The sequence below is a fragment of the Manacus vitellinus genome, unplaced genomic scaffold (genome assembly GCF_001715985.3).
Source record: "Manacus vitellinus isolate BGI_N305 unplaced genomic scaffold, ASM171598v3 scaffold_80_pilon, whole genome shotgun sequence".
Classification (NCBI taxonomy): domain Eukaryota; kingdom Metazoa; phylum Chordata; class Aves; order Passeriformes; family Pipridae; genus Manacus; species Manacus vitellinus.
The window spans coordinates 930,523-999,777 of NW_021940818.1; the positions used below are offsets into that span (position 1 = coordinate 930,523).

General features: G+C 39.1%; 2 protein-coding genes across 2 annotated transcripts in view; both read left to right on the forward strand.

Annotated features, from left to right (window-relative positions):
* The first annotated feature begins 17,727 nt into the window (after positions 1-17,727).
* On the forward strand, positions 17,728-50,671 carry CCDC6 (coiled-coil domain containing 6). The gene is made up of 9 exons (XM_008933664.3): positions 17,728-17,778; positions 18,905-19,054; positions 27,003-27,131; positions 31,489-31,592; positions 33,276-33,436; positions 35,338-35,494; positions 38,729-38,829; positions 42,420-42,544; positions 44,888-50,671. The coding sequence occupies exons 1-9, from the start codon at positions 17,728-17,730 to the stop codon at positions 45,077-45,079; spliced, it is 1,170 nt and encodes a 389-aa protein (XP_008931912.2). The 3' UTR covers positions 45,080-50,671.
* Positions 50,672-67,031: 16,360 nt separating this feature from the next.
* Positions 67,032-69,255, forward strand: part of SLC16A9 (solute carrier family 16 member 9) — a 23,523-nt gene continuing 21,299 nt past the window's right edge. The window contains exon 1 of the mRNA XM_018085414.1: positions 67,032-67,049. The gene's annotated coding sequence lies outside the window, so the exon portion shown is untranslated. The remainder of the gene's footprint in view (positions 67,050-69,255) is intronic.

Consider the following 69,255-nt stretch of genomic DNA (forward strand, 5'->3'; position numbering starts at 1 on the left):
CGCGGCTCGGGGAGGGGCCGGACAGGGCAAGAGCGATCCTCTGTGTTCCCCCGAAGTTTCTGAAAGTAGAGATTTCCTCGGAGTTTTAAGTAATCTGCGGAGATTACGGATTATCTCTCCCCAGCCGTCACCTCTCAGGCCACTGTGCAGAAGCGGTGAGCTTCGTCTCGGTCGTGAGGAAGTGTTTGATTTGTTTGTAGTGTTTTGTTAGCTGTGGCATTGCTAGAGGTTATTTGAACACTCGTTTAAAATAAGCCCCTTGAAAATAACGCGAGTAGCACACACAGCACTCTGTCCCGGCAACAGCTCAGCTCCTGGTTTTTGAGCACTGAGAGGATAACTTGGAGTTTAACACCATTTTATGCGGTGCTGTTAGGCATCAGTCCTCAGTACAGTGCATGTGAAAATACTGCGAAAATGACTTGTTTTCTTCTATATGAGTCGGGAGTTAGGAGTTCAAGTGAGGGGGATTTTTGCAGATTCAGTGGTTGGAGTGATTGTTCAGGTGGTGTAAGGGTCATGGCCTTCATGCAAAGCAGGTAACTTGCTAAAGACCAATTAAAGGTAACCTTTATACTCGTATACACTGTCCTGTGCATCCTTGCCAGTGCAGGTAGAGATACCTTGAGGGAGACGGATCCCACCTGCGTGTGCTCGCTCTCGTCTCATCTGATTTTTCACAGGGGGTACTTTGTTTGGAGCACAGTATCTGTTTGACTGATAATCAGTTTTTCCAATGTCAATATACCTAGCAAAGAAATGGAGCTTGCCTAGGCAAACCTCTCATCTACTCCCTGTAGTAAGCATTCAGTGTCTAGCAGGATGTGGGCCGGAAGAGTGCATGAAATACAATACATAAGTAATTTATTCAAGGATGACAAATATAGTGGTAGTCGGGGAAATGTGTGCTTTGTTAATACTTTACGAGAAAAGAATGTGTCTTAATTAGGTAGTAGCGGAGTGCCTTCTAATGTTGAAAGGGGCTAAGGCATCTTGTCAGTCAGACATTTTCTCTCTGCCTGTTAGAAAGGCACAGCATCTTTCTGAACCCCTAGTAGGTGTATTGTTTGTAAACAACTTGGAAAAAATGCTTGTGTGCACTGAAGTTCTTTAGGCACTGCCCTAAGGCCTTGTCATCTTCTGTTTTCATCAGCTTTTAATTTACGAAAAGCAAGTATTTTTCTTAAATCTGAAACTCAGTCTGCATTTTTGGCATCTTGGATAAAGAGAGAAAAGGTGTTAGACTTTTGTAGCAACCTGTAGGCTGTCTGGAAAACCAACATCTTTAGCTGACGCTCTGGCTTTGGTATGCTAAACTGTGTGCACAACTGAGCAAACCACTTCTAATTCAGCAAGCGGCAAAATAATGAATGCAAAACATAACTTTTTTTCAGGCCACCGAGACCTTGTGCTGTGGTTTACACAGTCTATAATGTAAACACATTTGCAGTCAGAATACTTTGTTGTGTGGCTCTAGTATGCAAGTGACTGGAGATGAACTTTATTGGAATGTTGAAGTAAGTGCCATTTGCCTGTAAATGAGTAGAAAATTTTCTGATTTTCTCCACTGTGATTCTAAACCTTCATCAATTTGCTCCTCCACCCGCCAGCTCCAGCTCTGTGCAGCGTTGCTGTGCTGACAGACGGGCACTGTGTACGTTTCCTGTTGTGGGCACTGCAATGACACAAATCAGCTTTGATTTTTATCAAGCGATGAGGACGAGCTGTGAAGCGCAAATAAAACTGACAGGTAGCCAAAATAGCAGGTGAATGACTAAACCTGTGTGCTGTAGGTGAAGGTGACTCCTCGAGCCATACGGCTCTTCATCTGCAAGCCTTTCACTGATCCTGTTGTTTGAGCTTCATTGTGCAAAGCCAGGGAAACTCTTCACTTTCCATAGCTCCCACCATTGCCTGTAATGATTTTGAATATTTTCCCGTTAAGGTTTGCCAGTTAGAAGGTGGTGATCTTCCTCCTTCGTCTTATGTCCATGCTGCTGTAATTGTCAATGTGACATCTCTTTGGTTTGCAGTACTGTTGGTGTCAGTGTGGATGCATACAATTCAGGAATTGCCTAAATTGCTTGCCACATAGGATCCTATTAGTTCTGTTCTGCAGTTAACCCGTGCCATAGGGTTGAAAATAAGTGTTAATTAAGCGTAGGAGACCTATGTTAAGTAGGTGCACTTGGAAAGCTGGCTGAGAAAACGTGTTAGCTTGGCAGGTTTGTATATTCACTAACTTGGTATGAACTCTCATCTAGAACACGTAAAAACAGGTGCTGCTTTCATGCTGAAATTAGTAAAACCCAGCTTGGACTAAGTGTACGTCCAAAACGACGCGCAAACCATACTTCTTCCAGTAGCCTGAAATGCAAATGAAATTATGCTGCTGTTCATGTGCAAGACTGAAATTGGGTAAATATATGTGATAACTTTATCTTACCTGCTATTATTGGTAACAAACTGGGAGGGAGGGAGCAAAGCAGGGAGAAAGCTGGGGGTATTTGAAGTGTTCTCTGGCAGTGCAAGAGCATTACGTCAGAAGATGCAAAGTTTCGGGTCAGATATTGAAAAGAAATTACGAAGATCGCTTGAGCCATTTGCAGGGAGTTCATTTATGTGTCTCTAGCAATCTTCATTGTATGATCTCATAGTGTATTTCTGCAAGGTCTTTTTTAGGAAATGAAGCGGCTGGTGCCTAGGTTGGGGAAAAAACCAGATGCCTGAAGATCTGAGATGCTGTGTATTTCAGATGTGAAGTAGTGAGTTTTGGTTATAGCTGCACTATCAGAAGTGGATTTCCTGTGTGAACTTCCTTAAATTTTGTAGTGAAAAAGGTCTGCTGAGGAGGTGTCATATTTAATGGACCAAACCTGGGACAGCACAACTTCTCTAGTTAAATAATAGTACCTTCAAAACTGGGTGGTGGAGTAACTGCTTTTTAAAAGATTGAATTGTTGCATGTGACAAAAGCTGACATGTTTCAGTTAGGTGTAGGTATGTCTTGGTCAGGAGGTTTCTTCTGAAGTTGATAGAACTTGGATTTGTAACTTCTTTTTTTTTTACTCTTCAGTGTTAAATTTAACCAAGTTGTCCTATTTCATTGAACGCCATGTAACACTTAGCTGATACTGGATGCATTTTGGTTTTCTTTGTTATTGTTTTGAAATGACAGACCTCATGCAAATGCAGTGCTTTTAATAACAAAAAGAGTTTTAGTCCCTGATTGCTACATGCTTACCCTAGGATGTAAGTTTCAGTAATTTAGCTTGTGTAAATTGGCCTACTGTAGTCAGACATCTTCTGTGGAGTTAGGAAATTAAAATATAATAAGCCTTATTCTGTTACTTAGTTTTTTAACTGAGATGAAGATAGTGTATTTCAGACCTATTAATTTAAAAATGTTCCTGCTCCAAAACACTTGATGTAGCAGTTTTAATGCAGTGTAACATTTTACAAGAACATCTCTTTTTAATTTTACCCCATTTGGCTTTGTAGGGAAGGGAATTATCCTAGAAATCCCAATTTGTGGTGCTATGTGGATCCCCACCAGCATCATCAATCCAGATGAGACAGTGTGATCTGAAATACTAATGGCATATGCTGGCTTTTGTGAGCTTGCCATGAGTTATCACTGTCCGGTAGCGACTGCTGCACTTGTTGGCAATGAGCACTGGAACAGGGGACTGCCGTGGGTTGTGAGTGGCAGTATTTCACTGTGAGACCTCTGCTACCCTTGTTTCTGTAGCTAAACCTGCACCTCTGCACCTTGGCTCTCAGCCTAACTTTTCTTGTTCCCTGAGCTCTAGCAGAGGACAGTTGCATTTCTTGGCTTCTCGGTCTCTTCTGCATTTCTGCAGAGCAGTGTGAACAACCTCCCACCTGTTGGGAGAAACAATAGAAGAAAAAGCCTTACTCGGCTTCTATTTCCTCACCCCCTACTTAAATCCTGAAGAAAGTTGTTGCTTTCAATAACAGCCATCTCCTGAAAGCAAACAGGCTTTCTGGGACCTGCAGATCAGAAAAATCCTGTGTGGTATTGTAGACTTGGTACAATTTTTTGCAATAACAACTGGATTTAGATGCTGGGAATCAATATGATTTTAGCATTTTGTTCTCAATGAAGTGTGCAGAGGGATTTGTGTGTGTGTATGCATGAGATTTGCTGTTGTGGGTCTTTGTGGAAAACGTCAGGATAGATAGTTTGGGGAAGTGAATGGGTATGCTGTATTGTCAGAAATCTCCTGCAGAAGTGCTTTTTTTTTTGCATCAGAATTTCAAAGCAGAACACCTGTTTCAGTACAGAATATGTCTATTAATAGTAGAAGAAAGGGCAGGATAGGCTATCTGAATTGAAATACAAACCTTTAAAAAGGTGCTCACTAAGGGCATGGGGATTACTGAAAAGAAATCACTTAGGAGCAGATAAAGGTAAAAAGCGAACCAAGAAAGCAGGAAGATTAATATTTTTAAAAGTGTATCTGTGAATCTGTTATTTACTCTTTATTTTAAAGTAGGTCTTGCTTGTGTGAAAGATACTTGCAGTTCTCTGATGTCTTGTGTAGGTGTAAGAAACCTACTTGGGGCTTTTGTATCAAACTGCAGCATTTGTAACTCCAGCTTGTAGCTGGACTAAACTAAAAGTCTAACTCAGAAATAACTTATTTTAGAAATGCTTTGCTCACCTGCATTTTAGAGCAAAGAACATTGTTGCTAAGATTAGCAAATTCATGCACCGTGAAAGTCCATCTGCAATTTTTCGGGCACATTTTTCTAAGAGTAGGCACGTAGGAAATGACTGTCCTGTATTTCAGTTTTACCTCAGATTCTTAAGAAGTTTTTATTAAACTTCTACAAAATACCTGTAAAGGAAAAAGGAAGCTTAGTAGCACCCTTCAGTGTTAACTCTCCTGGCCTGTAGGTGCTGCATGGCTGGTGAGCTCCTGGTAAAAGGTGTGGTATCATCTGCTTCCCTTTGGTAGGTACACACGGCACTGGCATATCAGGTCCATGTGGTGTTAACAGCACTATGTGTGTGTTGCAGGCTTTCTTCAATGCTGGTTAAAAAAACAAACAAAAAACACAGAAAAAGCGAATGTTTCTGAACTTTACTCCAGTAGTTAATTGACAGGAACACTTGTACTTTCAGGGAGTTTGAGGCTTCAGAGGTTTACTTAATCATCTGCTTTGATTTGTGTCACATCTTCGTGTTTTTCTGAGTTGTTTCTGAATTGAACCTCATAACTAACCTTGAAATGTGTCTTTGGGAACGGTATCCAGTAAGTATCACGGAGGTGAAGAACCACTGTGCTTGGAAAAGCTTTGGTGTCCTGCCTCCTGTTCTTCCCATCAGCTTCATCAAGGCTGAGCTGTTGCTTCCATCTGTGCTTTTTAGTGAGGTTAACGAGTCTTCTGGATCCTCTGCTTTCTCCTCATGAAGGCTGTATGGGCATCTTTTAGTTTATTTTGATAAACTAAACTAGGCTCTCAGGCTCTGAGATGCTGGAAATCTAATGTGCTGGATTACTGTGATGGACTGGTCTGGTCTAAACACTGTTTCATGCTTCAAATTTGCACAGATATTTCTGATAGCTTAATTTGGAACTTTTTTTCTTTCATCCAGTACTGTCAGTTATCTTCAGTGAGTTTACTATTGTGTGCTCTGGCTAATTTGGCAGAAATACAGTAGCACACCTGTGCCTCTTTCAGGTCTGATTTGTACTGCTGGGTTGTCTAGTAGCACTTGATTTGGTGCTAATAATTGTGCAGGGGATATTTTGAACAAAGTCCTGCTTAGCACACGTTGGTGAAGTGAAATTTCCCATTGATGAGTATTTTTGAGGTCAGTAAGTCACTTTGGAAATCCTGATGTATACTTTAATTATTTTATAACCATTTTTAAATAACGTTTGGTGTGTATTATTAAATCAAAAAGTCATATGGGTGCCTTATACTCATCCCACACTTTGTGGTTATCTTTATTACAAATAGTCCTTGGCTGAAAGATGAATATTTGCTTATCTGCCACAACTTGTTCTCTATAAAACCAGGCTGAATGACCTGTTTTATGTTTCTGTCCTTTATACAGTAAATTAGTTTGTTTGCAGTATTGCCCTTGGATTGATACCAAACTATGATAACCACCCATGTCTTGCTTGCCGTTAAATATTATACAACAGCTCTACTTTTTTTATCAGTTACTTTATTGATGTTCCTGTATTTAATAATAGTGGAATGTCTTCAGTCAGTAGGAATACTCAAATATTGCTCTGAATTACTTTGGGGATGGAAGTGAAATAAGAATTGAGGTTGTAGAGCACATTTGGGAATTTTTAATAATGCAGAGTTCTTGGTGTTTCTGTGGGCTTGCTGTTCTGCATAGAAAGTAATTTTGCTTTTCTCTTAAGTGAACTTTCTCACTGAGGTTCCGTCTTGAATTCTGTCAGAACTGTTTTGCAGTCAACTTTTATTTTAAGAATACTTTTTATTGGTGGGTTTGAACATTTACTGAGACTAATGACCATTCTTTTTTAGTCTATCTCCAGTGACTTAAAAGTGTTTTGAAGGAGAGAGTTGTTTTAGTTTTTAATGCATTGTACACCTAACAACAGGTTTACTTTCATTGAAGGGAAAAAATATTAATCTATACTCTTGCTATGTATCTGCCAGACATTTTTAACATTCTTTTTAAACACTTGCCCAAATGACTGTTCCCAATACCAACAGTTTTGCATCATTCTCATCTCTTGGTTTAAGTCGTAGAGTAAAACATTAGATTTTTTAGAGATTCTAGTGCTGTTGCTAATCCCATTATTGGAAAACTAGTATAGACAAGATTTAGAATGATTTTCAAATCTGGAAGTTATGTACTTCACTTTAGTTGTGGTTTTGACTTCAATGAAGTTTGAATTTTAATGCTGATTTCAAAGCATGAAGAAAAATTGTTTTACTTTTGGAAACTGTTTATTTTCCAGAGTAGTTGTGTGGTCATCTGTGGTTTTCTTGCACTTGTTAATTTTGTTTACTAATTTCCTCCTCCTGCTGACACTGACTTTAGTTAATATTGAAGCTGTTATTTTCCAAGTTCTTAGTTTCAAGCGCTGGTATACACAGGGTGTATTTTCAGCTATAGACTGATGTGCTAAAGCTCCTTGTAGTAATTGAGCAGATAATACTGATTGCTGTGGTGAGCAAGCTTGTGCATCTGCTGGAGACTTCAGCCAAAGATTTTGGTTTCACACTGCACCTCGTAAGGTGTGCTTGGGTAAGATTCCAGGTGGGGACTGGAAAAATAGGAAGCTATTGAAATGGTGACTCTACAGCAGCAGCAGCAGAGACTGATCAGGTACCTGGACTTACAGGATGCTGCAGGAGAATGGAATGCAGACCTTGAAATGTGATTGAAATGAAGAAACAAGACAGTGCTCTCCTTCACAGGATTGAAAATTGTCAGCACTAGACATCTGATGTATTTCAGCATAGCCTGGTAAAAACAGTGAGAGAAACAGTTGCTTTGCTTTGCTGCTCTTTTTTGGGCCACAGGGTAGGAGGAAGTTGCTGAATTTAGCAGGATAACAAGAGGTGAGTCTTTTATGTCTTGAAGAAAAAAAAAACCAAACGAAAACCACAAAATAAAGGGGGAGAATAGGGACAAATGTACAAATTGAATTATGCAAAGGATTTGGGATCTAAACAGAATAAATGGAAAAGAGACAAAAACATGCTCTAGAAGAGAGGCAAAAAATACAGTATAAAGCAAGCTCCCGTGGATCTATAACAGAAGACATTCCTGTGATGTCTTGCTTCCAGTGCAGCATCTCGGGGATGTGCAGAAGGGAACATCTCAAGTTCCTCTTCTTCAGTCAAGTCCTTCTGTCTGACTGAAGAGGCATCTTAGCTTTAATTAGGTGAACTGTTATTGTCCCATTTCAGTGTATGAGATGGAGAACAAAGTAAAAACAAAGGCAAGATGTTTGAGGTGAAGTATTGCACAGGAAAATGCAAAGCACAAATTACAGATGTACAGGTTTCACATCTCTCTGTGGGGTGCAAGGGTTACTTGATAAAAGCTGAAGCAAAGCAATTTTGAATCCTGACACTTGAGTTGTAATTATTTCAACTTTTCAGTTAAAATACAGGCATTGTCGGCTAATTATTGCCTATGGGGACTATCCTTTCAGCTCCTGAGAGGTCTCTATCCCTTCATGTATTCCTTTGCAGCAATTTTTTTTCCTGGAAAAGAAAGTATTCCCTAACTCATTGACTGATACTCTAACTGATGGAGAAAGTCTTCAGATAAGGCCTTTTCTTCCTCTCTTAACTCTGGATTTGACTTCGTTTGAAATTTCATTTTCTGCATGTTGATATTATACACAATCTGGTTTCAGTCTGGGGTGGGCTTAGTGAGGTAGATGGGCAACTCTTCGTCCCTGCTGTAGATTGAGACGACCTAGCAGTGTTTCAACTGCCTGTAAAGCTTTCTTTAAAGTGCCTAAAAATGTGGTATTTCAGCTTATTACTGTAAAGCTAAGATCTTTTTAGTTCCTTTGTCGTTGGTGGTGCTAATCATATTTAAAACTCCTACCACATATGGAAGTAATTCCCACAATGATAACTGGTCCTCAGTGAAAGTATAAAAGTTTCGAACAAGTCAGACATGATAAAACCCAGCAGTGTTTAGTGGGCCATAGTGTGTAGTTACGCTTCTTTCTGTGCCTTACAGTTTAATTTCTACTTTCAACAGAGGTGGTGGGATTTCCACTTTGTTTCACTTCACTTTCGAATAAACAGCAAAAGCTACTATTATGAATTTTGCAAAATGTAGGGCTTTAATCACCACTTTCACAAGAGCTTTAAAGAATATGTGTTTTCCCCACATGTGTTGAAAAGAAATTTTGTCCTGGCTGATGTTGGCAGGAATTGATTCATTTGGCAAAAACCCTGTCCTGACAGGCCCTGAAATCCTGGTTAGGCCAAGAGGAAGGGCACCTCTAAAGTCCTTTTCAGGGAGTAAATTTAACCTGAGATGTAGATCTGCAAAAAATGCCTTTTCTCTGAATATTGAGACATGTGACTGGAAGGTCCTTGCTCTGTGGGTGGAAAGGTGGGTCGGCATTTCCTAAAAATTTCTCTACTTTTTCAGTTCTCTTTGAGGTGAATATTCAAGGATGATTGTATTCTCCCCACATCCTGCAAACCTCTGTTTGTAGGGGTCGGAGATAGAGAATACAAAGCAAAGGTTCTGTATTTTCATACATTAAATTGATAGACTTGTTTCTTGTCTTGAAAGCCTGTAAGGAGATTGCTCTTTGGAATATTGTGGTATGTACTGTAAGATGTCCAAACTATAGAGAAGGAAAAACAAAATATTACTCTGCTCACTGACTCCTAGGAGGGGTAAGAAGAAACATTTGTTTGCTCTTATGGAGTTCAAGCTGATGTGTTGTAACAGTGGGATGGACAGTGTTGTGTTCACTTTGTGAATGTGTTGGTTTGGTTTAGGACAAGGTATGATTATAATTAGTAACAACTATCATCTCCAGAGCTTGTGGATCACTACGGAAGTGTTTCTCTGGAAATTCAATGTGCGTAAGATGAAATTGGGGGAGATTTAAAACCTCTTAAGAGGTTATTTATATTGAGTGACTATGGGCAACTAGCTAGTGGGAAAAACTTTGCCATCCCTCCCTAATGATTACCTAAGTTGTATTTAAATTAGTCATATAAAACAAACAAACAAAAGCAACAACAACCCCATTTACTGCCCTTCCCACCCCTACCCTCCAAAAAAAAACCCAAAAAAAAAAACCAAAAAAAAGGCTTAAAGGAAGTGAATCAAGAAATTACATGGTGAACATCTAGAGTTTGGAAACCCATAACTATTTTGGTCTGGTAGTCCTTGCCCCTGGTTTTAGTAACTTTAAAGGAGGGCGGGTTGATTGACACAGATACACCAGAAGTTATACACGCCTGAAAGAAGGATCTACGAGTGCTGAAGGCCACTTTGATCTAGAAGAGAAGGCTGTTTGTGCTCAGGACCCAGTCTAGAAGTGAGGAACCTTGCAGTTTTCTGCCTGGGAACAGACTGATATCTGTGGCATGGTGGTGGCACTGCATGGAGTGCTGTGGCACCTTCTGTCAGGAAAAATGGGGTATAACAGAATTATACTTTGATTCTTACTATGTACTCTGATGAAGAAAAGCATGTTTCATATTTGCATAGTTGCAATGATTTACCTGGGCTACATAAAGTGAAGTAGGATGTTCATGAGGGTTATTTGGGAGGGTGACTGTTAAATCTCTTTTCACTGCTTTTGTTTGTGCTCTTTTATATTTGAATAGAGAAACAGTTGTGGCAGCAAAGCTGCTTGTGACAGTGGTTTGCTGTGGTTTTGTTTTGAGCAGAGGTTTGTTATTTTAGAACACAGCTTGGTGCCTGTTAGCACCAACATACATACCTGTGAGTAGAAGCTGTGTATTAAATTAGTCACCCAATAGTCTACTCTTCTGCTGAATCTTTTGCTTTTCCTGCTCTGAAACTTTGGGAGTGTGCAGTTTCGAGTTTGCTTTTTGGTCAGCCCACCAAAGTGGACCAGTTAATGTGTGGTTGCCTTAAAGATGAATCTTGATTTATTAGTGGGCATCAAAACAGGCTAAAAAATTATTTAAAATATGTTAATTTAAGAAGTGTTTATACATTAGACATCTGATACCACAGAATAATTTGGACTTCAGTAATAGTTTCTTGTAGGTTGTAGTAGTGAATGGTGGCGGTGCTGAGATTTAAGCTGTTGTTGATAATTGGCTTCTAAGTAGCATAACACAACCAGATTACGTTAAAATTGACTGTTGTAGATGCAGGTCAAGAAAAACCACAGCATTTAAAAAGAATGGTTATTCTAATGATCACACAGGGTATGGAAAATGATTCATCCCCCCCCCCGACAAAACAGTATATGCTACAACAGTAACTGTGATATCTATAAGCAATATGATCTTTTTTCTATCTTTTATGTCCAGAAGCCTGCACATTTGAAAATTCAGACAAACTGAATCTACCAATCTAGTTATGTGTTTGTGTGCATCCTTGTCATGGTTTTCAGCAGCTTTTATATTGAGGCTGAACAAAAGCAAAACCTGTTCCACGTGCTTCTGTTTTCCATTTATTTTACACTATTGATTAACTAGTAAATTATTTCCACTACAAAAAAATCCAGCAATGTCACTGGAAGCCAAAGAGTAAAGCAAAAACTTCTTTCAAGTAGTCATCAGTAAAGGATTAATAGAGAGAGGTATTTCAAAGTTTGATATGACAGTGTAGTTGTATTTTCTGAATTGGCTGCCTTTGTCAATGTAAACCTTCAGTTGGGTATAAACTGTCCAAAACAGGGAAGACCCTGGCAAAGCAGGTCTTGTATTTTCTGCAAGAGAGGTGTTGCCAAACCTTTGTGCTGGGAGTGGTCACCTGCCTGTGCTGGGCTGAGAGGGGAGTTGTCTAACACAGCCCCATTCCTAGTGCCTTCCTGGCTGTGTTTGCACGTGTATGCAGTGAATTTGAGGACTTAGGAGCAATAGGCTTGTTGCTTATATGTGCTATACTCATTTTACATACACATTGGAAATCCACTGCTACTGAAAATGCAGCAAGTGTAGGAAATGTGTCCTGCATGTGCAGCAATGAGACACAGAAACAACCACATGAAGTAGAGCCATTTGGAAAGGTCCGTGGGCTAGATGTAATTTTCCTGCTGGGTCATTCCTGCCTTGGCCTGTAATTTCTGTTGGCTCGTGTTACAGCTCTTGTGTGCTGGAAGCAGAAACTCCAGCCCCGATAACTGTCCGTGAGCTTGTTCTACATGATGATGTTTAAGGAATGAAAAATAAGTGCTATAAAGCATGTGTCTGATGAACAGTCAGGTTCTTAAGGTTGTCATGTTGAGAGTTTGAAATAGGAAATGGTGAATGTGTGCAAGTACAACCTTTCTGGTGCTTTATTACCACATAGTCTTTAGTTACATTAAGACTTGCACAGCAATGTGTGGTCGTGGTTAAACTGCTAAGTAAAAGTTCTTTGAGATTTCATACATTTTTCTAGACCCTATCTTGACATTTTCTCTGTCACAGAAAATGTGGCTTTTTCGCATGCTGCATTTCTATTAACTACTTAATGCTGGTATTCTGATATAATAAAAACCCTTGAAAAGAGAACACTATTTTTTTTTCTGTTTTGAAGAAAGCTGTTTAAATTGTTTTTAAATTATGTAAGCAAATTCAGGAATTGATTGTATTAAATATGAATTTCATATAGCTTGTTACACTTTGTTTGTAATTAACCAAATGCATTAGTTTTATAAATATTTATGTTTGTCAAATGAGCCTGTTCTCGTAACTTGCTTATTTCATTTTCACCACTTGCTTGATTCAGTTGTGCAAGGTCTTGTGTGATCAGTTGTGTTGATCTTGCAGGTCAACATCAAATGCAGAGAGAGAAGCTATTTGAAGTGTGTACAAATCTGGAGTGGAATGGAATTACATTCCATCAAAAAATTTACTTCACTGTTGGTGCTGAGAGATTATTTAGCATGTATGAATACTGCTGACTTATGAGAGTTCTGAGGGCTTTTTTGAAGCACTGTCCCCAAAACACAAGATGTGTGCACCCATGTCTTGGAGGTTACTGAGTTTTTGAGAGGTCTCACAAGGCTGCATGAGCGATGTTGCGCTGAAAACATTTGACTGTGGTTAAAACTGACTTGGGAGGAAAATGTATGTCTTGTGTTGTTTGAGTCAGCTCATTTCTCCAGTCAGTCTGCATCCATTGCAGATCTATATGGCAATAGGCTGGATCACTTGGTAGGCATCCAGGGAAAAACCTCTGTGACTGGAGTTGCTGGTACAAGTGTTGTGACAGAGGCATTTGGACTTGTCTGGCCAAAACCTAATTGACCTTTTAAAAAGGAGGGGGGTGGGGGGATAAAGGGGAGAGAGAATTCCCAACTATAAATGGAGATTAAAAGGAGCTGTATTTAAACACTTTAAATGGTTGCTTATCCTAAAGTTATTCCTTTATTATTATAATAAACCCCAGATATCTTTCTTTTTGCCTGTTGCAGCAGAACTCATCTACTGAATAGTTGAAATGTAATAGGGCTTGTGTTTTTGTGCATGCAGCTTTAATGTTACATGATAGGTAACATTTAGAGTAGTTGAAGTTATCAGCTACAAGGATGAGGTTCAGTAGTGAATTTCTTTCTCCCTTAGCGTGTTTTGAAAATAACTTTTGGTAACCCTGTAAGTTTGGTGTGGGTTTTTTGGGGGGGTTGTTTGTTTGTTTGTTGTTGGGTTTTTTTTTTTTAAATCAGGCAACCAAAAAACCCCTTTCCTGCTCATCTACCAGGTTTGTTGTTTAAAAAAAAAAGAAAAAAAAAAAAGTTGGGGTTCTGAAGGAAACATTCCAAGGTATTGCTGCTTGTTTGGGGCTTCTAGGAGATACTGTGTGCCCAAAGATAACAGTTCTGTTAACTCATCTTAAAGAAGGGAAAAGGGAAAAAAAAGATTAAAAGAAAAAAATGAGAAAGAAAAAAAGTACTTTTTTGTCAGAACTAAGGAAGTGACCCTGGGGATTTACCATAGATTAAACAGGAAATCACACTACAAATTAATCCCAGAGCTTGAATTCCAGCTCACCACTTGAACTGGAAGAGCATTCACTCTTTTCTCTGCAGGCAGGCCACCCAGCTGAATGAAGTACCTTTACTTGCAGGGGAAGGCTGTGCCCACATCCTTACTGGGCCTTGGGTGGAACTTCCTTGTCCTCCAGCCCTTCCAGCCAGGAATGTGCTGCTGGGCGGTTGCCGCAGTTGGCAGTAGTGTGAGCAGCTCTTCTCTGAGTTTCTGTTGACTTCTGGTCTTGCAATGGTTCATGTTTCTCCTTGTCTGAAATGCACGTTGCATGCAATGTGGTCGTTTCAGATGCAGCTGGAAGGTTGGTAGGAAAAAACAGCTGCACTATAAAAGTTTCTGCTGTAAGGGAACAGTATCAGCTCACTGGAATGTAGATCAGTAGTTTTCCGTATCATTTTAACCTGGTGCCAGAAAGTAAGGCCAGAGCAGTCACTTGAGTTAGTACTGCTAGAAAAGGAGAGTGTACTTCAGGAGAATTGGGAAACTTAGATTTTATTTTATGCAAGAATTGCATATTTTCAAATCTTGTCACTATGACGCTCTGCAATTCTCACGCTTTTTACCTCATCATATTTAGTAGGACTTTCGGGAAGGCTTCTTTCTGAAGTGACAGCTTTAGTTCAGTGTAACATGTGCAGCCACTGAGATCATCTCTTCCCGAACCTGCCCCAGCCCTTCAGTCTATATTCAGTAGCAAAGATTGAGTTTCTTGTGTCACATTAAACTGCTCTTCAGCTCCATCTACAGGGTTACCTTGTCCGTAGGGTCCTGTCAACGGGAACTGCTCTGTAGAGAAGTGGGGGAATGGTAAAGAGGTCGTGGTGGTTCTTACCTTAAAGATGAAGGACTTTGCAGAGTGGATTAGGTCAAAACAGTGCTTGGTAGGCTGTTTTCAGCAAGATCCCCTGAAACCTTGTGTCACCCCTACCCTGGATGCTACTGGAGGTGATGCTTTGTCAACCTGCAAGCTGGGTGTGCTTGGCATCTGGCTCTCAGGTGATCCAGTGTAGGTGCCTGGAGCAGTTTGTGAAACACTTTTTACTGAAGTTGTGTCTGAAATGAGACCTGAAATTAAAATACAAGAACATGTTCATGTCAGGTCACTGTTAATGTGCTGATACGGACTAAGGAGTAGGTATTAATTGGATTGTTGAACTTGCTTACTGTGCAGTATCAGAAAGGTTTGTGGGACTTCTAGAAGAACTAACTGGGAAGGAGAAGAGAGAGCTGGAATTGAAAGAATTCTCTTATAGTTCAGATTTTTATTTGACTGTGTTCAAGATGATGCCTTATTGGAAGTCCTGGATTTTGCTTGCTTCATAAAATAGTGCCAGTGGAGCAGTGTAGATGGGGTGAGGTGCAGTGATACAGAAAGTCACTGTCTAAAGTTTAGGAGAAATGTTTCTTAGTTCTTTTAAAATCAGCTAATTGGATTTTAAGCTCACTAAGACAGGTTTTTACAACACTTTATGCATCAGCTCTACTAACGATGAGGATTTCACGTGCTGCAGCAACAGAAATAATAGGATTTTTCTTCCTAAGAAATATGAGAGGTTTTGTGTGTTTTATGTGCATGAGGTGCTTCGTCCCTCCCTTATTCTTGATTTCTTGCAAAGTAACACTATAGTCCTTGCCATTTATGGTCTTGACCACAAGAATTACAGATTGTCCTTAGCGAATGGGTCTGTGAAATGCTCTGAGTTAGCTATATATGGAGTTCTGAGGCAGAGAAGACAGGTGGATGTGCCTGTTATGCAGGAAAATCTGTGGTGGAAGTGGATTGCTTGTTTCAGGTTTCTAGAGGTTGACTGGAATCAGGTTTGATTCCAGTTGGATAGAGGTGTTAGCATTTTGTATTGCTCAGTACCTTAGCAATTAATTTTGTAATATGGTACACAGAACAGAGTAAATTACTGTTAGTATTTTTGGATGTTGAATGTGATATGGATAATAGAGGAAAACCAACAATTCTGTACCCTCATAGCAGACCTAATGTCTCTGGTTTCCATATTCTGTTTCACTCTTTTTGCTGATCATATCAAGCCTCTTTTCAAATACAGATATATTATAAAAAGACAAGTTATCCTTTTGGAAAAACAAAGTATTCACATCCAGAAAAATCTGTTTGATTATGGGCTAAATGAGTAACAGATTTCAAGATTTTAGGCAATATTAAGGTAAATGTGAATTATTTTATTACTTGAGATAATTGAATTGTCTCCAAGTAATGAGTGACAAGATGTAGGGCAAGTTTTAGAATGAAATTTAGAAGAACAATGGTAATGAATCACATGCTTTTGTACCCAGTCTTAATTAACTATATGATGTTTTTTAACCAAAAGATTTGTGTCGAGATTGCTGACCCTTTGGTAATTAAATGGACATTCATTATATGAAATACGATGTGTGGGTGTCTGGAGCTTACAGTTCATACTTAGATGTGTAGGATTCCTGTTGTTCAGCTGAGAATTACATTCCTGTAAATGGAGGCAGGTGCAGTCACACTCAGCTTTTCCTTTGAGCCACCGCCTGCCAGCCGGGCTCTTGCCCCGCCTGGGCACAGGGGTTGGGGCAGGGCAGTTTAAACAGGGCTAAATTGTGGCTGTTGGTCCTTGACTACTGCGTGCCAGCACTCTGCCTGGGTGGTACGCCTGTTTGGGAAGCAGATCCAGGAAAAAAATGGGAGGAGGAAGGGAAGGGATTAGTTTTTGGGTGTCTCCTCTGGCTGTGCTGGCCCCATGCCTGGCCCTGCGAGCACCCGTGTGGGCACAAAGAAAGGGGCAGTGCTGTTTGGCCAGGAGTGGGCTGGGATCTTGGCAGCTTGTTTGTGTTGGCCTTAACACCCATCATTAATGTAACACCAGGATCTGGCTATGAAGTGTTGTGCAGGCTCAGTGCTGTAATAATGTGATTTCAGAGCTTTTGATTGGTGCAAAGCATGAGCAGAACAAATCTGTGCAAGTTACAGATGAGTAGAAATCAAAGCAGAAACACCCTCATTCTTTTGGTTTTTTTTAGAACCAAGTACTTTCTAATTTAATTTTAGGTAAGCTTGGTCTATGTTACTGCCTTTTATTATCTGAACCATTGAAAAACAGACACAAGTAGAAATCCTGTATGGTGAAGGCAGTGGAGGAGTTGATTTTGGAACAGCATGCATGAATTTTAACGATTTGAGGACAATGAGCCCTTGCAGTTTGACTTGTTTACTCTGTTCCAAAATGTCTCTGAAGACTTAAGATTGTTAGTAGCTCTAAGTAAAGCCACATTTAGATGATGTTATTCAGATCAGTTAGATATCTGGAGTTTTAATCCTCAAAGATGTTAGCTGACAAGTTAGTATTCCTTCAGAGCTCTTGGACAACTCTATATTTTCTTGATGTGGCAGGTAATAATACCAATGCTGAACATGCTGGAGTAGCAGTTCCGTGCTATAGAGATGCAAAACGTTAGAGGAGGTGTTGTGCAGGACCGAAGCTGCTAAGCTAATAAACTCTGCCTGACCTTGCTTTTTGTTTTTTCTTTTTCTCCTCTCTGAACCTCTCCGAACCTCTCCTCTCTGAAACTCTCTGAGCCTCTCCTTTCCGAACCCTCCCCTCCCCTCCCTCCCCTCTCCCTCTCTTCTTTTTTTTTCAGGTTGGGTTTGTGCCAACTCTGCTGGTGACAGGAAGAAGGAAGCTGGTGGCAGGTAGATAGTAGGAAAGGGCCTTGAAAAGAAAGCGATAGAGATGGGAGAAGGCAGAGATAAAAATGTGAAGAGAAGGACTTGGTGGAAAGAGGACTCAACTGCGAAGTTTCCAAACCACTGCTTTAGATTTTATGATGCTGATGTTATCAAGAGGAAAATTTGCAACTGTTCTATTGTTTCACCAAATTTAAAGACAGTAATGTTGTTTAATTAACTTTTCTTCTAGACATGGAAGGTGTCTGTGTCTAAGTAATTGTCTCTTGGACCACTAGGGAACATATTGTTCCAGTTAAAAGATCACTGACATAAGGAAATCTTTCAAGCATTTTCCAGTGTACAATAAGTATGAAGACATGGTTATTTTGGCACATTTTGGGCAGAAGATTATAGAAGCTAAGCTTTCAGTAATGTGGTTGTTTCAGTTCTTAAATTTTCCTCTCTTAAATTTTACTGAAATGAAACTTAGAGAATGTTTGCATAAGCTATAAGCTGGTGTCATTTTATTAGGATCAGGGCAAATCACACATATACAGTTCAAGTAATGGACTTTATTGCAGGGAATAAAACCACTCCTCAACACTACCTTGCTTCATTTGTTAAATATGGTATTTCTGTCATTCAGCTGTTCTAGGCTTTATTTGGACTGTGGAATTAGGAGTTGGCTCTACCAGTTTGTAGCTGTGATCATTCATTTGCCCATATGAAATACTCTTCATAGTGTTTCAGAGCAGGCTTTCAAAAAATCACTTCTGTGTTCCATTTATCAATTTTTTTATTATTTATATTTAAAAACATACAAGCATCTGAACTGTAGGGAACGCAAGTGAGCAAGTTCCCAGCTAGCTTTCTGTGGAACAGTGCCTGGGTGCTGTTGGAAAGCTGATATGGAAATTGTCTTCTCTAGTGATTCTAGAAGATTTCCAGAGTAGCTGGGGGTAAAGCTACCACATGGCATTTTTGTTAGTTGATGTGTATAGTGGAGTAACAGTTCTGAGAAGCAAGAAACCCCTTTTCCTAGGCTGGTGGTTAGGTAGAAGCTCCTGTGAGACAAGCCATGGTGCCTGTGGCTCAGTAGCAAGGCGTATCTGGGTGAAAGAATAAATGCATTATTTGACTCCTAGAAAGCAGGGCTCAGTCTGAGGGATCTGAAAAGAAGACACAGTGCTGGATGCAAAAGTCTGAGCTGTGCTTCAGCTTGTAGTGGAGAACGTTTAGATAGGAGTTTCTTTTTAGGCATAGAGTAGGTAAAAATAGGTATCTGTGAATCCATAATGCTTTTATAAACTTTATAAGGTTGGGGAGTTTATGCATTTGGTTGAGAGGAGGCCACTTTAAAGTTTCCCAAGTTAAAGATGGAAAAGAAAAAATGAAGAAAGGTGATATAATGTTACAAAAGGGGACGGTAACAGCACTTACATCCAGCCTACTGTTCTTCAGGATGCTAGGCATTTGAAGGGGAATGGAATGATTGCAGCTTTTAATGTGGAAATTTGCTCCCTTTTTGCTTAAAACTCTCTCTTTACTTCGTAGCAAGCAAGGGCAGAACAGGAAGAGGAATTCATCAGTAATACTCTATTTAAGAAGATTCAAGCTCTGCAGAAAGAAAAAGAAACTCTTGCAGTAAATTATGAAAAGGAAGAGGAATTCCTCACTAATGAACTTTCAAGAAAACTGATGCAGGTAATTGGTGCCTTTACTGATGTTTCTTTCAGGAGCCTCAGGACTGACTGGTGACTGAACCTTTTTGTTTGCATGACTGCAGTTAGAGGGATGTGGTCACATTCTAACTGTTGTCAAGTTGACACCTGATACAAGCAAAATACAAGAAGTGTAGTGAGTAACCTTTTTTTAAAATGTTGCTTTCAAGTTTGCATCTGTGAACTCAGTATTGAGAACCTGAAAGTTTGTACACAGATGCAAAAAAATGGATGTAGCTTAGAGTAAATGTCAGCTGTCTTCCAGACGGGAGTTACTGATTAATTTAAAATGTTAGTGAAACACACTTTTTTCCCTAGAGTATTTGATATTTAACAGGAGTCCTGAAATATTAAACTTTATATACAAGAATGTGCAGTGATGCTTGAAGGAGACTTCATCTGTAAGTTTATCCATACTCTTAACAAAACAGTTGCTTCTCTGGTATTAAAACATATTTTTTGATGCCAAAAATAAAAAGTTGAAGATGCAGGGACAATTTACAGAAGAGAAACTTCATTGCTCAAGTTGCTAATTTTGGAAAGTGGGTAAGTATTTTTTTAAAGTGTTGTGCCTACTTGCCCTGTTCTGATAGGCATGCCTAAATACCTGCTTTTGGCCTCCTCTGTAGGAGGCAGGGTGTAGGAGACAGGTGAATGTTTTCTGTGATCTGCCTGGGCTTTTTTCATGACATTGCTTATAAGCATTGTCATGAAAAACTAGGCAATTTAAAAGAACCTAATTTGTATGTTGTAAGCATTTCCTTGTTCTGCAGCTGGAGACTTAAGGCATGTTTAGCCCTGCAGTTAGGAAATACACTGTTTGGAAACAACATGAGAGCTAATCCCATCTGGTGCTTTTATTACTGAAAACTGGGCCTTCTATTACTTTGTCTATTTGGTTCCTATTATCACATAGTAAATTAAGTAGCAAGATAAAATATCCTCTCTCTGGTATTACTGTTTCCCCTTGCTGTTCTTGAGGAATGACAAGAATGTTTCTGAATAAGGTACACGTTTTCTTTCCAAGTCATGCATTTTCATGAAAAATAGAGAAGCAGATGACAGTAAAATAGAGGTATCAACTATTCTTTTCTAACTGAAGTAAGATGTAGATATCACCATAGAAAAAGCTTTCCACTGGAATCTCTCACAGTAAAGGGAGAAATGCTATGTTAAACAATGTTGTTTAATTGAAAGGGAGATGTAGAAATCTGTTACAGAACCAGGTTATGTGGGACTGCACTACATATTGTGTACATCAATGTAAAACTTACTTTTGAAGTAAAAGCATGAATTACACTTGATTTGGTTGAAGGGGTTTTGAACTCATATAATGACCTATTGTTGTGTCTAATAATTGCTTAAAATATGCTTAGCCTTTTCTCTAGAATTCATTGCTTTAAAGATTGCTTTAAAGCATTATCTTTAACAGTTCTTGAATTGCTAAAATTATGCAAAATAGGTGCATGCATTACAAAGCGAAATATAAGCTTCTTGTCAACCTAAAAGTACAGTTAATTTTTATTCTTTTTTACTATGGACTTTCAGAAAGTGTCCTCTGACTGTTGCCCCAAATTAAAGAAAAAGATAACAATCTACTGATCTCAAAATGGCCAAGGGGGTGCCTCATTGTAATGGATGAAACAATGCAAGGGCGTTGTGCTTTTTGTCCAGTGGAAACCCTTAAAAGGTGCGACTTCCTTCTCACTAGTGAGAGAAAGTTTCAGGGAGGTGTCTGAAACAGAGTGCAGGCATAAAACTGGTGAAGTCATTCTCGCCTTTTGTGCAGCACCTGGAGAAAATCCTCAGTTTTGGATTCAGCATCATCCTGTAAATACTAACCAGCTTTCAGTGGGAGAGGGCAGGTTTCTGCTGAGAGAAAGTAACTACATAGCTAGAACTACAATAACATGGAGGTAAAATGCTGACCACCACTTGACTTTGTTAAACAGTGTCTCAACCTGCAGCCTTAGATGTCGTTCTGTGTGACTTCCTGTAAGCCTCATTTAGTGTTTGGTAAACATGGCTATATCCACCAGAAGTTGTTAAAATAGGGCAGTTCACTGGCCAGCAGGTTTTGTTGTCCACACATCTAGATGGCTTTTCATACCTTTCCGGTGGCTCAACACTTGCAGTACAAGTGGAGCGCTTGTTTTAAAGCAAACAGTTTAATATTAAAACTATTACTCTGTGTAGGCTGAGTTCAGATCTCATTTCATGGCTTGATTATGTTTTTGATGTGATAAGCTTGCTGTGAAATGCAAAACCAGAATATTGATAAAAACTAATAATATGGTCAGCAGCTTATAAATTATACAGCAGAAGTGGTCCCTTCCCCTAAAGAATTAGGAAATATTTGAATATTACAGTATGTTTCCATGAAAGTAATTTTTCATCTCTTAAGAGATCATGGATTTAGTAAGTTAGTACTAGAATGCTGGTGAGTTGCAGGCAATTTTCTTAAGTAGCAAAGAACTGAAAATAATACTTGACCTTGGTTTTAGTTTTCTGAAAGCTTGTCTGTTGTCTAAAAGTTTTGATTCTTCAGTTATGAATCCTGGAAATTGCACCCATGTATGCCAAATTAAAAAAATCTAAGAAGAGAAACTCCTGGTATTACAAATAAACTCATTTTTTGGAAAAGAGGGAATTATTAGCACACATCACATGGTCAGTTTAGAGTTTATTACAGTATGTTTTCTATAGTGGGATACTCTTCCTGTTGTACAGGTGTAGTGCTAAGTTCCTGACTAATATGTTTTAGACCAAGAAGTTAAGACAATTACAATTTACTTTTTTTTTAATTTCCTGAGATTTGTGAGTGCCAATACTTATTATTACCCATGAGAGTGTAGCAGTTCTGTCTTTATTAGGTGAAAAATCAATTCATAAATGCCCACTGCCATTTTTGGCATCTTTGCTCTGGAGAGAATTCTGGCAAAATTAGATGCAGACTTTGGATGATGACTTAATCAGAAATACAGTAGTCTCCAGTTGGTTGCTCCTCTGTTCTTTGGGATTAAGCTCTTAATCTCTGTGTTTGCCAGGCAGTGTTGGTCTGACCTGGAACCAGACTTTCAAAATTCATGCTGTCAGACACTGTGCACCAAATGGCTTCCAGCTTTTTGTATGACTAAGGGGGAAAAATTGCATATGAATCTGTAGTTTTGCCTAAAGCTTTGCATTTTGGAACAGAGGAGAGGCGTACTTCTGGTAAACTGCATATGATTTGCAGTCTCTCAATTTTTCAAGCATTTAAAACTCTGTGTCAAAATTACTGCCGTATTATGCAGTTGAAAGCCACCTAGCAGAGGGGCTTTTTCCGTAGTGCCTGTGTGTTTTTTGCTTTGTCAGACCTTTGTTTGTCACAGTTGTAGGGTAGGGGCTTATGCATTGCATTCAGACTGGCATCTGGAATGAGCTCCCAGAATGTTAAAAGGTTTTCAGTGTGGAAGCTCTGCCAGAGCACGAGCTGCAGTTCCTCGCTAACAGCAAAGAAGAATGTCCCAGTTCAGCATGATGTGCATTACTGGTACAAAACAGAGCGACATCAGGTTTTCAATATTGTAAGAAATTTGTTTTGAAACCTTTTACTATATACCAGACTGAGTCTAAACATACATAGTAGCACAGAAAAGAAGGTATTTTCTCTGGAATATTGCTGTCTTCCTGGTGCCATACCACTGCTTGATAATATCTCTTTATAACTGTCTGGCATTAGCTTTCCCTGCCTCTGCAAGCCAGATGAATAAATGTACAATTTTATTAGATAAATTTCCTTTGTTTAGCATAATTACTAATTTTCTAGGCTGAATGCTGAAGGGATGAAGGAACACATGTATCTCAGCAGAGGTTTTGGAGTAAACAAAAGCTTTTAATCACATACATCCCTCATAAAGTTCTTGTAAGCCTTATATACATTTACTGTATATTCCCATGTGCTTCCTGTAATTATATTTTTGTTTACCTGATGAAGTCTCTGGAAAGCTGGAACAATATTTTTAAGGCATCCTTGATCCTTAGTCATTCTAGAATGGTATATTTTACAGAATATCATTAGGAGCGTTTTGATGCAGACTCTGTTCTTGCAACTGTGGACCTGGACATGTTGAGTTACTGTTTTGAATTTTAAAGTAGTATATCTTGAAAATTTATCTTTTGTGAAACAAGGCTACTCCAAAGAGTAATTACTTTTTAATATTGTTTGATCTTATGAAGTCAATCTTTAAATTGTTAAACAGTCCTTTTCAAAATTGAATTCAGATTTTTTTTTTTAATACTCTTGTATTTTTGGAAGTGCAAATTGGTGCAAGTATCTGTCCTTGAAAGTAAGATCTTACAACATACTAAGATAATAGCATAATGTGTAGTCAGGCAGATTTAAGTAATTGGGTGTCTGTACAGAAATTTTTCTGGTGCAAGTCTGATTCTTGACAATTCTTTAAAAAATGATAAGTCTGTAAACATAAGCTATTACCCTTCCTGCTCTCCAGAATACGATGTGTCAGCTCAAGGATGCAAATGGGATTGTGCGGAATAAACAGTCAGCTCATCTATCATTTATTTGATGAACATCTGGACATAAAGAGAAGGCAAACTGCTGATACAAATTTGTTAATAAATAGGACTTTCAGGATGCAGCAGAGGAGGAATTGGGCAACTTTGGAGGGCCCGGAGTACTGAAAATAGACTGTTCGGCCCAATGTACAAGGTCGTAGTCTGGGGGATAAATGAGGGTTGTTTTTTAAAGGGGGAGCTTCATCCATTGGCTCCATTACTTCATAAAAATAATTTCTGCAGTCCCAGAAGTAAGCCAGTACAGTAAGGAATTAAGGTAAATGTGGTCCTATGTTGTATCAGGACACCTGTTTCTGTAGAGAGAGAGGGGTATTACTGTAATTGGACAGGACTGAATTGAACTAACACATGCACTCCTGCTGAGCTTTGTATTTGATAGCCCCATTCTCACTTCAGACTGTTAGTTGTCTCTCTTGCAACAAACCCATCTCTAACCTCGCTTAGCTGAAAATTCTCCTTCAGTTTTCATATGCAGTTCAAGGGCTGTTGTCATCAAGGTGACATTTTCTAACACATTTTTTCCTTCTCTTTATCTGGCTGCCATAGGTGTATCTGTAAACAGTTGTTACTATAATTGCACGTAATTAAAAACAGCTTGAAAATACTCTCTTACTTTAATAAGTAAAATAAATGCTATCCACTGGTGTTTTACCAGTGGATAATTTTACATTGTTAGCAGTTCTGTTTTTCAGCATTAGGGGTTCAGCATTAACTGTGTTTTGTTTGTCTTGGTTTGTTTTTGTGATCAAACCAAATTAAAGGGAAAAATTTTCGTATACAATTATGAGTGACAGACACCGCTCATATGTATTTTGGAGTGTGTTATTAGTATTTTTCTCCCACCATGAAAAACGAAGCCGAAGGGTAAAGGGGAGTAAGTATAATAAAGTAGGTTCAGAGTGTCCAAGAGGCTTTTCGTGTTATAATCCCTTTAGCACTCAAGGGGAGAGTGATCGTGGGCTTCTTTTCATTCTCAGTTACTTTCTAATCAGAATAGAGGATATTACTGTAGTAGATCTCCCCTGGCTTGACTTGGTGGCTTTCTGACCAGCTGGAATGTTCCTTTGCCTGCAGTATATTCACACTCCCAGTAGGATTTAGTAGATCCTACACAGAAGCTGCAGATCTAACGAATAAGTCTCATCAGTTCCCATGTGATGGAAATTTCAGCAGGCTTTAAAAGAAATATTTTGACAAACAAGATATTTGCAAGATATCGCAGCTCAATTTGTTTTGAATAACACAGTAGCTGCACATGCATGAAGCACACTAGAGCAAGAAATGGTGTGTGTTACTAAGCTGGTTTGAGGTGACTCTGTGATCTTCCCAACTCATGGACTGATGGAATTGCCAGCAGTCCCCAACCACACACTCTCTGTTCACAGCACCTGGCTCTGGGCTGAGCAAGAGATTCTGGCTCTGTGCCTTTTCACACAGTTCAATTTGCTGGCTGAATACAAGCTGATTGCAGCAATTGGATTTGGTCTCAATTTAGGGATTAAAAAAAAAAGGTTTAGCTTTTTTAATGAAGGAAAATGAAGATTGAAGGAAGTGCAGTCAGTACCTTGAAACAGGTGGTAATCCATGGGCTGTCTGCTCCTTGGGCTCCTTGGCTGTCTTCAGTCTCAGCTTGTCACTGCTGTGTAGGGATGGGGAAGGAAAGGAGAGGGGCTTATGGAGCTCTAAGGTGAAATAATGACTTTTTTGTAGTAGACCTTTTTTTTTCCCAAACAAGCTTAACTCCAATACTGAAGTAAGAAACTTCAAGATGTAGTTATCAAACAACACTCAAATCTCACTTAGCAGTCCTGCATATTCTCACATAAGGAATTAAATGCTTTTATTTCCAACTAGACAGTTTAACAAAGCTCCCTAACCATTTGGTCAAGAGCTGCCATGATAGTCTCAGTGATTGTCATATTGGAGTCTGGGTGGCTTCCTCAAGTGCATGGTAACTTAAGTAAGTGTCAGGGGATTTAGAAAATATACTGTAATTTAGTAAGTGAAATATACTGTAAGTTAGTAAGTGAAAGAAATAAATCTCATTTACTTTCTAACTAATATTTTCTATTCTAAGAATTTTCTATTCTGATGTTTATTTTAATTTATGAAAAATAAAATCTGAAGATTGATAAGGCCTGGAAAACAGTTAAAGTCCAAACTTCTCCCACATGTGTGTTGCCAAGTAGTTACTGTCTGCCTTGTGCTCTTTCCACACAAGCCTTTTGGCTCTAATCTCTCTGCCAGACTGCACTTCACAGACCATTTTGTCTCTAAGTAGCAGCAAAAGGAACTGAATTAACAAACTAGTAATTTTAGCTTGTTTTAAAATCGAAGTATGTTACTTCACATCCAGCAACCTTGACTTGTGTCCATGACTGCAAGGTATCTCTCTATTTCCTCAGATTTTCCTCTCACATTTAAACACTATGATCTTACAAATTGTTATGTGATAGCCAGAAGAACTGGCATAGCAAATAAGCAGGTGGGAAAAGGTGCAATTTTCAGTGGATGGTCAGAACACAATGTAATTACACCATTGTCTTTTGGTGACATTTGCTTTTTCCTGACTCAGATTCACGTGTTCATACCATGGTGCCAGACACACTGTTTTACCCACAGGAAGACTTGGATCCCTGTCTTAGAGGGATTTTATTGTGATTTTGACTTTACTGTTAAAAGTGACTCTACTCCAACCATCATTTATCTTAAAATGGAGGAGGGCTTTTTATTTCCATCTGCTTGAGAGTAAAGAATTTTTTTCATTGGATGAAAAAACAATTCCCCCGAGTGTTAAGAAAATTTATAACATTGAAATGACCAATATTTCTATGTCATCAAAATATTTTGATTCTTGATAGCACAGGGATATAAATTAGAAATTCCTTTTGTTGATTTTAAACTTGCTACACAGCAATTTCAGTAGTACGGCTTCAGTCATAATTTTAAGCTTTCAGCTGCTTGGGAGAAAAGTGCTAAGACCTGCATTTTATACTTTAGGTGATCTTGAGATGATGCATTTAGAATAAAATTAACGCTTTTGTTAACATTATGATAGATTTTTTTTACTTCTAAGATGTCTGTAATACGTTATATATAGCATATAAAATAATCTATTTTGATTTAATTCAATAATTGGAAATGTACTTCAATCTGCTTTGTAAATATGCAGCACAGTTCCTTTTTGAAGGGCTCTTGGGTGGGTTGTGCATTTTGAAGTCTTTTGAGAAGTCTTATCTGTAGAGAATTTAACATGAAGTAAGAATAAATGTGTAAATAGACATATAAAAGGTGCCTAAGTTCATACTTCTATTTGTGTGTTTAAAATATTTGCATGTCTCCTAAATTTTTAGCTGCAACATGAGAAAGCTGAACTGGAGCAGCATTTAGAGCAGGAACAGGAATTTCAAGTGAACAAACTGATGAAGAAGATTAAAAAACTGGAAAATGATACAATTTCGAAGCAGCTCACCCTGGAGCAGGTAATTCCTTCCTTTCAGAATTATAAGACTGAGAAGAAAACAAATACTTCTTTGTATTAGATTTGACTTATTTTTTTAAGTATATAAGAAACTGGGCAATATCAAGAATATAGAAAAGTCAGTAGTTTTACTTTCAAAGCAATAATCAGTAACGTAATTCATTATGCAAAACTTTGATTACTTTTTTTTCATGGCCATTATAACTTTCAATAGCCTTTCTGCAGGCCTTCATGTCTGCTGGACAGCAGTGAGTTTTGCAAATGCAACTTTTTTGTAAATAATGCACTGTCACTTCTGATGGTGGTTAAGCACAGCAGTGAACATTCTGTGTGTGGTCTAGTTGTGCTCCAGGTCACCTTATTGTGGCAGCTTGGAGAGCACAGGGCTCAAACTGGGAGATGTCAGCTGTGTGTGTTCTTCAAGAGATTTGACTACATCCAAGGCCCCTTCTCCCCAGACAGTCCTGAAGATTGCAGAGATAAAACACCATATGCCTAATTTTAGGCATGTGCATCAGAGCATCTCAGTGGTGTTAATAGGAGACCTTTTGACTTAAAAGGCAAACTGATGAAACCTGTAGGCTTGTTAAAGAACTTCAGATTATTCTGAGATGTGGAGGTCCAACAATCCGAGTGGTGTAAATCTAGTGCATTATTTCTGTGATTTCTTTTGCTGTGGAACTTTTTTGTTGCTGGTAATCTGAATTTCTACCAGTTTTGTATGGTCTCCTATATCTGTTGGCATGGATAAATTAATTAATGGCTATGTAAATGATCAAATGGGTTTTCTTGATTCTTAATGCTAACATTCTGTATGAAGAGACCTATGAAACAAATCGAAAAATAGAAAGGTAGGAAGATGTAGTTGCCAGCAAATCCATAACCAGCATGGAAATTATCATGAGATTGAAATAACTCTCTTAGCCACAAGGTGGTGGTGGCCACCATTTAATCCAAATGCAAAGTCAGCTTAACATACTAGGCTGTTGTCATCTTTGAACATGAGCCACAGCTGAAGTCTTAATGGTATTTATTTTTGTATCATTGTTCTGGGCAGAAAGACTTGTGAAATCATAACATTTGAAACTTGCTGCTACATTTAAATATCAATGATATATTGTTCAAAAAGCATAGATGCACGAAGGTCTTTCTCTCAAATATCTGACCTTGAAGACTTACTTTGTTTGTGAAGATGTTAAATTTGGCTGTCAGTCTTGCTTTGAAATTCCTTGTGTATGTATATGTAATGCAACATCTGCCTTTGTTTCCTCTCACTGTAAGGTCTCATAAATCCTAAGTTACTTTGAACTTCACCATACTTTCTTCCCTTGCACAAATAACAAAAGTTTATTGTGCTAATTAACGAGCTGAAGCAGCAGCCTTTGGTGCTGTACCTACCAAGAAGCAACCACAAGTTGTGAACAGAGCCATGTTGGCTTTATGGGCAACACACAGGGAATTAGGAGAGATTGTCACCACATTTCCACATAACCTTTGGAACACCTGTTAAACAGGGCTTGGAAGGAGGACTTCAACAATGCTCTGAACTGGGCTGCAGTACTAGATCTGTCACTAATCAGTGAGCAGATAATTACAACATATGTTCACTAAACTATTATTCTTAAAATAGAGAACATCTGTGCTTTGTCTCCTTTGCTTTTTTTCATCTGAACTGCTTATGCCACAGGTGATCAATAGGTTGTAGCAGTAGTGGTTGCATAGAATGTTATTCCTTAATAAAAAATTTAATTGGATCTTAGGGTTCAAATGTGACCTGAAATAATTTGGCAGCTTGAAGTCAGCAGAACATTCTTCTCTGAAGGGTAATGGTGGAGAAATTTGCAACATGTGACTGTTTCATTAACTGAATGGCTCAGTTAAAATGAGCAATAATGTTCTGTGTACAGTTCAGTGCCTTGATAGGAAATAAATAGCTGTCAGTTTTGTCCTACAGAGGCCAAGTGTTTGTAGTCTTGCTGTTACTATTTTTAAGTGCTTTTCTAATTCATACAGTTTAGTGAGAAACTAGAATGGATGCAGCTAGGAGATGAAAAATAAGAACTAAACTGCTAATAGTCATCTCCTGTGTCTTCTTTGAAAGGAGAACAACATGAAATGTGTAAAATCTTCTGGAAAGATTTTCTTGGAGAGCAGCAGAGAATTAAAGCTACAAAGGGGAAGGGACAGACAAGAAGCAGAGAAGTTAAATTTGGTGTAGTGGGCTTAGGCAGAGATCAGCATATTCAACTGTCATTGATTTGGAAGATCTACATTTCAGGAAGGAACAGTTGTGCTTGTTAATCAGTTGTCAAGAAAATTGAAAATCAGTAATCCAGGAATACACAGTCAATGGATATTTTAGCTGTATTTTAAAGTAAAGGAAGTGCATGTGTGAAAGAGGTGAAAAGAAACATAATTGAGTGTCAGGAAGGTTAAATGGAATTTTTCCTCTGAAGGGAAGGTTAAGGTCTGAAAAAGCAAGTCATACTTCCTTGTTTCCCTGTTCTAATGGTAAAAATTAAATGATGTTTGATTGGAATGTGACTTTGAACCCATGTGGAATGACATTAGTATTGCAAGAGCTGCTGGCTTGGTCCTGAGATATAATCCCATCCTGCTTATTGTAGTTCAGACTATTATCATGTTTTGCGAATACTGTCACATTTTTAACAGATTCATTGACTGTTAAAATACTGTTAACAATACTGTTTCAAAGTACACCTGAAACTATCCAGTACGAAGCCAAATACACCAGTTCTCTGAACTCACAGCTCTGATTGGGATGCTGCAGTTGCATCTTCTGTAGGTTCAGTTCAAGGTGTTCATCCTCAGAGCTTTAATATCCTCACACTGGGAGGCACTGGGACAACACTCAAAATCAAGAAAGGAAGATACCTGTTTCTAGTATGTTTTCATATTGCTGGAAGTGTGGAATTTTAGATCTGTTTCACAACCTGGTTTCTTTGGTGTTTCATCAGAGCAGCTTTCAGGACACACCACAAAGCTTATTTGAATATTGTTGCCAATGATTCGACTTTGCCATTGTGCACACTCACCCTACATGCAGATTTATAATTAATGGACTCCACTGCCTTGGTGATGGTTGCTATAATACTAAATGTAATCTTAGATTTTTCAAATCCACGGTTATAAATAATTTACTCTGTCTTCAAATTCCAGTGTGCTGCTCTTCCTACCATTAAAAGAAATTAATTTCTTTTCACCTCTATGTTTTTGTGGGTTTGTTTGTTGCTAGATCAATAACATAGTAGTAAACAGTTAAAGAGGGTGAGTCTAAACCATGCTGCATTGAAATTATGCAAAAACCATTGCTGCAGTGGTCATGATCTGCATTCAAACTTTTTTCATTCAAAGATTTGCTAACCAGTGTTTCTTTTTCTAGTTATGATCCCTATTGCTCATCAATATTATGTCTATTTCTACTTAGAGTCACTAATTCCTCTAACCTTTAAAAAAGAAAGTTGTTCATTCGTTAAACTTGCACTGTTACCTGAAGTGCGTAAGTTCGTGTTTGGTTTGGGTTTCTCAGTGTGAATTTAGTGGTTAGCACAGAGCCCTTACAGATTTAGATGCTGTAATAGCCCTTCACCCAGTGATGCTGTTAATGTGCGAGGAAATCCCTTAATCTGTTTTCAGTCTTTCCATTTTCTAATGTGAGATTATTTGCCCATCAGAAAAGTGGTACTAACTAAGTCCTGACTGGGAAAAATGCCTCTATGCTATTTCCACCTGTGTTGATCTGTTCCCAAATATTTCATTATTGCTAACTTTTTGAGTTCAGCTACATTGTTACTGAATAAGATCATCTGTACCTCTTAATATTCTCCTGTATTATTAATACTTGCATTGTATTTCTACTTAAGCACTAATAATAGATTTCTTCATGTATGATGTTATTATTAACTTATAGTAGAATGTCCTACATTATATCTTCTTATATTAACTTATAGTAGAATCAAGAATGTTTGTTCACACAGTAACTGAACATAAGTAATGTCAAGTTAAGCTTTTACTTTTATGAAACCTTTCCTAGGAGGATAGAACTGCATGTTTTCCTAATAAGAATTGATACAGTTCACATAATTTTTTCTTTACTATTTTTATGTCACTCCTTTATCTGACACAAGGCAAACATGGCTTCTCTTCCATGACAACTGTGAAACTACTGAATGTCTTGATTTTTCACTGGGGCTGTGACCAGTGCATTGTGCCTGAATTTTGTCTCTTCTTCCCCTTGCTGTTGTAGAGCATTATTTAAAATGCAGTTTTTAGAGCAGGGATCTTTCCTGACAAAAAATACATGCCCATCATTTTCATTAATTGTTTTTCCTGTCCAGCTAAGACGTGAGAAGATTGATCTTGAAAATACTTTGGAACAAGAACAAGAAGCACTAGTGAATCGTCTCTGGAAGAGAATGGATAAACTTGAAGCAGAAAAACGGTTTGTCATGTTGCAGTACACTTGTTACTATGGGAGAGATTTTTAATACATAATGTTCTGGATTAGTTATGTTTATTTCTGTCCCATAAGAGTTGTTTGATCTGTGAAACCCTGGAAGTTATAGCAGTTGTAAAGCTCCTTGTTTGCATGATAACACATAATTGATTGCTTAAAGTAGTTAAAGATAAATAGTATAAGAAATTACCTGGGAAAGCACGAAGGAATTTACTGAATTATTTCAACTGCTCATAGCCTTTTTCTAAAGCTTCATGTATGTGGTCAGCTTTAGTTTCGTAGTATTTTACTGTATTTGTTTTATGAAAGGCTCTATTTTTTCCCTATCTGTTCAAAGAAAACTTCAGGTTTTTCTCAGTGGTGTGCACCCATGTCATTGAGACTTCTCACTGCTTCTTTAGTAGAAATTAAGACAGTGACTCTTTATATTCCTGAGAAAGCTAAAATTAAAAGTATGTATGAAAGCAACCATCTCTTTAATGTCATAATATAAGAACTCGGTTTTGGGAGGGGGTAGGGGAGAATAATGATTAATAATGATTAATAGCTTTTTTCCCCCTACATATTTAAATACATTTATGTTAGTGTGACTCCCTGAATCTTGACTGGGGCCTCAAAAAGCATCTGGTCCTAAGTGAAGAGCAGGTTTTGTAGTTTTATTTTACAGAACCCCGCACTGTGGAGGGTGCAGAGCTACATGTGATATTCAGCAGTGGTAAATCCATAGCAGGATGAGCCTTTGGTAGGATTTTTGTGTATATTAGATTTAAAACCTTCTTCAAGGCAAACTATTTCTGGTTTAATTTATCTCAGACTGTGTGCCTTCATACAAGGAGCCATGGTGGATTACACCTTGCTTTAGCACACTTTGTATGGTCCATGTGAATACCACATCATGCAAAAAGTTGTGCTTACATAGTGCTATCCCCGCTCTTTGGGGCAGAGTTGGATCTGGCCAGTCAACATGTTCCCAGTAAAGAACAGTTTCATGCCTTCAGGCTGAAAAATTCTTCCTGTGTTAACTCCCAAACCCATCATTTAGAACATATAATATCTGCCATGTGCGTATTTCATAAGAGAATTACATTACTCCTGAATTTACCATCAGTTATTTGAGGTATTTGAAACTATGACTATATGGAAAATCTTAATTCCTTGGAGATTAAAAAAAAAAGGTGGGGGGGAGACTGTTTGACTGTTCTTCAGAAAATATTTGTGAAGTTTTTTCTTTTGGTAGTAGTGTTGAAATGAGAAAAGCTTGTGTTTCACCATAGACATACTTTACTCATCATTAATCTTCACTGTGTGTTCTTTGTCTAAGAACTTAAATGTAAAAACTCAGATTTAACGAATTTGCTTAGCAAAAATTTTTAAAATAGGTAGCACTTGAGTATAAAACTGAGATAACTCCATATAGTCGAGAATTTGTTTTTCCTGAACTGTATGCAGAAGTATTTAGAATGTCAGTGTCTGGATATTTTACCTTTTCTTATTTTGAATTACAAAAGAAAACAATATAAATCCTCCCAAATTTATCTCACCAAAACCAGTAGGTAAAATAAATCTTAAATACCTGTCAGAATCCTTGCAGTGGCTTTCTGAGAGATATAAGAGTTTTTTTCTTTTCATTAGAGTGGAAGGTAAGGTTTGAACTGTTTTTCCATATAGAATTTTGCAGGAGAAATTAGACCAGCCAGTTTCTGCTCCACCATCACCCAGAGACATATCAATGGAAATAGACTCTCCGGAAAATATGATGAGACATATCAGGTTTTTAAAGAATGAAGTGGAGAGGTTAAAGAAACAGCTGAGGGCTGCACAGCTACAGCGTGAGTAAACAACTTGTTTCAAATCTCATAAAGTTTGTTTAATGTAAGATTTTTATATGTTCTTTCTTGAGTTTGAATTTAAGCTAGAAGTGATAAAAAATAGGGCAAGTTAGGATTAAAACATTTTTGCCCTGCCTTCCCGGAGAAGAGGCTGTGGCCCTGAGCACAGAGACAGAGAAATCTGTGTGAGTGCAGAACAAGCAACACTGTCCCCCTCTGGTGTGCTGATCTAGACAGGCCAACTGGGATACTTCAACCTCCATTTAGAGAAATCGCTTGCCAGAGGCAGTGGCCTTCCTCTAAGACAGACATGATGGAACAGGAGTGCTCTTTTGCACAGACCTTGTGTGCAAGTTTGTGGTATTATTAATTTGTGGCTGTTAAAAGAAGATAAGGACAGCTAATCTTTGTACTTTCCAATTCTGCACTGCAACCTTCACTTACTGAAGTTCAGAACAAGAGCAAGGCCTTACGTTTCAAGTACTCTGTGTACAAATCTAACCTAATTAATTTTATTTCAAGTATCCTCTATTATTTCTAAGTGGTTCCTTTTTGAATTACTGTGATTTAGAGTAAAAAAAAATTGAAAGCATTGAAAGTCAAATTCTCACTGAAAATAAGATGTAGGTTTGAAAGTACTCTTTCCCTTTGTGAACAGGTTGAACAGTGCTGCAGTATGAATAGCAGTGCTGATAGGAATGATGGATGTGCCTGCAAGGCAGAAGATGAAATGAAATAGTTTTCAGTTTGCTCTCTGCAACATGTGGTCATTAGAGATCCTCTAGTATTGTTCATAAATATTTAATGAAATCTTCTTACTGAAGTCTGATATTTGTGTTGTGTTTTTTATTTCCGAAGCACTTCTAGGAACTGTTTTGGTATAATAATATTTTAAAATAAGTGATACTGTTACATTTAGGAGTGGTATTTCCACAGAAGAGAGATAAATCACATGTTGTTCATAGTTTGGGAACAGTCTTCTAAGAGAGGAATATTCTTTTCATTGAAGGGTGCTGCATAAAGAAGTGATCACAAAACATGATGAAACATTTTTAAATATCAAGGATTTAACTTTAAACTTGATCAAACATTACAAAATCTCGCAAAATATGTGTGTCAAGTCTTCAGCATTTGTTCCATTTCATATAAGTAACCTGTCACAATGCTTCATAACTTTCCATAATTTGATTTTATCACTTTAAATAATCTGTGTTACCAGACAATTTAATTGATGTTTGCTGAACTTGTTTAATATTGAAAAATAAAGTTGCCCTTTGATATAAAGAGTAAGCCTCTTGTTGACTTTTTAAACCAAAATTTAATGTAATTTTAATATAAATATTTTAATATCGGTACATGTTTTGCTAGCCAGTTTCTGTGACAAAATGTGTAATTGAAAGAATGCTGTAGAATACATGTGAAGTATCAATTTTAATACAAGTTCGAGTTTCAGAACTTATGCTTCCTCCTTTGAAATGAAAATATACCTTTAAAATAATTTCTTCTATGTGTTGCAGGAAGACAACTGTAAATGTCCCTGTAAATGTGGAATAGCATTATTTTAAGGGAGCAGGAATAAGTATTTCTTCCTAATGGTTTTAGTCACATTACTTTCTTCATGACGTTTTGTCCTTTCTTTTCAAATTTAGGACTTTTTTTTTGTTGTTTTTGTTTGTTTGTGGAGGTTTTCTTACATTTTATTTCAAAAATTGCAGTCAAGCAATACTGTGTTTTAGTAGTTACTGTTCTGAATTTGGCTTTGAGGTAATAACTTAGAGATGAAAATTTCCAGTGATCTATCCTGAGCAGTTCCTACACCCTCATCTTGAAGCATTGGCATAAAATTAAGTGCACTGTGAAATTGAATTTTAATCAAATGTTAACAAAATTTTGAATTTCAGATTCAGAGAAGATGGCACAATATTTAGAAGAGGAGAGGCATATGAGAGAAGAAAATTTGAGGCTTCAAAGAAAGTTACAGAGGGAAATGGAACGTAGGGAAGCACTGTGCAGACAACTGTCAGAGAGTGAATCCAGCTTAGAAATGGACGATGAAAGGTTTGTATCTTTTAGCCACCCAGATCTGGCATTGACTTATTTATTAATACTGCTTTTAGAATATTATAGAATAAGCATAAAAATAACCTGTATGTGAGTTTAATATAAATATCAAATTTCAACATAGTCCTGAAATATTTTCAGTAGAATTGTATCAAAGTTGTATAGAAATTGCATTAGTTTTAACAGTGAGGAAGAAAATATTTGTATGTTATCAAAACACTTAATCTTCATGTATATTGAAATAAATACAGCTGTGGAGTTAAGAATCAGGATAATTTGATCATAGTAACTCTGTTTTGCCCCTAACTTGGTAATTGGAAGGAATTCTGTGAGGTAGAAACAATATCCTTACTTGGGCCTAATTCGTCCTTTGCAGAAAGTAAAGTATCTTCAGCCAAGTACAAAGGGATACTGTGTAAAGCCTTGGAGAGAGGAAGCATTTCCAGAACTGTTGGGTTGTTCTTGATCTCCAAACCATAATATCCTTGATTTCTTTTTTTTTCTCTATTGCAGGCTGCTTGCTTGCACTGACCTTACAGATAATCCTGACTTTTTGATGTTTTTTTACCATACCTTTTAGTGTTTTCTCACCTCGTAGTCATATGACAGTGTTGTATCTTGAAAGAGGATTTAAGTACATTTTGAATAAAACATTCTTATTTCTTATCAAATGCTCCTTATTTTGTTGTATTATTTTACATTGTTTTGGATTTATAGAGGTCCTTCAGAATAAATAAAAAAATTACCCTGCGCTGTGTATTCTTCTGATACTGAGAGATTCTTGGGTCATCAGTGTATTTGTTATAATTTACCAGAAACAAAGTACCAGATATTTTGTGTCAAGGAGTACCCTTAAAGTTCAAAGTAGTGTGTTCATTTTAATGAAATACTATGGCAACTTGGCATATATTGAATTAGCATCTGGTGTTAAGACGTAGCGAATACTGTACAAATTAAATTGTTAGCAAGACAGGATTCTGGTGTTTGAATATTTTTTTTATTAGCCTAATATTTTCTTCCAGTATTTACAATGTAATGGAAGTACAGTAAGAATCTAAATCTATGTGAATTACCAGTATTAATCTAAAATTGTAAAGTATCCTCATAATGTTTTTTGCCAAGCACTTGTAGGTAGCAGTAACCTATAAAATGCAGGAAAATTTGATTAACTATTCCGTACTTCTAAGAAATTAATTGTCAGGTTGATTTTTGTGGTACTACAAAGGCTTGACAGAATAGCTCCAAAGCAGGTATTTGCAGTGTAAGTAATACAAAGCAAAAGGAAGGATGAGTCAGGCATCAGTGGTTAGTCTTGGAAGCACTGTGTATACGAAACACTTGTGGAATTATGTGCAGTAATGATTTTAAAATGTAAATTTTTGTCAACTTACACCTTCCTAAAAATGGTGGTGTGGATCAGATATCCATTTTTTGAGTTTCATTCTGTTAGTTGATTATAGTTATTGTTTGTAGATGGGGGTAGATGAAGATGCTATACTGACTGCAAAATACACAGCTCTCCCAAAACCTCTCCCTCCTGACTAGTGATAGCTTTGTTTTTTCAATCCTCCATCCTATTCTTCCTGAGACCAGGAAGTAAACTAATGGTGTGCTGCTGTTCCATATCACCTGATCCAAGTACTAGGATGACTTACAGAAAATTGCATTTGTGTAGAGTACAAGGTGATGAAGTCACAAGGAAGCTGCCTTGCTGTAACACATGGACTTGTCTGCATTGCAAGTTCCTGTGTGTTGCAGAGGTAGCCCAGTCAGTTCAATTCCACCAACCTTGCCACTGGTAGCTCTTTAGAAAACTATGTTTAATTAAACCTTGATTTGTCAGTTGGTTAGTTTTGTGTTGTTCTCTATTGCAGCTACGTTTATTACCTGATCTACCCAAATTCAAACTGACTTCGATATCACTACAGTGTACTGCCTGTGCTAGGACATGTGGCTCAGTGACTGAATATTCTGGTTAGAAATCAGCAGGATGCAGTATCAAAACATGTTTCAAATAGTTTATGAACAGACCTCAAAGTAGTCATTGTGAGTTCCATCAGATAGGAGTATTTTTAATGCTGCTTCACGTTACTGGTTTTTTTCCCCGATGATTTGGACATAAATGCAGCTCCCCAGAATTTCTGAGAACACAGTGGTAGAAGGGAGTCAAGTAACAGTCAAAGGGGTGTTAGTTAGCTAATTTTGCCTGCTGCTTTGCTGTGTCCACTAAAGAAACACAGCTAAATCTAATATTATAAACCCAGGTGCACTGATTCGCAACCACATGTGCAGGAGAAGGTGAGCAGGGGAGCATCTAATCTAGACAGCGACTGAAAAATCTAGGTGGAGAGTGCATAAGCAACTCAACCTGAAAGCTGCCAGCCTAGTGCTATGAAAAAAACCCAGAATTTCTTTTGAGATAAAAACAGTAAGTGGCAAGTAGGAGCAATTGGTATTATTTTTTATCTCCTTTTATATATCACTTAATGTCTGCGAAGAAGCTTCACTGTATTCAGTGAGTAAAGAACAAATAAATATCACTAAAGTTATTACAGGTGGGGAAAAATGCCTTGCCTGAGGTTCTAATCTGTTCAGTCTAGCACAGTGAAATGTGGGAGGTGTCTTGCAACACAACCTGCAAATACCTTTAGTGAGGGAAAGTCCTGGGTTGAAAATGTCTCTTTATTCCAGTGGCAAAAGGCAGGAAGGGCAAATGGTTAAATGTTGAGACCAGAGGGATTCAAGTAGGAAACTGGGCATGTTTTAAGGATATGGCTGATCGGCTGTTGGATCAAATTATTAGTACTTTAATGATTTTTTTCCCCCTTTTCATGATTTCAGATTAGTGCTGAATGTCTTTTTGGAAGATACACTCCAGCCAGACGAGCTATTGAGTTCAATATAGAAATGATGTATAAAGTGCAAGAATGTAGTATAGGTCAGTTTGGATGACATGGTTTATATCTCTCACCTTAATATGTACTATTCTGATCATATGGAACTTATATGGTTTTAACTGCAAATGCCTTAGGATAAGTCCAGCTGTTTCCACTGAAAGTTAAGCCAGTATCAGCAATGACAAGAGCTCCTGTCATGACTTCCTAAAGGTGACTAGTCCTTCATTAATCTAATGGGATTCTTATGGGAATTGAAAAAAATCACAGTGAAACATTTACAACGTGGCACATTTTAAAAGGTTTGATCTAATTATTCTTTGCCTTTTTTTGTTAGATATTTTAATGAGATGTCTGCACAAGGATTAAGACCTCGCACTGTGTCCAGTCCTATCCCTTATACACCCTCACCAAGTTCTAGCAGACCTATATCACCTGGTAAATATTTAACCCAGTTTCTAAAATTATTGTATGCATCACATAGTAACGTGCCCTATTAATATATTTAGGTCAGTAGCCTTTCAAAGCTAGTTTGGAGAAAAAATCCTGCATCATAAATGCAAGAATAGTTTTGCCTTAGGGGTCTCCTAGTGCGACATGTTTTGGGATGGTGAACAGATATTATATATTTCGGATTTGTGAACGGATGTTAAAGATCAGTGTAGCCATCACACTTGAACTTTTATTTCTTTTTTGCTCTCATTTTCTCTCTTGCTGTCTTTTTTTTTCCTCCCTCCCCCCCAAGTTGCCCAACAGGACACATAATTCAAATGGATTTCTAGGGTTTGATGATGAACTAGTAATGAGACTGCTGTTGTTCTGAATCAAAACTTCTTAGAGAAGTCTTGTCTTGAACGTGTTGGGAAAAAGTCAGTTTTCATTTCTCTTTAGTAGAGAAATGGCTTTTGTACTTCTACTATTTTCTATTATTAAACAATAACTATCAAATTAAGAATTCTTGTCTCAGGTGCTTTTTATAATAGAGGCAAACAAACCTTTTCTGAGTTTCTAATTACTGAATGTAAGTCAAAGGAAATGTATTTGTGTTACTAACACATTTATTGACTGAAATTTAAAAATCCCTTAAAATTGCACTTGGGCATTCATTAGATGTTGTTGGCTGTGAATGTTATATGGCAGTCACAAACTCACTTGTACGTAATGAAGTGAATCCTGTGTGCCCTGCTTTCCCAGGTTCACCTTTAGAACCTGCCGGACAGGGTCCCACACTGCAGGCAACTGAGATGTGCTCTGTATTGACACATTCTGCAAGATAGGAATGAGACATTTTATTACACAGGTCTGCTAGAACATATAAAATGTCTTTAAATTGTTTTAATTTTCAAGGTTAGCTTTAGTTTTTCAAAGGATTCTCAATGGTTTTCATCCAGGTGTTGTAAAAGGAGCGAGTGTGTGTGAAAACTGGCTGTGACCATAAGCTGTGCTACGGTGTTAGAGATGAGCATTATGATTACGAGTTTTCGGGAGAATTTTACTCTTCTGCAATGAGCCAAATCACTTGACTTTAAATGTTTTGCAATATATGTTACCAAGAAAGTGGCTTATCCATTTCCTGTAAGTGGGTGTACAGAAATGCAGTCTTGCCAACAGCTGCTCTGGGATGACCACTGCGGGCATTTGTGGTTATCCACATGCAGGCTGCATAACAATGCAGAGTTCCACTGCACACTGTGTCTGCAGGCCACACAGTGGTTAAAATTACAGCTGTGTGGGGGACAGATGAACTGGGAACTGACAGGCTTGCACCTTTGATTACTTAGCAATGCACCCTGTTTAGATGCTGGTGTGTCAGTGCAGGAGTACTCTGTTCCTACACTGGGACCGAAGCGTATTCCTTGTTCCCTGTGGACTTCCCATCAATAGTTGATACAAGAGTGCAATGTTCTAGTGGGAATTACATCCCACAGACAGGGGATGCTGAAACACAGTCTGAATCGGAGTTGAAAATAGCACAGCTGACGTGGTAGTTTCTAACAGCGTTCACAAGTTTGGAAATTTTGGTAAATGTAAATGTTCCAGGCCAGCAGTTCTGCACAGGCAGCTGCATTGCTCTCCTTTGCATGTGATAAATTAATATCCACAGCTGGGAAGTTTCAGACTTCAGAAAAATAGAAGCAGCAATTTGATAGAGAACTAATGAGATCAATAGGGAATTTCGTAGAGCTGTCTGGGATATATGAATGCAGTAATGGATGAAAACAAGTAGTATTTGAGAGTACTTTGTATCCAAAGTAGCATACTAAGACAATATCAAAAGCATCAGCACAGAATAATACAACAGTTGTATTTTGCATCAGGTAACTGTCTGACTTGGCATGTTTCCTTTGGGAAATGGTGTGCCCAAATGTGTGGAAACAATTTGTAACTGGTTAGAAATGCTATAATTTCATGTGGATAACTGGTCAGTTTTAATGGTCAGATTCTGGTTCCTGATTCCCAGAGCCTTTTGTACTTGGGATGCTACTTTTGAGGACTCTTTGAAGCTGAGATACTGCTGAGATTTTCTAGCACAGTGCATGGAACTTTGAAGACAGTGTAATTATTGCTACTCCTGGGCATCTGGGGATTAGCTGGTCTAATTACCAGTTAGTCTTTAGTGAAGATAAACTGGTTTAGGCTTTGTAGCTGGGCTAGATAGAGATTTTGGGCTGCGGAGATGAGCTGCCTGTTTTCACATCTTTGTCTGCTGTGTAGACTTGCGTTCGTAAAGCTTGTGGAGGTGGATTATCCCAAAGCAGTTCAAAATTGTTATGTTACAAAGGTTGACTTGAAGCATATATTTTGCCTTTTATTTCTAAAAATATTGCCTTTTATTCTAAAAATTTGCCTCTGACTTGCAACACATTGTCACCTCCCTGAATATTGTTTCTGTCCTTGTGCTTACAAAAATACTTAAATATGGCATAAATGCTCTACAGGCAATTAGATTGTGTAGTCAAAGCAGACTACACGGTGTTACTCTGTAGTGGCAGTTATTCCATTGGAGTCACTCATAATTTGCACCAAACATACATTGGGGATGTAACAGAATCAAACAGAATTAAAGGAAGCAAGAGGATTGTTTGCTTATATGACTTTATTAGTGATCTGAGGCTTGTTCTGTTTCCTCCCCAAGATCTTGTCTCATCTGTTGTAGGGACAAACAGACACCTGCAGTCAGGGATGGTGCTGGGTGTTGGTCCATGCTGTAGCTGCTGTGGCACTGTTCTCAAGTGTGAGAACTGTTAAATCCAGTGCTGTGTTATAAAAGTTCGAGACCTTCAGAAATTTTTATTGGTCATTATTCTCCAAAGCAGTTGCTTGTGTCTAATAGTAAACAGCTCAGAAAAGTCCTGTCTCCTACCTTAGTGATAGTTTTGTCAGAAAGCAGAAGCAAGCTAAAGGTTTTGGAAAATGTGCTCTTTTGATAAATACTCAAACTGTTCAGAACACTTCAAGGTCTGAACTTGAAGCATTTAGCAGTTGCTGTTTCTGTTTACCTTGGTTAGCTATACAAGTACTGTGCATTTTTATAACTGAGTTCTTACAGAAAGGAAATACTTAGCTGAAAGAATTAGATATTTACACTTCTGAATATTAGGCTTTCTTTAATGTGGATAAAATTAGTTATAATTTTAAATGTTAGCTGTTAGCCTAATCCAGCTAGTAACATTTCCCAGGATGTTATTCAGGGAGCCATCTTCTCTGTGGAGAAATGGAATGCTGGATGAAAATAATTGTGAACTAAGCTACTTGGGGAGCCTTACACCATTTATCTTAAGTGAAAAGTTATGTTTAACATTGTGTAATGTATGTTTGAAACATATGGTAGTATGCTACAGGAAAAGAAAATCATTTCACATCACACTTTTCAGTATGATCAATATATCTTAGATGTCTAATCTGCTGGAGTTACCAGTTCTTAACCTATCATTGATTCAGAACCAAAAAATTTTAAAAACCCCCTCAGACTTAAGTTTTTAATATGAAACAAGAATGTTGATGTTACCTTGTTTTAACAATTTTAGGTCTGTCATATGCAAGTCACACAGTTGGTTTCACACCACCAACTTCACTGACTAGAGCTGGAATGTCTTACTACAATTCCCCAGGCCTTCATTTGCAACATATGGGACCATCCCATGGTATTACAGTAAGTATTTAAAATAGTAAATACTTATTACAATATAGTTTGCTTTTTAAAAGTTATGATTGCTTGTCCTTAAGCTTTTTTACGAAATATTTGTGTAAATGTTTGTTTTTGTCTCCTTACTCCGAGATATCTATTGCTGCTTTCTTCAACCCTGATTTTCCTCTTCACCCCTCAGAAACTGATTCTTTTTGGAGAACCTTATTTTCTGCAAAAGAATAGGATGTATTATCATCTTAAGGACAGTAATAGGTATCATCTTATGGATCAGCAGGCAGGGTGTGAAAAGTGATGTTCTAAGCTACTAAGCCTATCCCAGGAAGTAAAAACATTGCTTTCATTTTTCTCCTAGTCTCCACCATCTGACGGATGAGTCATCTGAGGTTGCTTCAAGCTCAGGTTTTCTTCAGGATGACACACAATGCTACCATCATGTCACTGTAACAGGCAGTTAACTCTTATTTTCTATTCTCATTGGCAAAGAAGAAAGTTAATATAAACATTTGCTAGGGCGATTTCTCATATCTTTCAACTGAATTTATTTCCTTTTTACCTGCGATGTTTGGTGCATTTCTGCTTCATCATGTTTCTTCTAAATATTTGTGGAGTTTAATGAGCAAAAACAGAGCCTAAATATTAACCATTTGGCAAAAGACCTTACAGTTGTTGTGTCGAGACCATTTTGATTTTTCTCAGCAGGTATGGTAGTATGTAAATATCGTTCAAGGTTTTTGCTTATACTTGTCATTCTCACATGTGAAAACTTATTTCAATAGAATTTTTAGTACAATACTGAAATACAGCTGCTTCTGCCATGGTTTAGGTGGGTGTGCACAGGTAATTGTTACAATTTCCTTGAGCAAAGGGGGGTGGGGATGCTACAATGGTGGGTAGAACAGGAAGGAAGCTGGAGCTCAGCAGGAAGGTAGAATCCTGGTCCAGGTTCAGCCCGTGGCTGTGTGTCACATGAGTTAGTCACAGGAAGATCTTTATGTTTCTGGGAAACCTGGAAACTAATTTTATAAATAAGTTTTTCAAGAAACTTGTTCTGTTCAACGTCTATAAAAATACTGCTCTTTCTGAAATGTAAATGAATTGAGTCACTATGAAAAAGATCATCCTCAGGACAAAACACTAATTGTTCTGAGAAAGGTGGTGATAAGTAGCTCTTGGCTTTGTCTCAGTACTGATGCCAGGTCCCTTCATATTATTAGATGTATGCAAATGCAATAAATGATATTAAGTGTTTCAGAGACAACAATCAGTTGTCAAGAGTCCCTTGGCTTTTGCATAGAACATTAAACTATTGTACATAGTTGTGCAGAAAAATAGATACAATATACTTGATTTGACTAAATTGCAGTTTGATTCTTGACTCTTCATTTTTGATCTCCGTTACAGAATAAATTTGACTTTACCTGTAGTACATTTGGTATAGAACTGTAATCATGCTTCTCCCCAGAGCTGATCACCTGTGATTGATTATTAATTGTGGGTGGGTGGTTTGTCATGCCATGAGGTTCTTGATTAATGCTAACTGGATTGGTAAGTAATGAGCATTTTTGTTTCAAAAGTGCAGAAGTTAGTTTTCTGCAATGTAATTTATATTTTTACATTGCTAACATTTAAAGATGATCACTCTCCTCCTCCCACCCCCCCTGGTTTGTAAAGATAAAGTGGGTTTTAAATATTTGTGTTTAAATGTGCAAATTGTTGAAAATCTGTGGTTTCTGTTCAGGGGGTCTCTCTAACAACTGCTTCACTCATGCTGCTCAAAAGGTTGTAATCTGTTTTGTTTTCCAAAGACCAACTTGTTTTATGCTGTGGTCTTACTCCAGTGTGTGGGCTAAGAATCTTTCAGAGAGCTAGAGATTCTGGGCAGACTCTCTGATATTCAAAACATTTCCACCCACACTCAGGTACCACATAGTTGTACCTCATATGCCAGCAGCATGAAGTCAAAGGTTCATCAGCACCCACTGGTTGGGCAGGCACAGCTGGGAGGTGCTGTGCCTGCAGCATCTCTCATTTCTTTTTAGGTCGCTGGTCATGATGGGTAAACATATCTTCAGGACATGACATGTCTTGTGTTCATTTCCTGCAAGCTGACAGGAAGGAATGCATGTTCTGTTTGATGTCAAGAGTACTTCCCCTTCCCTTTGCTACTCCATTTCAGAGTAACGTTTATTTTATGTAAAAGTTGTATTGTGACTCTTGCAATGTTTTGAAATTTATTCTTCCCACATAATTGTTCCGATTTTTTTTTTCCTTTGCCAAGATTAGAGGACTTGCACCTGACGTTGTTCAGGAGTGTTGTTAAACATGATTTCAATATTTGTTCTGCAGAGGCCTTCACCACGAAGAAGTAACAGCCCTGACAAATTTAAACGTCCCACTCCTCCTCCTTCTCCAAACACGCAGACCCCAGTGCAGCCTCCTCCGCCACCACCTCCACCACCTGTGCAACCTTCGGTCCCGCCCGCAGCGTCGCAGGCAGCCAATTTTCAACATTCAGTGCATCCCTCCTCTCAGCCTTAGTGCATGTGCTCAGCAGTCTGTATGTCAGAAGTGGACTCATAACACGGAGCAGTTTACTAAAAGCCAAAGGCTTAACTTGGCATATTTGGATTTGACTTATTTGCACTGAGGTTATATAGGCTTCACTGTTAATTGTGTTGTAAACGTTTGTATAAAATGCAGCCAGTGTTGTGGGTCTACAACACTAACTTAACAAAGTTTTCCATCAGTGTTTACTTGAACTACATGTATGTCCATTCTCTGGCTGGAACATTTGCTACTCTGTTTGGTAATACGGCATTACGTCGTTTTGCTTGGCTCCAAAGCTTCATTTTCCTGGCTTTTAGGTTTGTAAAATTAAAGGGATACCTTTTTATATTTTTTCATGACAATTTGCAGAAAATGAAAGGCATGATGGGCTACATGATAAATTCTGAACTATTACAGTGTTTACCAAGCTTATGGAAAATCAGCACTATGTTTCAGTCATTTAAGATAACAGCTTCTAGTGCAAAAGTGAGTCAGACACCCTAATCAGTGCCCAAGACACAAACTCTATTGTGTTACGTAGCAAATAAGCCTAATTCAGCACACAGGACACATCCATATTTCTCCTGTTTAAAAGCACCTCAAACGTATGGTACAGTCAGAATTTTACACTGAGGGAACTGGCTTGTTGGAGTCTGTGGAATGTACAATTCGTGGACCTTAAGATTTGATGATGTCACTTGACATCTACATTAACCTGTAAGCTGCCCATACTGTGTGAGCAGTCACAATGACCTCGGTAAGTGTGGTCCTGCCCACAGGTTACTGATTGCTGATTCAAGTGTGCTCTTTGATTTTTTTTTTTTTTGCTGCAGAAGGCGATGTGATTGTAGAGAACAACTGATGATAATTTCTTTCTTGTTAAAATATATTAATTGTGATTCCCCCGAAGCAAAGTTCCAACAGGTATTTTAAATGTTCAAAAGTCTGTTAGAAATAAGATGAGCATAGAGGAATATATTGGCATAACAGCCAAAACTTTGTATTGCTTGGTAGAAACAGAGTACAAGAAAGTAGCACAACATGGCACTAATGAATGCTTATTTAGCAACCTAAGCCGGTACAATGTATAAAGAAATGTATTCTGAATACATTCTTTCCATTCATTTAGCACAAATAAATTGGTTTCACTTTGCAGTGGAACAAAGTGTCACTTCTTGATATTGACATCTTACTCGGTTACATTTTCCCTGAGGTTCCTGTTGAGTACTGAGGTTTATATATTATTGATAATTTTAAGTGGTTTACCTCATATATATGGATATGTGGGCCATGGAAAATGACAAGAGAATGTTTATTTTATGAGAATATGTATCTGGCTGTAATCAGAGCAGAACATGAGTAATTTATCTTTTGTTTACAAAAGTTTGTTTGACATGCCTAATGCTTTATTAAGGACATTTTTGAGAAGGAAGTACAGCATTCTGGTAGTATACTAACACTTGTACATATATTGTCATGTTTGCCGCTCACCTATTCAGTCAGGATTGCAAACTGAAAATCCTTATAAAATTAGTGCATTAAATCAAAGTAGTAAGTTAAAATAATGTTGTAAAATGTTCTGCTTAAGACAAAACTAGGATTTCTTCACTGTAGCTATGTAGTTTCAGCTCTGAGAGAATTTAGAGAAATGCATATATAGTCTATTACACTTCTTAAACCAATATGGGATCAAGTGCATTATCAAATTACAGTAATTACGGTAGTGATTCTGCAGTCAAGTGATTCTCAAGATTGTGGCAGACCTAAAATTTGACCAAGTGCTTCCATCTGAAAATAATTGACCATAGCAGATGCTCACCTTTCCATAGAGGAAACTCAGCTGTGAGCATTCTAATTAAACAGAGCTCCTGAGTCAGTGGTAGGATTGCATGTGAGAAGGTGATAGGCAGTCCGAGGTGGGACGAAGGTCAAGGTAGGATCGGTTTAGTTTGGCGCTTGTCCTTTTGTAAACATAAGACGAATAAAAAAAAACCTAGGTTTTTTTTAAGTAGGATTCCAGCTCAAGTATCACACTGTTTGAATTGTGCCCTCCTTTCTGAAGTGCTTTGAGATTCTTGGATCTATGGCTCTACGGAGTGCAAGCCCATGGTGATGGTAGTACAAATGTGGGCGGGAGGGGAAGAGCCTTTGATGGTGTTTTAAGATCTCAAAATGGAAAATTACCTAAAATAATTTATGTTTGAAGCATATTCCAAAACTGAATTTGCATAACCCAAGTTCAGCTGCTGTTATAAAGTGTCTTAGTGAACTTTCCTTACTATTCCAGTGGGACTGTTACTAGAAGAAAGTAAAGAACTGACAAATGTGTACTGAATCTTGGAAGTGTAACAAGGCGCTTAATTGGCCTTATCGAACTAAGAACGTTGAACAAACATTTGCTTGCAATCAGAAGTGTTAAACTCTATTTGTAGACTTTTTGAATAAGATGAGAAATTGTGCACAACCATCTCCTAATAAATGTAAATGGATTTTCAGTTTCCCTTGTGAATTATAGTCATGAATTATGATTCCACAACTGTGATTTTATTGGATCTCGTATAGACTGGAGAAACTCACTTGACAGTGAGATCCAGCTTACTCTGAGGGCTTGAGTGCTTGGTTTATCTCAGAAGCACCTGGGTGGGTTTCTGCTGTCCTTTTCCTCACTAATGCCTGTCAGTGGCATGCTGCATCCTCACTTGCATCCTCACTAGTTGTGTAAGGCCACAGAAGCAATTTTAGCTGTGATGAGCATTTTGTGAGCCTACCCTTTTACAGCTCAAGATTAAAAAAATAAAATCTACCTTTTAGCTGTTTTAGCAGTGCTTTCCTCTCTGACAATCAAGCAGCTTTCTTTTTATATTTTCTCTCAAGGGATCTGGCTTGCACACTGGAATGCAGCTGATACTCTGTAGAGTGTTAAGAGTGTGTTTTATCCACAGTTTGTTCCAGAGAAGTTCTTTGGAAGAAGAGGTGGGACTGTTCGCAGATAGTTTTCCAGCTAAAAGCCAGATAAGACTGTTTTAATTACATGTACTCTTCTGAGAACATATTCCTGGGGGCAGAAAGTACTATCAGAGTTTTTCCAGAAGTTGTCAGTGCTTTTCTACTGGCAATCACTGTACTGGAGCTGAACAGAATAGGATTCCTTTCCTGTAAAAATGTTTGCATTTAGGAATCCAGCTGCCTGGGTGGAATCCCTGTGCACTTCAGCTGAATGCACAGCAGTCTTGAACGCAATGAAAACGAGAAAGCTTCCTGGGATCTGTGCAACTTGCACTGCTGCCAGGAGACCATATAGACTCTGGATATTTTGTTAAAAAAATGGAAGCTGATCATGGAGACAAATAAAAGAACCTTGAGTAGTTGTCAGTCAAAGGAACACAGTCCTCTCATCCTCGATATTGATTATTGCTTGCCAAGAGGATGCATCCAGGGACCTTGTTTAAGTTTTGTAGTGCTTTTTCTAATCCTCATGCTTAGTTTTACAAGCAGTACGAGTTCTAATACTGTTCAACTCTTTTGATGTTTCCTCTTTGTTTCAGTCATGGCAGTCCATTTCTTTTTGATCCTTGGGAGTCTACAGAGCATGGATATGCAGAGCATATTTCTCCAGTTCAAGCCATCTCATAAGAAACCAGAAGGTTTATGGGTGTAAGCTATAAAATTATAATACATGCATATGTTACAGCAACATCTTTTCCTTGAGGGGAAAGATCTCTCCTCCTGAAGAGAGAGCAAACAGAGCCCCTAATTACCAAATGGACTGTATGCATAGAGACAATCTGGTTTCCTCAGTTCCCTGAGGAACTGAATTCCTCTTTCAGCCCTTTTTTGGATTCAGATTAGAAGTTTTAATATTTTAACTTTTTTTTTTTTTAATTTCCACGTCTCACTGTAATAAATACTCAGGATATCTTCATGTTCCTTTTGGGTAATAACCATTAGTCCCAGTACTAACAGAAGCTGAGTCATTGCCACTTTGTAGACAGGAGGAAGTCACTGAGTATGCCAGACTGTGGCCTTTACAATGCAGTCGTAGTTAAAGAGGAGTGTGTACTCATATAGTGATTTACTTTTTTTTTAAGCAGATGGTGCTGGTTTTGGATTAGAGGTGTGTCCTGGGGAGGAGATAAACTGTGGAGTTTGGTGCTGCATTCCAGGCAGCTTCTACTTTAGGGAGAACAGTGCTTGTTCCTACTCAACTAGTTGGGCTCCAAAGAAAAGTACTACCTCATCTTTAGGTTGGGATGATGTGGCTGCAGGGTCAGGAGAAATGTGTTAGGTTTTGTTCTGCATGTGTTACCTGGATAGGAGTCTTTCCTCACTGGAAAGGGGCTCTGGAGGTTATAAAATTTTTGTAGAGAAGTGAGGAGTTAGGACAGATGGTTGAGGGTTGAGTTTGAGAAAACTGTGTGTCCCTGTAGTAAACTGCTGCTCAGAGTACTCTTTGTCTAGGCCTGTACTAAAACGACATTTTTGTGTGTGTGTGTGTGCGTGATTTCCTTTGAAAAAATGCTGTGTTGCTGTTCTTTAAGTTTATGGCATTGCTATCTAATTTAAAAAAAAACCCACCAACAATAACAAAAAAACCACAAAAAGCAATTCCCCTTTCCACAGAAATATTGGAAGTAGTCTTCTATGTGCAAAGGTGGGTTTTCTCATGATATAACTTAATGCTGCATCTATGAACAGAGATGTTTTATTCTAGCGGTAAAACCTAAGCTGTCCGAGGCACTTTAGTTTGTGATTGCTGACTTTTGTTTTGGCAGGTGTTTCAGACGAAATCTAAGCCTCCTGTGGAGGAAGAAAAAAAATCACCTGACAGCTGTAGACTGTTCCTTTCCTGCAGAAATACAGCAATTTCCTCAAATGCAAGTAAAAGTGGAACAAGCATCCTTGAGCTTTTCTGAAGCTTATATTTAATTTCAGTACCTTGGTACCTTGCTCTTATATATTTAGAGAACCAGTGAAGCCTCATTATAGGTTGATTGGGTGTCCAGCTGGTTATTCCTATGTTTTTTCTGATCCTAGTGAAGGAAGCCTGTTCCGATTTGGATCAAACAATGGCCAAAGTTCAGATTTGTTGAGCATGAATCCAGGTGATGACTTTAAGAGCATTACACTGTGTTGGCGTCGATCGGAGCTTATTGTAAGAACCTCAGATACAAAGAAGTTTGGGGTTTTTTTAGCAGGTTACATTTTATTCCTGTATTAGCTGTATTATTGCTTTTTTGTATATCTCAAGGTGTTTACATATATTTGTAATTGTTATGATGTGTCTGTAATCAAGCTCATCTGTGCCTTCATGACTTCCAATAAACACTTGATTCTTTTGTATTTACTTGTATGGAAGAGTACCGGGTGGATGTATATTTCCTTCTCTCTGTCAGCCTGTCATCACTGGGAAAAGGAGGAAGAAAAATGAGAACTAGGAGTCACAGAAAGACACGTGCTTGTCTTTGTTTTTGCTGTCTTTGATTCTAGTTGGGCCATTTCTAATGTTTTCACTTAAATGTCTGATTGTGGAACCTGAGGATTAACCTATTTGCATAATAAAGTTTGCATAGGAGGTGCTCCTCACTTTGGATTAAGTGAGTATTCAAAGTACAATGCATGCTTGACTCCATGAGTTTTCTGTCTTAGAAGAGTGTAGCTATATTTCTTGAACTGTTTCTGTGGGGAACTTCCAGAGTACCTCTCTGAATTAAACATGTCTGTTTAACCTTTTACAGCTGCCTTCCACTGAGAGTTCAGGCTTTTTTTGCCACAGCAAGAACTGCAGCATCTTTTGGTCTTAGTAGGCCCACGTATCTTGAGGGTTCTTTTCCTGGGGGATGTGGAGTGGGGTAGGAAAAGAACAGAGTTTCATCTTTTTTCCAGTTTTTCTAAACTCATAGGAACAGAGATGTGTATTTGTGCAAAGTTATAGAAAAACATCCTACGTCTTTTGAGTCAGAAGCAGTACATGGCAGTACAGCTACTTTTCTAGTCTGATACTAGTGTAAGATGAAGAGAAGGCAAAAAATATTTCCTTGCCTATGCTAAGGGGTGTGCTGTATATTTTGTAGCTCAGAAAAGTGTGTTTTTGCTATTCTTTTGTAGTAAGGTCATGGTATCTGGTGGTCTACTTCAGCTTGATTGTCTTGTCATCAAACCTTATTGTTCAGTTCAATCAAGTTCTACGATTGATGGATTCAGTAATTTCCTAATGGAGATCTGTCTTAAGAATACACCATAATTCCTACTGTTTTGACATATTTTCTCACTGAAACTTTAACTAGTTATTGTATTTAATAATTTTAAAGCATGAACCAGTTTTAAACTTCAGATTGTATGCATTTGTGTAAATTCTGTGTTTACTTTGTTGTGCTATCCCTTGTGATGTCTCTGGTTTTGTCACTTTTTTATTGTGTGCATTCATTCATCAGCACAGAGCTTACCTGTGTGGCTCAGTAGCTTTTCTAAGTATTATTTGCTCTATCTGGGTGTTTTGCCAAGTTTCTGGGCTTAGATTTGAAAGTCTCAGTAGCACTTATGCTTATCCTGTATTCCCAGTCTGGAGTCTTGCTAAACTTACTGGTCGAATCCGCTTGTGTCTGTCTTCTTGTTCAGGTGTCACTCTACCAGCTATCTCTGCTACAGCCTGCTCTGCTCTAGTCAGCCCAGGCCCCTGTGTGCAGTGGGAATTGTGCTCTTCCATTTTGACCTGTAAAATCCTTGTATTATGATGGCTGCACGTTCCTGGGCACCAGGCCATGGATGTATTTCAGTGAATGCTAACCCAGCTGATCCGTGTACCTGTCTGTCCCTAGAACACAGGCAGCATTTCTTAAAATGCCTTTTTTTTTCTCCTCTCTCCCCTGTTACAAGTGCTGAGCAGGCAGTTGTTCTGCCTGCCTCTGACTGCCAGAGCCAGTGGGTCTGTGTACTGGGTGAATGAGCTGTGTTGGTGCTGTCTGTCTTCATGCGTGTCCTTTGTTTTCTTTCTGACATTTGTCTGAACAGAAATTAGTCACTTGAATACTTTCAGAAGAGCAGATGAAAAGGGAAAGATGTGATTGGCTTATATTTAGGTTGCCTTGTCCAGGTGATCTCCCCTTTAGATGGTTCTTTTGTATTTCTTCCAGTGCTTGTACCCCTTTATGAAGAAAAGCAAGTTCCCAGCATTGCAGGAGTTAACTTAGAAATCCTGGTAAACTGCTGAGAGTGGGAGAAAGAATGATGCATTGCAAAGCAAGCAATTTTAATAAGCCTAATCCTTCCTGTATGTAAAGATGCTGGCTTGGATATCAGTGTGTTTCACATGCTTTTGAGGCCATTCCATACTTTTTGAAGTACACAGTATATCCATCCTTCAGCCCAGAAGCAAGAGGCAACTGAAGTCAGTCCTGCATTTCCCAAATGGAGACTGAAGGTACATATAGAGACCATTAGTTCACTTGAACACAGCAAACAGTAAGTACAAGAATTGGGGAGACTGAGATGGGAACCTTGAGCCTCAGGGCTCTTAATGAAAGCCAGCTGTGTGGCTTTTCTCTGCTCCTGCTTGGAAAAGGCTCTGCTTGCTAACCAGTGAACAGTGGGTGATGCTTGCTGTGTCCTTTGGTGATATGGAGTAAACGTTTGAATATTCACAATGAAGGGAAAAAACTGAAGATAGACATGGCTTGTGTTTGCAGAATGGAACAAGATTAGTTCCAAATCCTGTATATTAGTGAAAATACTGTACAGGATGTTCCCATACTTTTTTACTCTTAAACCTTGAACAAACTCTAGCATGTGAATTTAATGAAACCAGAGCAGTGATGTGTGGGAGTCTCAAGTATCTGTGGTGTGACCATGTCCATTCTTCCTAGTGAGGAGGGGAAATGTGATGTCTAGTGGGACTTATTTAAACTTCACAGCATGAATGCTTTTCTTTACCATACTGGAGATGAGTTGGAGAAATTACAGGACCCTCATTTAACATCTCTGTTCAAGGGTCACAGTGTGGTAGAGAGCACTTCCATAGCTTCAGATCACCTTTATTATAGGGAGTTTTGTTTTTCCCAGTCACAGTATGGAATGCATTTTTTGGGCTGAACTTCAGAAGTATGCACTCCTACCTCCTCTCTCCCTCAGTCCCTGTAGTCACACTCTGGATTTTCTCCTGTCACTGAAGCCCCCTTGTTCTGGTGTGAAAAAGCAGTGTTGTGAGCTGGGCTCTTGCCATTCTGGATCTGAGAGCTTTTTGACAGTGCTGCATGAAACAGGCTGTAATTTCATAGTGAATCTTAACACTGTCTTGGCTGTCAACAGCAAAAAATAAATGGAGAAGAGGTCAAAAATGAGTGCTTTTATCTTTCTGCCTCAAGATGGGAATTTTAGATCTGCTGTGACCTCTTTTTTTCTTTTTTTTTCGCACTTTGTAAAAATCATCCTGATTTTTCTGTAGCTCTTCAACAGTGCTCTCTAATTCTTGTTTTCTAACAAGGGAAAGAAGTAAGGTTAGTAACATGAAGTAGTCTTGCAGTTTAACTGTGATTGGTACCTGACTTTCTTTGGAATATGCAAAAATTTTTTTGGATCACATATGTGAATTTTTGCAATTGTTTTGATATAAAAAACATTGGATGGTCATTGTAAAGATGTAAAGCTATTAGAAAGTGTCCAAAGGAGAGCTGTGAAGGTGGTGAAGAGCCTAGAGGGAAGGCTGTACAAGGAGCAACTGATGTCCCTTGGTTTGTTCAGCCTGGAGGAGACTGAGGGGAGACCACTGCACTTGCAACTTGCTCGTGGTGAGGAGAGGAGGGGCAGGCACTGATCTCTTCTCTGTGGTGACCAGTGACAGACCCTGAGGGAATGGCCTAAAGTTGTGTCAGGGGAGGTTCAGGGGTGGTTTAGGTTGGATATTAGAAAAAGACTCTTCACCCAGAGGGTGGTTGGGCACTGAAACAGGTCAGTGGTCACAGCACCAAGGCTGACAGTTCAGGAAGTGTTTGGATGATACCCTCAGGCACGGGGTTTGACTCTTGGGAATGGTCCTGTGCAGGGCCAGGAGTTTGACTTGATGATCCTCGTGGGTCCCTTCCAGCTCAGAATATTCTATGATTCTAATTTTATTGTTTTTAATAACTGCCCTCTAGGTGTTGTTGGGGGAGCAGTGTAAAAGAGCCTTCCTCCATCCACCCTTGTAGCTGAGTGTGGAATAAGGGGGAAATGGGAGCATGCAGGAAAGACATGCTGAGGTCTCTTTGCAGCTCTTGGCTCTCCACACCGGTGTGCTGTTAGCCCACCAGGTTGGGCACTGTAAGGGTTGGAGCCCACGCCCACCCCCCCCCAGCAGTCTGCAGCTTTCTGTCTCTACAGAACTTGGAACAGCAGGAATTTGCAGTTAAAAGGCCAGCTTGGCAGTAATTTTTCCTGGGGCTGGGCTCCACAGCTCTCTGCCAAAGTACAGTCTTCCCTCATTTTCCTAAAATCTAAGAACACACCAAAATGCTGTAATGGCCAATGAAAGCACCTGATGATTTGGAAATGGCACTGAACCCAATCCTATATCTGAAAGAGTGTCTAGTACAGATGTGTGACACTGTTAAGTAACTAAAGGAGGAGGTTAGAATGTCATGTTGTCACGATGAGCAGAAGGAGAATAGATGAACCTGCTTGAAAGAGAAGAGTGGTATTTGAGACTAATAAAGGGGCAGAGAGAAAATAATGCAGGTATTCAAGTACCTTTTGACTAGCCCTTTCCTCTCTGCCTAGCTAGGATCACAAAACCAGCTCTCTACTGGCCACGAACAGCCCTAAGCTGAAAGCAAAAATAAAGTTTGTTTCTCTTATGCAGCAGTGCTGGCACCAGAAAACATCTAAGCAAACTCCAACTGGAAAACTGAAAGCAGGATGAACTTCAGAGACACTTACTTGCTGGAAAGCCAGGAGCAGACAGGAGTAGTGAAGTATGGTGTGAAGTGAGAAGTGAGGACAGGTAAGTGTAGAAGTACCAGCAGAGAAGGAGGGAAGGGGTCCTGTGGGAACTGCTGGGATGGTCGGTTACCCCAAGGGACTGAAAGCTCCTGGAAATGGCAGTACAGGAATCAGGACATCATTTCTGAAATGTTAAAGGCTGCATATGACCCCTGACAGTGAAGCACCATTTTTACCTGAAATAGGATATAATTTATATATTGGTGTATATTTGAACAAATGAGGAAAGAAGAGATGGGCTGTGAGCTTCGGGGTTAGTCTCATGATGTTGCATGCCTTGTAGATCTAGGTTCACTTCTTGAAGTGATTATCTAGGCCCAATCTAAGTAAAAAATAGAGCACAGCCTTGGCAGTAGAGAAATTGAAGTTCCCAAATATGATGAAATTCACAGCTGCAGTGGTATATATTTGCAAAATATATATTTTCCCAGAAACTGTTGCTAGAAATTAATTTCTGTTGGATGAGTGATTAAAATGATTATGGCTCTTAATATACTCTTGTGTTGCTTTTGCTTGGCCGGGTGTATTTCTGTATAATTTGAAAATTGTCTGATCACTTTTCCTGCACGGAGATTTTTACAGCAGACTTAGTGACCAGTACCTGTCATAAGTTTTATTTAAATTATTTTCCTGGGTTTTCTTTCCAAAACAAGTGTTAGCCAGGACAACATACTAAGGAATTAAACCTGTTAAAAATCACTGCATTCCTCACACTATTAAAGAACTCTAGGATTAGTCTGGCTGTTTTCTTGAGTGTTTAATTAAGGACATTTTTAATGCTGTTAGTTCCTGAAGGTAATTAATGGTTTTCAAGTTAACTGTTTCATATGTGAAAAGTCATTAAGTTTCTTTAAAAAAAACTTCTGTCTAGACTGAAGCATCCCCTACTATTAAATGTGTATATATATATTGAACCATGTAACTGAAATTAATATCTGAATTAAGAGGGAAACCTATCTTTTTAGATGAAACACCCCAAAAGCTTCTCAGAGGTGCTCCAGGAATGCTCTCCCCTTGTTCCAGGAATCTCTCCATTTTAAGAGATAATTTATTGGAAGAACAATTTGTGTGAGTCAAGATTGAACAAGAGAAGCTTTGACTTCTCTTTTATGGTGTATTTTAGGAATCCACCTAACTGAAATGATGGCCCTTTGCACTAAAATTTATGTTAACTGTAATTCCAGCCCAGATCTTATCCAGCTTCTTGGGAACACGTGGTCTCTTGACAGCAATAACCTTGCTAAGCTTGTCTGGAGCACAATGATATTTTTTTCTAGAGATTTTTTTTCCCCCAGGGAAATGTCCATGCATGTGCAGCTGGGTTAGAAATACCATTAATGTCCTACCAATTTTACCACCTTTTTTTAACTCTGAACATCTCCCTGAGCTGTAAGAGAACGGCCAAACCCACCCAATTTTGGACTGACTACTATAGCACATTTTTAGCTTTGGCAACATGCGAGCTGGAGACCAGTGTGGAGACTGCTTGTGACAGTTTAGGTTGCTTGTTCCTGCCTTTGTGTGCAAAGGATCCAGGGGGAGAGACATGTGGAAGGAAAATGGAAAGAAAAACATGAAGAAAGTAATTGGCTTCTGTGAACAGCATCTCCCATGTTACCAAGAGCAAGAACCACTGAAGAGTTTTCACGCTTTGACCTTCTAAAGTTCACCATGGACCACTGTTTCCAGGGCAGGACTGTCAGACAAGGAAAGAAAGACTTTGTTCCTGTTCTGGTGTTGAACAGGTTACCTGAACCACCCTCCATTTTACAGAATGTTCATTCGAATAGTGAAACAAATCATTATGACAATACAGGAAAACAGTCTGGATGCACCAGAGATGTAACAAGGGTGAAGAGAACTCAGTGTGAGCAGAATACTTGCCTTTACATGGCCTGGAGTGAGGGGTAAATCCAGCTTGTTTTCCAACAGGAAATGGACCAGATTGTGGTACTTTTGCTAAAGTTAAATAGCTTGGGTTTTCTAAATACTTTCCCTTTACAGAACTCTCTTCTTTTGAAATACTTGGAATATTCTGATCCTGAAACTATTTCTCAGTTTCATGTTCCTGTTAAACATAAAAAGGTATATCTGTTTTCCCAGGTTACCTCTTGGAAGAAAACTATAAATATAAAGTAGGCTAAATTCTTTCCCAAAAAAGTCCTAATGTTTAATTGATTAGAATTAGGATGCCTCATGAAAGTAATGGAATTTGCTCAAGATTTTCTAAAGGTTTACTAGATCAAGCCATTAAAGGTTGAATAAACTATACACTGTTAAAACAGGTTGTGACTGAGATAGTCTTTCAGGCTACAAAGTTCACATCTTGATTAGTTTATACTGGCATGAAAATATGTTTAATCCTCTTGCCTTCGTTATTCAGTTTGGATGTTTCATTTTGGTGTTTGGGGGTTTTTTGGTGGGTTTTGTTTCGATTGGTTGTGGTGGGGGGGTTGGTTTGGGGTTTTTTTGTTAACATTCTGCCAGTTTAAATTACTTGCTAGTTGTTTCTCTTGCAAATCTTACTTTTTGTTCCATACTGCACTTTAGCAATCTCCTGTAATTGCCAGTTACCAGTGCAGATGCTAATGAACCTGAGGAGGTTCTACTGTTCTGCTGCTTACAGTACAACTTCCATACTCTAACATGCTTTGCAGCTATTTCCTATCCTCCAAATTCCTGGTTTTAAATCTGCTCTCAAAAAAAAAGTTTGTAATGGTTTTCTTTTTTTTAACAGCACTGCCACTTGCATTTATGAATTGCCACCTAATCTTAATTGAAATTAATGCAAGGAATCTGTTTAGATGTAATTTAGCGAACATCAATCAATCTTTGATAAGTTTTCCAAAACATTTGGGTTTGTTGAGGCCTGAAATTAACACTTACCTGGATATTATGGGTCAGCTGTTGTTACTGTTCACATGGATGAAATAACTATGCAGTGAGGTTATTTGGGACTTAGAAAAGCAGAAACAAGGACTGAGTTTGGTTGCAAATTTGAAATGGAAGAGTGGGCTGTGAAATTAGCTTTGACATCTTCTACACCTTTTTGTAAAGCGGATGCTTCTTCCAAACCTCAGATCTCAGAGTTCAGTGAAAGGCACAGCAGCCTTATTCCCACAGGGGCAAAAGGAGCCAGGGAGCTGTTCTCCTGGCATTTATGCCCTCATGTTAAAGTTGCTCACATGGTGCTCAGGCTTCACTTTCTTTCTCCACAACAAATCCCCAAGAATAGAACAAACACTGAAAGCCTGACACTTGCTGCAGCTTTCCCATCCAAGTTGGCCTAAGGCTGAGGTGGGGGGAAGTCTCTACAAAGAGCAAGGATTCAGCAAAGACTTTTTTGTTTGTTTTTTCCCCTCCCATGTGCTCTGCTCAGAGGCAGGGTTCCTGGCTGTGCCTCTCCTGTTTCCAGAGCAGTTACATAATTACTGCAGGACTTCAAAGATAGGTTAGCGGAAGCTGTTAAGGATGTTTTCCATCTCTGGACTGCAGAAACTTAAGGTGGTTTGTCAGCCTACCCTAAAGCAGAAAAGTTCCCTCTAAGGAAAATAACTTTTTTCTGCAAGTGCAGCTTTAATTCACTGTTGACCTATTCAAATTTACAATTCATCTTTTGAAATCTGTTTTATTTCAACTCTGTTAACTAGGGCAAATCTCCTCCAAGATTATTCTCCTTAGTGGTGTATATGTAAAATAATATTTCAGAAAAAAATATTCTTGCAACTTGAAGCAATGGCATTTCTTAGGAAGACCCTGACCTGGTATTTAAGATGTCATCTAATTGTATATGAAGTCTGTGCCAGCTGGCCTCTTGGGCAAACTCCTAGAGACTTCTTTTAATGCCCATATGGGGGAGTGAGAGAGAAGAAAACAGAAAGAAAATGGAAGAGGAAATTCGAGTGTCAGTTTGCACAACTCTAACTGTATAGGAATGCTTTGTGTATTAAAAATAAATTCCAAGCCTGTGTAGAAATACTTAAAATTTCTCCAGTGTTTCAACTGTTTCTGAAACACACACACAAAACTATAGCCAAATAAGGAAGGCAATTTTTTTTTTTGGTCAAACAAACACTTTTTTCTCTGTCTCAAAGACTCTCAAATCCTTTTAATAACCTTGCAGATCCTATGCCTCTTCTGAGGGACTTTTCATTACTTAAAAGTAATCCAGAAGAATAAGTTTTCTCTGAGGCAAGACTAATCCACCACAGAAGAATCTGAAAAGCTCCCTCCAAGGCCAGCCTCAACCTTACCTAAATTGCACCCCATTGCTGAACCTTGGCTTGGCTTTCAGTCTCATGTCACGGTCTGACTTGTGCAATCCCACAGTTCAAGGCAGGACTGCTTCCTTGCAGGAGGCACTCTGAATTCCTGCTGAAAGTGGTCAGTCTTTGTCTTTAATACAGGAGTTTGCTTGGGGGAAAAAAACCAAACCAGACCATAACAACAAAATCTCCAAAGCCTTGTGAATCCAAGGTAGAGGCTTCACTCTGTTAGGTGTGGCATTGTAGTCTAATTTCTAACTATTCGGGAAAAGCTTTTCAGGTTCAGCTATTGTGAGGGGATCAAAGCAACCTCTAGCCAAAAACTCTCCAAATAAGTTTAGGCTGGACACGAACATGCTACAAGATTTCTAAGGCAGACCCATTTATGCCTACTGGAGTGTACTTTATATGCAAGTTCTCCAGTGACATTGTCCGAATGCCATCTAAATCAGAACTCTATTTATGTCTGTGAGGGCACTGGGTTTTCCAAGATTGAAGTCAGTGGGCTGGTGGTTTAGCCTCTCTCTCCTACTCTCACTGTCACGGTTATTTTTAGCCTGGAGAATATGAGGCTCAGGGGAGACCTTGTTACTCTGAACTACCCCAAACTGCTTGAAAGGAGGTTGTAGCCAGGTGGGCGTCGAGTTCTTTTCCCAGGCAACTAATGACAATGAGAGGACGTAGACTCAAGCTGCCCCAGGGGAGGTTCAGGCTGGGCATGAGGAAGAATTTCTTCACTGACAGGGTGATTAAGGATTGGAACAGGCTACCCAGGGATGTGGTGGAGTTGCCATCCCTGGAAGTGTTCAAAAAACAACTGGGCGTGACATGTAGTGCTGTGGTTTAGTTGACACAGTGCTGTTTGGTCAAAGGTTGGATTTGATGATCTTGGAGGTCTTTTCCAACCTTAATGATTCCATGATTCTAGGGTGGGATTGCACAGACTGAAACACACTGGTAGGCAATTTTCTGTTTTACGTCTTGCTCGCCTGCGTGATGCACAGACTTTTTTATCCAATGTTTTTATATTCTATAGGTTAAAGGAAACCAATGCACGGTAGATGCACTTTGCACTTTTTAACCTTAGGAGGGGGGCGTTGTGCCTTATTCATGTGTGTCTTTTTGACCTGTTGTACTAGTAAGTTTTATGAGCATCCCTTGTGAAATCAGGATAACACCAACTGTCCAAGGCTCAAATGCTATAAAGAAATTATTTCTACCTTGTTCAAAAGTGAATTAATGTTTCTAAACATTGACAGCAGTTATGAAGAGCTGTTCATCTGAATGACCATGGCACTCCTGTGTGATTCTAGCTGCTGCTATAGCAGTGTACATCTGATGCCTGATTTGTAGTGAGCAGCAGATGCCCTATAAGACTGTTAAAATGCTCCAGCCTGGCCATGTTGTGCAAGGAGTGTTATTTGTGACAATTTTCTGGAGTCTTCCTTGGGTAGGAAAAAAGCCACAGACAATGGCAATGGAAAGAAAATGAAATCCTGAAGCTCACGAAATGATAGAAGAGTACTGTAGAGCCTTGGACATGACTTGCTATGTGGATATGTTGCATTAGAAGTGTTGTTTGCAGCACTGAGAATAAGAAAGCTTCCTTATCCTGTTTTCAGGACAGAGATGGGTATGTAACATGCATATATGTACTGAATATTTTGTTTTCTAATTTTTCTAGTTGTTCCATTACTTGCTGTAATGATTATTGGACAAGTTGGAATACTTCATTTTGAAGCAGGTTGGAAAGGTTTCAGAGGTAGATCTTGTTACATAACGTAGTTGATGGAGGGTGTACATCAGGGTTGAAAGCCCCTCCAGTTCACTGTTGCACTGAGGTTTGGAACTGTCCCAAATGCTGACCCTGCACAACTCTACCTCCAGGCCAGCACAAGGGCACAGCACTGGCACTTGGGCTGCAAGCCTGCTGAAATATAGCATCCTGAGCCTTTTATCTGACAATCTTTCCCAAAAACTCTTTAAGTAGCAGAACCCAACATCCCAATGAAGTTTAATACAAGTCTAGTTAAATATTTATGTCTGGTTTACAGGGATGTTCAGAGGAGTTCCCAAGTTGTTTAGGTGAAGATGTATTTTTTTGTGTTTGTACTTTTTTGGTAAGGAAGCTCCAATAATCAGTAAACAGACAATGGTTTCCAGTTCTCTTCACAGTCACTGGGGGGATGATTCACATAAACTTGGAAAGAGTATCACATTGCAGTGGTAGAACACCGGATATGTTTACGTTGTAGTTGTCAGGGCAAGTAGATTTTAAGCTAATTTATTGATGGTAAGTTGTCCAAGCCCTTTGCAGATGTGGTGAGATTACCAGACTTCGAGATAGAGGGTTTCAGTGGAGCACAGTGTTTATGCTGCAGAATAGAAGGACTGAGGATTCAGAGGCAGAGCAAGCATTAACAAGTGGAGGACAGGAGTTAGCAGGAAACCATGGTACGGAAGCCAGGATTTCTGAGTGGCAGAACAATGACCCACACCTGCCCAGCACAGGCTGTTTCCTGCCTTGTCACATGTGAACCACTGCAGGAGCTCAAGGAACATGTCTGTGCCTGCTTACCTGTCCTTTGGAAACCATGGTGAGTAAAAGAGCTGGGCCTGAAAGCTGCAGCCCCTTGCAGAGCTTGCTGCTTATCTGGAGAGCTTCAATGTCAAAGATGTGATGCCAACAGAAGGAGGTAAGTGTTACTTGGTTAATGTTTCTCTTTGGATGCAAAAACCTGCTTGCAAACTATTTTTTCAGGAATCAGTTATGATTGAGGGTTATTGTGGGCCTGGATGTGGATGTAAATCCTGCTTGTCATTGCTGAGTAACTCTGTGTGTGTCTGCACTAAATGCAGACTAAGGGTGTTTACAGTGGACAAATCTATATTTAGGTAGACAAGCCCTGGGTGTCAGCTTGACATCAGCTTAAAATAACCTTCTCCCATTGTGGAATCTTCCTTTCCTTTCCCTTGTGTCCCTCCACTCACCCAGTTTATCTTGGCAGTACAAAATGAAAATATGTGTGCTTCTTGTGGCTCTTTATAGATATTTGGATATAAATTATGAGCTGTTTTAGCGTGTGCTGTATTGCCAACAGATCAATGCATGACCATAACTAGAAAAATGCAGTGTATTTTGGGATAGTGGTCTCAGCCTGTGAAGATCCAAGACTAGGCTAAGGGCAGTACTAGAACTAATGCTACATCTCAGCTGGCAGGAGTCCATTATAGAGAAAAAATTGACAGCATTTGCACTGAAATTAGATTGCAATGGGATGAATTTAGGTTGCTGGCTGTTTTGTATTGCTACTATTATCATCTTGTTTAATTGACAGAAAATAAATGTCTTCCTTGGTATTTTAATGTAGTTAAATAAGAGAGGGAAAAGCTAACTCAAGTCTATTAAATGAACTTAGTACTCAAGCAAGATGAAAAGAGTGTGTCTGTACTCTGCAGAGTCTCACAAGAACGCATTATGCTGTTTCCTGCCCTGGTAAATGTGTGCCATTAAACTTCAGTACCCTCTGTTGGCAAGAAGGAGATGAATTGTCAGCAGGGAATAAGCAAACACTACTTCTGAGGAGCCGTCTCCAGGGTTTGAGCTCTACATGGTGACTACCTCAACAAAAACATTTGCCCTTGATTTGTTGAGATTTTCATCTTTTTGCTCTGGAGCTGAAGTCATCTGTTTGGCCCATGTTTGCAAAGCCTGTTTTGCATAGCCTTTACAAAGACTACAAGCTGTCCACTGGAGGGGAGCTGAGGATTACTGGAGCATCTGACTGACACAGTAGTGAAAGGTCAGTCCCACTGGAGAGTCAACAGGCCTGGGATGTGGTTGGGAACAGCCCCTCTGTGTCATGTGCTCAACAAGCAGAAGCTGGAGATAGTTCTGTGTGAAACAAACAGGTCATTATTTTCTTACAGGATATTCTTTAATGCATTTTTGCCACCTCATCACGCCCTCTGCCACAGCTCTGATTACTGCAGCCTCCACCCTGGAGTTTGTAGCGTGGGACTAGAGGGGATGTTCTGGTATTTGACTTGTTCTAGATCACAATGTTTTCCAGTAATACCAAGGATCCAGTTCAGTTCTCTATTTTCTGTCCATCTACTGCTGAAAGCAAAAATATATTTAACCAATTTGCATAATATTCTTTCATAAATGTTGTTATTCTAGCCTGTTAAGGCATGAAGCTAATACAAAATAAAACTCTGGAAAGAAATCTGATATTCTGGATTAAAAAGAAAAAAGCAGAGATGGCACAGTCTGCCTCCCTCCAGTTAAACAAGCACTTAATGTGCTCTGTATACAACAGCTCAGAGAAAGGTGTGACATACAGAAAAGGGAAGTTATTTTCTGCAGAAGTGATTTGTGATCTTTTTTTAATAAGCTGGTATTTTCACTAATGCACGCTCAGATGTGCAAGATTTGCTCCTGTATGAGACCCTTGCCTTTTTTCTGTAAGGAATCTTTTTCTGATCTGGAAAGAAGATGGAATCCTTTTCCTACAACAGTGAATACGTTCTGAGCTATCCAGTATAATATGCACCATCTTAGTTGGGAATTAGCTTTACTGGGAGGGATATGTTAGCAGGATCAAGAACGGGAAGATGGGATTGAACAACGGAAAATTTGTATCTCAGTACAAATAGCACTTGTGGTCTGTACTGGCATTGATCTTAGTGAATTTATGGCAAACCTAGAGGTCATGAGGGACCTATGCCATAGCAAAAATGTACTACTAGATATTTCCTGGAAGAAAATAGAACTGATAAATTCCTTTGCTTGCAGATACAGCACTAATTTTATTTCCATTTCACACTTTTAGCAGATGTGCTTCATGCTGTCAGCACTTACTTGTCATTGCATGTGCACTAGTATATTTTAGGTGAAGTATATGTGATTTTAAAAATAGCCTTAAATTACAGTGATTTTCCCCTTAATGTTCTAATGTGTAAAACTTCATTATTTACCAAACCCAAATAGTTTCTTCATCAGTTTAGAGAATGCAAATATATGCGGCAGGTTCATAAGATTATATTATGCAAATGTTGTCATGGTTCCCTCGTTTGTTACAACAAGCTTTTACCAAGCAGGTTCATTGATTTGGAGTTGACCCACGAGGATCATCAAGTCCAACCCTTAGCCCTGCACAGGACCATCCCCAAGGGTCACACCATGTGCCTGAGAGTATCATCCAAATGCTTCTTGAACTCTGTCAGGCTTGGTGCTGTGACCCCTTCCCTGGGGAGCCTGTTCCAGTGTCTAAATAACCTCTGAGGTCTTTTCTAATATCTAACCTAAACCTCCCCTGACACATCTTCAGGCCATTCCCATATCTTCAAAAAACACTCCTTGCAACTACCTTTGTTGATTGTGTTGCATAGCAAGAGTATTTAAGTGTATCCTAGTTAGAACAGCTGGGACCAGCTCATCACTGTGTGGGTGTAACCCAAAACTGTATTCTATACCCTTCCATGCCTTTTCCCAGAAACTGTTAACAATAGACCATTTACAGCAGCTGCCCAGAGCACACCTGACCCCTCAGGCTACAAACTGGGTGTTAAGAGGCCTGTGAGATAGGAGGATGCTCCTGTCCTCACACCCACTGTGGAACTCCCTGCCCCGAGGGTGGTACTGGGCATTCCTGCCTGAACCTGAGGATATATAATCTTGGGGTCTGCAGACTTCTGGTACCACTCATGGGATCCAGAGAAGGACTGTGACCACCACTCTCAACCAAACTGAGACCACCACTCTGGACCAGACTGCAAACACCACTCTCAACCAGACTGAAACAGCACTCTCACCAACAGGTTTTCCCTCTCCTTCTACTTTGGACACAGGGGGACCACGTGGGGCTTAGCACGGGGAGGGGAGGCCAACGAACACCACTCTGTTCATGCCCCAGGGTGCTGGGTTATACATTTGGGTTTTGTGGGTTAAAACCAATTGTTTGTCTCTATAATTGTATTTATTGTATTATTTTTATTAAATTGTTATTCTGATTTATAATCTCTCTTTTGAGTTGGGTTCATTTCCCCTGCCGGTTTACATTTAAACCAACACAAAGTGAAAAGCAAGTTAAAATGACTTTTATTAGATAAACTTTTCCCTTGTTTTGTAATGCCCTCATTACCTTTATGGGTAGCGTAAGAACCAAAAAAGCCTTTCGGTCACGTAAAAGTAAAAAAATATTATAGATTATAATTTTTCCGACCTAGATGACTGCTGTTTTTCTTTTGTTACAGATTTTGCAGAAGGTTTGCACGTGATGTTTATTTTGCATATATATATAGATTTGAAGGCTAACATGGAAAACTCTTTTACAAATCATCATTTGAATAATAGAATCATAAAATGATTTGAGTTGGAAGGGAGCTTGTAGATCTAGTTCCAACATGCCTGGCCATGGGCAGGGACACCTTTCACTAGACCAGGTTGCTCAGAGCTCCTTCCAGCCTGGCCTTGAACATTTCCAGGGATGGCACAGCCACAGCTTCTCTGGGCAACCTGTGCCAGGGCCTCACCACCCTCACAGTAAATAATTTTTTCCTAATATCTAATCTAAACCTGCCCTCTTTCAGTTTAAAGTCATTCCCCCTTGTCCTGTCACTACATGCTCTTGTAAAAAGTCCCTCTCCATCTTTCTCATGCACTGCCAAACGGTTTGTCAGACAGTGGTTAGACGGGTGATACAGTTCATCTGAACACCCACTTCAGGCCTTGCCCGTGGTGTGGGACCTCTTCAGAAGATGGTGCTGTGGGACACCTTAGGTGGTATGTTGGCAGTGACAGCCAGACTGGGTGGGATGGACAGTTATGCCACTGGATCTGCATCTCCCCAAACAAAGTAGGCCAAGTTCCCTGTCAGCACAGCTGTGATGACACCAGGGAGCTTTGTAGTACTTTATTGGCATCTCATAGGAAGTCTGTGTTCTTTGCAGCTTAAACAGTCTTGTTCCCTTTCACACAAATTTGAGAGAAGGTCTAGTGACCCTGCTTAATGTGGTCAAACAGCACTTGACAAGCCTCATACTTTCCACCTCTCACATGAAGTGTTAATTTATAACACTTCTAAGGCTGCTGAACACAAATGAGTGTCCTTTAGACTCTGTCAGCATATCAATATTTAATATGTCTGCTTAAATTAAACTCTAGTCAAACTACTGGATGTACTCCTCACCTTTTTTTGCCCTTCAATCATTAATGGACATTTTCCACAAGCAAGTTAACAAAACACCTAAGATGACAATGGACTTTGCACATACTAGCTCAACCCTTTCATTCCAGAGTCTCTCCTCCTATGCAGATTGTGTAAGGACTGCAGATATGCAAAAGGATGCTCCCCAGTCTGGACCACAGGTTACAGGACAATAGCTGATCAAATATTTAGAATTGGTTTATGTTTTTAGATTTTTCCTCTGCTGCAGAATCTGTACCTTCTTTTAAAAATAAACAAACAAACAAAGCCCCTCTTTACCCAGGGTGATAGTTCCTTTTGTTCAGATTTGGGGTGTTCAGCTGCATTCCTTGATAGGAAGGACCCCTTCCAAGATGGCTGTAAGAATACCCTCTAAATTTCCTCTCTGTACCTTCAGGAGCTGTTGCTGCTGCACTCTTTGCGAAGTAGAGAACATTCCTAGATCATCTGTATGGTGGTACAGCTGTGAGTGACCCAGAACTGCACATCCTGCAACCGTAGTGTACCAAAAATAAGGTAAATTTTTAACTAGGTGCTGCTCTCATCCCTGGTTATGCTACATGTGTACTTTTATCCTTTGGATTCTTAAACCCCAGATACTGGGGGAGGAAGGAACTGTTATAGGAACTGTTCAGTGTTTTACTTTGTTTTCTATTTTAAAGTGAGGACTTAAGAATTCTTCTGGTGAAGTGTGGGACAAAAGTGTAGTTATGAACAGTGCAACTGTGGCACTGTTACAATTTACTTGCCTTTGAAGGGCCTGTAGGAAGGTTTCTGAAGGGAAGAAATGAGAAGATTAATCAGTGATCTGAAATCTAAGCCAAATGGCAGTTGCCAAAATACTGTAGGCCAAGTGAACAGAAACCTAGAGTTGAACGGAGCTGTGTTGCTTGTTATGAAACCGGGGACAAAGGAGACATGGAGGAGGGACTCTCCTCCTACTTTTTGTTTCTGTGGCTTGTTTTCACAGTTCTGTCTCTTGCCAGCAAGGTTGCCCTCGCAAAATTATGGTATGCACGTGACTGGCATATTCATATTAAAACCAGGTTTAATTAAAAGCAGAGGTTAGAGCAAAGCAATTAGGATCAATATGTATTCATTTAAAGTACGTTTTTATTCTCAAGTGGGGTTTTTTGTTCAGGTCCAGAGCTGCCTGTCATGTAAACTCGGTTTGATTTGCATCTAACTGGGCCTGCTCCCTCAGCATAAAGATCCAGCATATGTCAAAGTACTCTGTCAGTGATGTGCCTTAACTCTTCTAAACATTTCTGTATGGATAAACCATTGTGAACTTGTGAATAGACTAATATTTTTCAGATGCTCATAGCCAATTTTGCTAGAGTGAAATATTTAATTTTAGCCCACAACATTGGTTTCTAAGCTTCTGTATCAAGAACTGTAGTGGGATCTGGAGCTTTATATGCATTTGCATGCAAAAAGGTTTTGTATTGAAGTGTAGGAAACAGCACATCTTGGATGGGAACTTCAGAATTGTTGTTTCCCGGCCATCTCTTGTGTGGCTGTGGAAAGATTTCAGTTAGCCTTTTGATTTCAGCCTGTGTCCTGGAGCCCAAGGAGTGATCAAAGTCAGCAGAGGCTGTTTACTATCTGGGCAGCCGTCTTCAGTCATTTGTTTCAGCAACCCAGTGCATGTGTGTTCCGAAAATGCTGTGTTCTCCCAAAGAAATCTCTGCCAGCAGCAAGCTAGCCTAGCTTTTCCTAATATCTACAGCAGTTATCTGTGGATGGGGTTTAAGCCCACTCACCTCTTGTAATTGCCTAATGTATATGCAGAACAGTTAATTCCCTTTGCTTTGCAGTAACCTTACAGTTCTCAAAGGTTATCATGTTTCCCCTCTGCCTTCTCTCTAGGTTAAATGCCATTTATTTCAGTTCTGCTCCCTGGAACAGTTTTCTAGAGTTCTCAGAGTTCCTGTTCTCTTTTCTTTCCCCCCCCCTTCAGCTGGCTGCCCTTTCTGGCATGAGATATGTAACACTGAACCTTATGCCAACTGAGATGTCTTACAAGTGAGTCTTGAGTTTGTGCTGTTCTTCCGTCAGTCCTTCCAGTAGCAAGTATTAACTTTAGTATTTACAGGAACACTGTGAGGTGTGGATCTAGACACTTTCAGATACTTCAAGTTCATGAACCTGTAAATATTGCATGGACTGCATGCAAATATTTGGACTGCAGGTCTGAAAGGGGAGCTATGCCATACCTGTAGGAAATGCAGAGGCTGTGAACATCTGAGATTGCATCAGCATTTCAGGTCTAGGAATATTTCAGCTCTCAGAATTTCACTCAACTCTGGGAATGTTTATATTTCCACCTGCAGTGTGTTGGTACCTGAGCTCTGATTGGGTAGAGGTAGCAGCACTGCTGTCATGCTGAACACACCATGGGTAGAGCCCTATGCTTGCTGAGTGTTCAGTCAGCCTCTGCATCAGACTTTGCAGTCTGGAGGGGGAAAGTCGCAGGTGGATGAACTTGAGCGAGTTGACAGCTACCTTGCCGTATGTCTAACAGCGCTGTAGGTGCCACGCACACTTGATCTGGGCAAGGGTTTGGATGAGACGGCCTCTAAAGGCAGCGGTTGCGCTGACCCACGGGTGAGTGGTCTCTCCCCTGAGCTGGCAGGCTGGGGTTGCAGTGCTGCACGTGGGCTGCATCGCTGTCTGCAGCGCAAGTTTGCGGCCTTTTGGCATCGGTGGCGGCGGGGAG

Coding starts and splice junctions, on each gene's coding strand:
- CCDC6 (XM_008933664.3), top strand. CDS start 17,728: ATGGTTATTTTGGCACATTTTGGGCAGAAGATTATAGAAGCTAAGCTT. Junction 35,495..38,728: donor TTAGAAATGGACGATGAAAG/GTTTGTATCTTT, acceptor TTTTTTTGTTAG/ATATTTTAATGAGATGTCTG. Junction 38,830..42,419: donor TAGCAGACCTATATCACCTG/GTAAATATTTAA, acceptor TAACAATTTTAG/GTCTGTCATATGCAAGTCAC.